General features: G+C 46.2%; 4 protein-coding genes across 7 annotated transcripts in view; all 4 read right to left on the bottom strand.

The window, feature by feature from the left end:
* Nucleotides 1–4,274: 4,274 nt before the first annotated feature.
* Nucleotides 4,275–7,458, bottom strand: gjd2b (gap junction protein delta 2b). The gene is made up of 2 exons (XM_003962518.3): nt 6,982–7,458; nt 4,275–6,336 (listed from the first exon to the last, which is right to left on the bottom strand). The coding sequence occupies exons 1-2, from the start codon at nt 7,050–7,052 to the stop codon at nt 5,493–5,495; spliced, it is 915 nt and encodes a 304-aa protein (XP_003962567.1). The 5' UTR covers nt 7,053–7,458; the 3' UTR covers nt 4,275–5,492.
* Nucleotides 7,459–8,408: 950 nt separating this feature from the next.
* On the bottom strand, nt 8,409–11,038 carry LOC101080182 (actin alpha cardiac muscle 1). The gene is made up of 7 exons (XM_003962516.3): nt 10,888–11,038; nt 10,356–10,494; nt 9,850–10,174; nt 9,619–9,780; nt 9,315–9,506; nt 8,758–8,939; nt 8,409–8,667 (listed from the first exon to the last, which is right to left on the bottom strand). The coding sequence occupies exons 2-7, from the start codon at nt 10,482–10,484 to the stop codon at nt 8,524–8,526; spliced, it is 1,134 nt and encodes a 377-aa protein (XP_003962565.1). The 5' UTR covers nt 10,485–10,494; nt 10,888–11,038; the 3' UTR covers nt 8,409–8,523.
* Nucleotides 11,039–18,025: 6,987 nt separating this feature from the next.
* aqr (aquarius intron-binding spliceosomal factor) lies at nt 18,026–48,817 on the bottom strand. Its single transcript, XM_029827655.1, has 36 exons — nt 48,714–48,817; nt 48,242–48,354; nt 47,989–48,045; nt 47,539–47,579; nt 47,392–47,427; nt 47,041–47,161; nt 46,805–46,945; nt 46,214–46,282; nt 45,970–46,070; nt 45,796–45,872; nt 45,163–45,227; nt 44,284–44,403; nt 44,074–44,187; nt 43,761–43,864; nt 41,589–41,691; nt 40,132–40,252; nt 39,712–39,853; nt 38,929–39,107; nt 38,633–38,800; nt 37,396–37,565; nt 36,260–36,501; nt 36,034–36,183; nt 35,229–35,298; nt 34,443–34,553; nt 34,201–34,310; nt 31,771–31,906; nt 30,888–31,097; nt 28,969–29,106; nt 28,025–28,096; nt 27,428–27,615; nt 27,157–27,328; nt 25,667–25,837; nt 21,969–22,054; nt 19,459–19,633; nt 18,515–18,625; nt 18,026–18,395 (listed from the first exon to the last, which is right to left on the bottom strand). The coding sequence occupies exons 2-36, from the start codon at nt 48,323–48,325 to the stop codon at nt 18,156–18,158; spliced, it is 4,395 nt and encodes a 1,464-aa protein (XP_029683515.1). The 5' UTR covers nt 48,326–48,354; nt 48,714–48,817; the 3' UTR covers nt 18,026–18,155.
* Nucleotides 48,818–51,152: 2,335 nt separating this feature from the next.
* The window catches only part of dph6 (diphthamine biosynthesis 6), a 43,684-nt gene continuing 24,337 nt past the window's right edge, over nt 51,153–70,499 (bottom strand). For all 4 annotated transcript variants that reach the window (XM_029827658.1, XM_011618590.2, XM_029827666.1 and 1 more), the window contains 3 exons: nt 58,564–58,812; nt 54,669–55,053; nt 51,153–51,452 (listed from right to left, as the gene is read on the bottom strand). In XM_029827658.1, coding sequence (XP_029683518.1) covers nt 51,334–51,452; nt 54,669–55,053; nt 58,564–58,812 — 753 coding nt within the window. In that variant the 3' untranslated portion in view covers nt 51,153–51,333. The remainder of the gene's footprint in view (nt 51,453–54,668; nt 55,054–58,563; nt 58,813–70,499) is intronic.

Raw genomic sequence — 70,499 nt, forward strand, 5'->3', positions numbered from 1 at the left:
AATTTTTGGAATTTCAAAGTAATTTGAAAAATTTACAAGACGATTAATAATCCACTGCGCTGCCCGTGCTGGGTGTTAAATGAGTAATACATTCATTTAAAAGGCGGCGCAAAGATCCACACAGACAGATGAGCTGTTCAGAATCAGTCAAAACCTAAAACGAATGTGACCTCCAAAATTGATTTGGCCCATAAATAATTGAAACAAATGGGACAAACTACTGCCATTGATTTTTAGGATGAATGGTTTCTCACGCCCTGTTTTCTGATTCCCACACTGGCACCCCCCAAGGCTCTGTTCTCAGTCCTCTACTGCTTTTTTTTTTTTAACAATTTAACTCCCTCTGAGACATCCTCTGCTGTCTACACCTTCAGGATGATATTTGAGCCTAAATTAGAATATGTGCACCTGTGTCTCACTCATAAACCAATATTGTTCCTTTTATTAATTTATTCATTTCAACATAATTTGATAAATGTATTTCTCTCTCTTTACAGTCCATTATCAATGATCTAAAGGATCGCTAACTTTTTTTTGGTGAAATATGTGATCCAGAGCAAAGTGAAATGAAGGCTTAACAGGCGAGGGGGGTGAAAAAACCACAGAGAGGTAAAGGGAGACAAGAAGTGAAACAGATCAGGTTTAAAAAGAGAGCAAGGTAGAGATAAAGCCTGGCAGGGCAGGGAATTAAGACAGGGGAGCGACGAGGAAGAAAAAACCCATCAGACAGCAGCGGCTGGTTCAGATAGAGTCTAAAGGTAAAGCAGAGGGACACAGAGCTGATAAAAACACCAGCGAGTCCAGCTCCTATTATAATCTTACTCATCCTCTGAGATTAAGAGCAAGAGCGTTGAAATGAAAGACTCTTTTTTTCCACCCCTTTTGGTTTGGATCAAGTCATTATGTTTTCGAGCAGCAACTTCTTTGCTCATCTCAATATGGAGGAGACGACCTGAAAAGGCATCTTTTCTGCTGCAGCCGCATCTGATGCGGCTGATATTATCTCCCATCCTTGTGTGTCAGGCTAAGAGACAGTAATGATTCATATTCTTGTGTGTGAGTGAGTGTGTGTGTGTGTGTGTGTGTGTGTGTGTGTGTGTGTGTGCCTTTCACTGCGGGTTGCTCTAAATTAATATCTGTGCCTGCCTCTGTGCCTCTTCCATCATTCTTAAGGGCTTTGCTCCTTTCTGCCTCTTATATCAGGAGATGTCCAATTGGCCGTGTGTGACCGTGTAAGCCTTGCCAGCTGCTGATTTTTATTGGCTGTTTAATGGTGCAAAACCTAAACATTCATCAGGGTCAATTAAGCGTGTGTAGTACACCGCGCCGGGATGCAGGAGAGGCATTTCGACCGTGCAGAAGGTTGTCAGAATGAACCGAGAGTTGACCCAAACCCACTTTGTTATCTGGCGATAAAGTGGACCGACATATTTTGGTGAGGGGTGCTGAGCAGTTTGTCCTCGTCCAGGTGCTGGCTGTCCCGGTGTGATCCTCTGGTTGACAAATCGGTGTATAATCCCCTAATGTTCTTAATCCTGGGGTCATATTAAAAAACTAGATGAGAAATTAATCTGCTGTCAGGTCCGTCAGGTATTTTTTTTTTGTCGTTGCCAATGCTTATTTTTCAACCCAATCCTTTTGTGCAGACCAGTCGGCTCAACAATCAACCAAACACTTTGACCAAATCCCCACAGACAGACAGACAGGCAGGCAGGCAGGCAGGCAGGCAGGCAGACAGACAGACAGACAGGCAGGCAGACAGACAGACTGACTGTGTCTGCCCTTTTGTCCTTGCACTAGGGAGATTTTATTAAAGTGTGGGAGTTCAAACCCAACTACCTCTATTCTGACCTGTAATGCTTGAAAATCTAGGTGCATGCAGGCAAAGATTATACTTCATACTAATAAACAGTAAATATAAACAGTAAACAAAGACATAATCAAACTTCAGCTGTTCAGTAAGACAGGGAAAGTAACACCGTCGTTAAGAGGGTTACCTGAAAGAAGACCCATCAAAGGCCACACATCTATTATCAGCTGACCCCAGTCCAGGTTCTAGCCACTGGTGTAACTTCATATCCTGTCTCCATGGATACCAAGTGTGTCACTGGTGGACAGAAGTAGATGTTTTAACTTGATGGAGAAACTCGGAGGAAGAGAGTTGTGGCAGGAGAGAAGCTAAAGGATAGTGACGGGAGGCCCTGCTGTCTTTGATTACTCATTGATTCACCTGTTCACCTGGAGTTCACCTGCTCACACTCACTTTCTCTGTGGTTGTGCGTGACGGTGACACAAACAAGCAGAAACTTGCAGAACACATGAAGCATGCATCGTAGGAGAGCCCGCTGGAGTCAACCTTACAAGGAGAGCTAGGAAGATGCCTTTGGTCCTCTGGTGGACAGGAAACTTGGGCACGCTCTGGAAATGTGCTCCTGCTTCCTCCCCCGCACGTGTGAAAACATCAAATGTGTTTTGTTTCAGCGTCTGCCATATCTGCCTGTGCCATGCTATGCCGTGCATGTGTGCCACTGGAACCAGGCTATTTTCATTGCTTCTGGCTGAGTGGATCTTAAAGACCCAGATTCACTGTTTCCCCTCTGTTTGTGCTCCCACTTTCATGTAGTAACAGGCACAAAAGGCAGAATTAAAGCAGCACTGCCCCTAAAACCAGACTCTTTTCTGCTGTCCTCGTCACATTTTCCAAAAGGCTACGCGGAGGAGAATCGGCTGTTTGGTTCCGTGTGTTTTTGATCATTTCCTCTAAACAACAAAGGAACTGCGTTGAGACCAATCAAGAGGAGTCACCATTTTAACCACGGGGCTACGACAGTCTTGCTTCTTCAGCTGTCCCGGTCTAACGCCGTGTGTCTAGACATCTGTCGGCCTGATGGACGGCATATCGCTGCCACGGTTGTTAATAAAGGTGTCAGCGCTCCAATCGCTCACCTCCACCATGCCGACCTTGCCCCGCGCATAAAAACATAATCTGGCGGCTGTATGTTTCAATTCTGGACAGAAAGCAACGGCAAAATAACTCCCCATACCGCCCATGTTACTGCATGTTATATAACATGCAACCGTCACTTTGGTGTGGCCACGGGAGCAAATGTTAAGTTAGCTTGAATCAGTTTTGATTATTGTTCCTCGGGGCTCTCCATTTACATATTCAGTAGTTCCTGTTTGTTTTCTCCAGCATCTGCATTTAATTACATAAATGTCTCACATTTGCATGGAATATGAGTGTAGGTATGATTTTACATGGAACTGAAGGTGTTCCTGCAGCTTTTTGAAGTGTTTCTCCACGTTTTAAAATAACTCCAACGCAGCCTTGACGCGCTGGACTGTAGCCGTCAGACCGAGGAAGGCCGAGGCGATCAATGGTTATAGATGCTTGAAATCATTTTTCTCTCGTCAGGCTCTTGGCTGACATGTTGTCCTGAAGATGCCTGATTAGATCAGCATCCTTTGAACGTGTGTACGTGTGCATGGAGGCACGAGCAAAGCTCTGCAGAAAACTGCAGGTGTAACAGTGTGACATCAAACTGGGGGACATCCTGACTTCCATTTGAAGGATTCACGCGTTTCTTCAGCAGTTTCAGCGAGTAAACGCCGGCGTATTAAGCATTTTGTAGTCAGCCATTTAAGGAGCTGATGTTTAAAAACATGAGCTCAGGGAAGACACAGCACAGTAAAGCTGACAAATGGCCCCTGCTTCTGCGGGTTTTTCTTTGCGCTTTAAATTCCGTGACTCGGGGAGAAACCCGAGTCCCCGCTGAGCTGGAGATGGATGCAATAATGCGGCTGCACGGCCAGACTCATCCAGGCAGGGGACTCGTGAGAAGACAAAGCTCATCCAAGATCACCTCCAAATATCTCATTTGACTGTGTAATTCTCTCTGGTTTTTATTCACTCTTCCCCCTTTTTAGCTTTTAATTCTGACCTCGGGAGAGGCGCCGTTTGTGAGTGTAACAACCCACAGAGGAAAGTTCACAGGGAGAAGGAGCTCGCCATCAGAGCTGAGGACACTGTTGAACCTGATGAATGCCATACAGAATGAAAATTTCCCTCGAGGCCCCTCTCACAAAGAACAAAACCCACCAATCTGCCGCATGGAAGCAGACGCAATGAGCTCCCGCAAAAGGTGTGTCCTGCAGTGTTGGAGGGTGGGTGTGGTTATCTTCCCTGCACCAAGACACTTATATATCTATACGTCTGTGCCAGGGTCAGCTGAGAAGAGCTGGAGCAGAAGCAAGTACTGCACCACACACGTTTCTGGTGTACATGAATCCCACTTTTATTTTCCACAAAAAAAAAAAAAAAGTTATTTTTTCCTCCCCTGGTCCGACTAGGTTACATTTCAGTGAAAGTATAGTATAGACCGTATAGCACCAGAGCAGATTCTGATTTCTTGCCCTTTGACCAAAAAATATATATGTATGTCAATTTGTGCTATTTTCCAGTTGTGATCAGCCTTGATTGAGGGAAATTTCTTATGTCTTGTGTAGATTACAAAAAAGCTAGCATCATGTCATTTCTTTTTGTTCAGTCATTTAGAGAAAAAATATACTTTTGCCATTTAAATCACAAATACAGCAAATTAGCATAAAATAAAATAGGCAGCATTTAGCATAATCCAAGCAGGGAGTCGGCGTTCATGATGATTGTTATATATATATTTTATATTTATATGTATACATATATGTATAGATATATATATATCATGTTTATATACAAGTATGGCACTTGATTACACAAAAGCAAGAGAGCACTACACAAATTAAAGCAGTGGGCGCTTTGGTGTGTCATCATAAATTAAGGAAGTCACAGACGTTAGCGTTTGTAGCAAAGTCACCAGACACTGTTCTGCAGCTATAAAGCAATGGAATGGTTACACATGTTAAGGTCAGTGGTGCAACACAGGCAACGAAAAAAAGACCATAGTAAGGATTTTGATCGATTCATATGTCCCCCTCTCTCTGATTTATATATAAATCTGGGTGTTCTTCCTTTTTTGCCATATGGTGCCATTTATTTAAGATGATGCCTAAAAACAGGTGGAAAGAATGTCCTTAAAATGCCGACAGGCCAGTACATTTCAGATAAGGTTCCGGGCCTCGGGTGTTCACCTCGTAGTGCAATATATATATATTTTTTTTTTTTTTACATTTTTACTCTCTTCAAGTACAGCAGCTCAGCCCACAAAGAGTAAATATGGGAACACGTTGCCATGGTCGTAATTTAGCATCTTATACACAGAGTATAAACGTCGCTCAAACGTTGCATCGTTGCATAATAAATAAGTGTGATCCAGGCTTGCGCGTTAGTCCTTCACAGACAAATAATTTAAAAAAAAATAAATCTGCCCACTTTTTAAAATCATGACACGAATTAGGCGTGCGTAAAAGTCCACCACTCTGGCATCGATGTTCATTTTCTCTCTTTTTTTTTTTTTACATGGTTAAATTCCTCACACGCGTGCGTTTCGTGCGCGCTACACGTACGCAGAGTCACTGGACTGAGTGCGCCCGAAATTGGGCACGCTCATCCTCGGCAAGTCCTTGTTTCTGATCTCATAGATGGACTTCCGCCGAGCCTGCACGCCCCGCACGGCCGTCTTGATTTTCCTCCAGCCCAGGTGATTGAGCTCCGCCAGGTTCAGCACCACGCAAAAGCCGCTGACGGCGAACATGAACACCAGGAACACTGTCTTCTCCGTGGGTCTTGAGACGTAGCACTCGACGTCTTTTATGCAGGGGTAGCGGTCGCACTCGTACACCGACGGGACGTTGAATCCGTACAGAAAGTACTGGCCCACCAAAAAGCCGATTTCCAACGCGTTTCTGAAAACCACCTGGATGATGTAAAACCTGGAGATGCCTTCCTGGCGCCTCATTTTGGACTTTGCAGTTCTCATGGCCGAATTGGGGATCTCTTTCACTTCTAAACAGTCCGGTTCGGCTTCTTTGGTGGAGTTCTCCGTGTTCTGAAGGACTCCGTTGACGATGGTGTTCTTTATCTTTTTGCTCTCATCTCGTTTGAGTGAATCTTGATCCTTATCTAGTGTCAGATAGACTGTGGAGTAGCGCCGCTCCTTCTGCTTGGCCGACTGGTGCACCGAGTACGTGATGAAACAAAGGCTCGGCGTGCACACCATGATAATCTGAAAAACCCAATATCTAATGTGTGAAATGGGGAATGCTTTGTCGTAGCACGCTTGGTTGCAGCCCGGCTGTAAGGTGTTACAAACAAACATGGTCTGCTCATCATCATAGACAGTCTCTCCAACTATCGCCACGATTAGAATCCGGAAGATGACCACCACTGTTAGTAGGATCCTAAAAAGCAAGCAAAGAAAATAAAATGTGATGTGAATGTGTTGGTAATCTGCACAAAGGTGGCGCTGATTGTGCGCTAAAGCGCAGAGTCCAATTGTGGTGATTGGTTAGATATCGGGAGCTGTCCAGTGCTGAAACTGGACGCCGCTGAGGATGATGTCAGGGAGTTTTCTTTCATTTTCTTTCTCTTCTTGTATTGGTTTAATGGCTGAAATGGCATGTTTAAGTTCTGTCAATGGAAATATGAGATGATCCTTTGTTTTGGAGGGGGGGGGGATTTCTGTCTAAGCTGTTAGCGCACACGCCACCGCTCAAAACTCACCCACAGACAAGAAGTGCACAAGAGAATGAATGAAGACATGAAATGAGACGTGGCTTTTTTTTTGGAGTTTACGCTGTTTTCGGAACCATCCTGGGTTGTAATGGAGGCAGCTGTCAGCTCATTTACTGACGCTGTCTCAGTAAAAGGAAAAATCTGTGAAACGACACGGGAAAAAAAATCCACAACACAGACACCAAGGACTAGGCACCATGCTACGGAAGATCCTTGAGGCACAAGACAGAAACGGGGGACTGGGCACCATGCTAAAGACGATCCTGGAGGCTGCTGAGGTTCTCCTGTTGTTCTTTTTTTGGTGATCTTACCTTCCTATCATAGTAGAGTGCTGCTGGACAGCAGCCTCCAGGAGCCTCTCTAGTATAGTCCATTCCCCCATTTCTGAGCATCCGGAGAAGACAAGACCACAATGGCACTCTGTTCAAAATCCCTCCAAAAAGAAAAAGGCGCGTTAGTTCCAGTCCCACTTCTCTCGGACTTTCACCGTTTTTCAGTGTCCAAAACGTCCGGTGTTTGGCAAAAAACGCATCCGCTGCGGGTTGCTGCCGCCGCCTCCTCTTCTCTCCGCCCGTCTACTCGCGGTCTGCTCGGTGTTGTGCTGAGCGCGCAGAGTCAGCGAGAGTCCTGCTGCGTGTGCTGAGCGCTCCCCCGGCGGTGCCACACTTTTCCTTGTCATGGGAGTCTGAAGGGCTGATTACTGTAAGCCCTCCTATTTTCGATCTTCAGATCAGGTTGATGGGTTGCGCAGTGTGCCTGGATGGAGGGAGGTTGGATTTAATGTCTTGCCAGAGTTAATCCGCCTTTAAGTAGTCCCCCCCCCCCCCCCCCCCCCCCCCCCGCGCGCTCCCTCCCTCCCTCCCCTCCCCTGCGTCACGTCCGAGCAGACAGGTCGGTGGAGCGCAGCCAGGACTACCGGGGCTTCTGATTTCTAATAGTTTGGGATCTACTTGACAGTGATGCGGACATCCGCGTCAGATTTTAACGCCCTAGCTCATTTGTTTCCGCGCTAGAAGAAGAGCCCGAACTCCTGAAAATGTCCCAGAGCGCCACAATGTCCACCCTTTTTTTAACTTTTCACCAATGTGCATGATGTGAGAGGCGTGCAGGCAACACACTGAACTGTATGTGAAACGTGTTAATCCCCCCCCCCCCTTCCCGTGAGCGGCGCTCCTCGCCGCAGCTGCCCGCACGGTGAGAGCTGCTGTCTCCACCTCGGGCAAAGATGATGCTCCGGGTGCGGTGGCAGATTTAAGGTAGCATCGAGGTTGCTAATCGCTTTACGAGGCCACCGGCCTGCCTGCCTGTCTGTCTGTTACTGTCTGTGTGGAGGGTTTAAAAATAGAAGCAACATATGTGACCCCGCCCTCTATATGGCTTTGAGATTTGATCAATTTATAACGCGCCATTGTGTGTCCGATAATAGATCACTGCCGCGTGACACTGTTTACGCCACCCAATAAGGTATTGTTATTGTTGTTATTATTATTATGATTTCGATCATGTGTAAAAGGTGGTTTTACTGAAAGTTTGTGCCGCTAATTCCTCCTGGGAGAAATCTTTTTCGAATTGAAATCTTTAATAATATTTATTTAAAGATCACGTGACCAAGATTAATCTGGTGGTTTCGAGACACACATGGGCCGCATTTTGGTGAAATGCTCCCGTCCACACTAAGTGGAGAGGCAGTACATTTTCAATCCATTTGCACTGGAGAAATAAAGCGAAACGATCTTCTGTAAGTTCCGAGTCTCCTTTATTTAAAAACCTATACACATCCACGTATAAATTGCACTTGAGGGTAAACAAAGACAAGAATTCGTGCTTTTGAGCCACCTCTGGGCGGAAGGGGCTTAGAAGCACTTCCTGTGGACGATGGAAGGTCCAGCCTCATCGTACTCTTGCTTGCTGATCCACATCTGTTGGAAGGTGGAGAGAGAGGCGAGGATGGAGCCGCCGATCCACACAGAGTACTTCCTCTCTGGAGGAGCGATGATCTGGGGGGGAGAGGGGAGGGGAGGGGGGGCGGCACTCGTTAACGCTGACAGAAACGTTTCAGATTTACCCGGAAGGTCTCAAACATTTACCTTAATCTTCATGGTGCTGGGGGCCAGTGCGGTGATCTCCTTCTGCATCCGGTCGGCGATACCGGGGTACATGGTGGTGCCGCCCGACAGCACGTTGTTCGCGTACAGGTCTTTGCGGATGTCGATGTCGCACTTCATGATGCTGTTGTACGTGGTTTCGTGGATGCCAGCAGATTCCATGCCTGCGCAAACATGGAGCACAAGTGAGTGACACGGGCGACCCCCACGTGTCGGAACACAAACGCGACGCCGCGGTCAGCTGCTGGAACAGGTGCTGACGCGGACAGTTCCGCCGACAGCTGCGCACTCCGAGGCGCAAATGGGAACACCAAGTCCCAGTAAAGCAGGAGGTGGGAAAAATCTGGCCTCCAGTTAAATACTGGTAAAAAAAAAACCCAAACAAACAAAAAACAACCACCCGTAATTAAGTTACTGGTTTTAAAATTAACACAGTTTAGCGCATACGTGATTAAAAACGTGCTCACATGTGGTATTGGATCCTTAAACAGCATTTTTTTTAACAGTATCATCGGAGCGAAGGTGGGTGTTTTACGCACCGATAAAGGAGGGCTGGAAGAGCGTCTCTGGGCAGCGGAAACGCTCATTGCCGATGGTGATGACCTGGCCGTCAGGCAACTCGTAGCTCTTCTCCAGAGAGGAGGAGGAGGCGGCGGTGGCCATCTCGTTCTCGAAGTCCAGAGCCACGTAGCACAGCTTCTCTTTAATGTCGCGCACGATCTCACGCTCGGCTGGAGGGAGTCACAGTTCGTGCGTTATTACGCGGAACGCGGCGAGATTAAAGATTGGAAAGTATGTTGTGTTTTGTGTGAATGTTATTATGACGGCACCAGCACACCATACCGGTGGTGACGAAAGAGTATCCACGCTCAGTCAGGATCTTCATCAGGTAATCCGTGAGGTCACGACCAGCCAAGTCCAGACGCATGATGGCGTGAGGAAGAGCGTAACCCTCATAGATGGGCACGTTATGGGTCACACCGTCGCCGGAGTCCAACACAATACCTGGTGGAAAATTCACACTTTAATGAACTCATTACTCGCTGTTTATTCTTTATCAGGAGTCCGTCATACCGGTGGTACGGCCGGAAGCGTACAGCGAGAGCACGGCCTGGATGGCCACATACATGGCGGGGACATTGAAGGTCTCAAACATGATCTGGGTCATCTTCTCTCTGTTGGCCTTGGGGTTGAGGGGGGCCTCTGTCAGCAGGGTGGGGTGCTCCTCTGGCGCAACACGCAGCTCGTTGTAAAAGCTGTGGTGCCAGATCTTCTCCATGTCGTCCCAGTTGGTGATGATGCCGTGCTCGATGGGGTATTTCAGGGTCAGGATGCCTCTTTTGCTCTGGGCCTCGTCCCCGACGTAAGAGTCCTTCTGACCCATGCCAACCATGACGCCCTGATGACGGCAGTTCCCGAGGAATTAAGCAAAAGATGAAAAAGAGGGGAGGTTTACCACTAGAAATAGACGCGCTGGTGCGGAGTTACGCGTCAACGGAGTGACTGTTTTCAGTTACTCTCTGATGTGAACAGATATTCTACCTGCCCTCAACTGAATTCAAACTCTAAAAACTGTTTACCTGGTGACGGGGACGACCGACGATAGAGGGGAACACAGCGCGCGGCGCGTCATCGCCGGCGAAGCCAGCCTTCACCAGGCCGGAGCCGTTGTCGCACACCAGGGCGGTAGTCTCGTCGTCGTCGCACATGATGTCAGCTCTGAAAGACGGGGCAGGGGGGGCGCGTAAAGAGGTAAACCAAGTCACTTAGTGTGGATAATTAGATTCCTCCTTTGTTTGGATCGACTGATCGGAGGTATTGATTTCCCATGACGCACAAACACACACGAAGGCGCAAACACGGGAAATTATGGTTAGTGTATTGTGACGGAAGCCTTTGTAATACAGCAGGGTTAGAAGACGGGTCGTCCTTGGACAGAGACAGTGTTAGTAGTTTAAAAAAGTCTATAATCATTAACCTATCAAGACAAAAGTGACGCTCAAGCAGTCAGAAGTTATTTGCTTAGACTAAAGTCACAGTCATTCGGGTTTTATCCATCCTTTGGTGAATAATCCTTTGCTCGACCTCTTTCAGTCATCCCTCGGTACTCACCAGATCGCCACCAGGCTCCGGAACTCGAGTGCGTAAAACCGGGGGGTGCAGAAGCGCGACGCAGGAGCAATTTATAATCCTCGGAGCGTCTGTGAGAAGGGGGCGAGCAGTGCGACCCCTCTCTCCATATTTGGTAGCCCTTTGCCCTATTGACAACAGCCACTCCATGAATGGCGTGACAAGGAACTCCGCACGGGCATTTGTGTGTGCCGCCCTTGTATGGAGGACAGGAGCGACGGACAATGACGGAGGTCCTTTTTAATCTTTACCCAAATTATCAATTAATATTGAAGAACAATGTGAGTTCTCCCCGATCTGCTTGGATTTTACAGAATTCTAAAATACAACTATTTTACTAGGATTTAAATAAGATCAAACACCCCACAGAAGGATAAAATGGAAGGGAAATTAATCTGATGGTTTCAAGACGTATAAACCACTAATCTTTCGAAATCATATAGATGTTGGACTGTTTCCTTCCGGAGGCATGTCCCAGCAGTGGACATGTCCCAGCAGTGGACATGTCCCAGCAGTGGACCACCACACCAAACGGTGACGCCACTTGTGCCACACAGCTGGCGCGGAGCAGCCGCTTTACTCCATCTCAGGTTCCGAAAGCCAAATTTCACAGGGGGGAGGAACCATCGCTGCAGCCCCACCAGCCCCGTTTCCCGGAGTGTAATTCATCAAAATGTTTCTTTCAAAGAAAACCTTCACATATTCCTAAATCAAGATTTAAAAAACAGCAACAACAGCGCTGCTGGATTTTCCACAAAGGCTACATGCTCAGATCCCATCTGCATAAAAGCAATATTTCCATAGCTGCAATGAGCAGCATGAAGTGTCGGAGGAGCTGGATTATAGCTGGATAATATTCTGATAAATATCAGTTGTGTTTACAGAACAACACAAGTTCCCAGCAGTCTCCATATATTAGCCAGGAGTGAGAATCAGACATTTCCCTGGACAGTAATTCACTTTTGATTTCATCTGATGGCATAAAGTGGCTTTCTTAACAGAGCCAATGGTGAAAGGGTTACCCAGGGTTACCCAGGGTTACCCAGGGTTACCCAGGGTTACACAGGGTTACCCTGGGTTACCCAGGGTTACACAGGGTTACCCTGGGTTACCCAGGGTTACCCAGGATTACCCAGGGTTACACAGGGTTACGCTGGAGTTATTCTCCTTGGCATGTTTCTCTTCCTCAGACACCAAACGCTGCTATAATTATAATTTTATGTAACAAAAGTCGGGCCAGCCTATTACTACAAGTATCAGAACCCGTTATAGGGAAGTGTTTCTGCTGTTGGGTGTTCAGTTCAGAAGGACAGGGAGCAGCGGGGACTCTGGTTGTGACACATGCCACATTCTTGCTTTACTCCTGCGTGGAGGAAAGAAAACGACGGAGGGAATGACATTGCCTGTTCACTGGAAGCAGAAAGGCGGCGAGCGAGCTCCGAAGGCTGGGAAATAACATTTGCTGAGAGCGGTGGATGGTCCCACCACGAGGAGGACAAGACAAAAGGGCACAGCGAGCCATGAATCATATGCTGCTGTCACCGGACCCCGAGCCATAACCCTTCACTGGGTGACTCTTTGTTTTGCTCTTATGTAATGGTCGTGGCTGTGGTCTGCTTTAAGCATCCTTCTGCCCCAGTATTCAAATCATGCTAATATTTTGTGCCCCCCCCCCCCCCCCCCCCCCCCCCCCCCCAATCTTGGCCTGATCTGAGACCACTGAGAGGGAAGTGTGGTGGTCAGCCATTGGTGTGAAAGGCTGGAGCGGTGATGCTGGTTTTCATTTCTGCCATCTCTCGCGGGGCTAAATCACAGCAGGCCTGGTGTCCTCCTCCTACCTGCCACCCCTGGGACGTGGTCCTCATTAGGCAACAGCAGAGGTGGGATAATAAGGACAAAAGCACCCAGAACAACACGGACATCGATTTCTGTGGGGATTTCACATCATGAAAGGAGCGCCGCCCTCTCAGTGGACCCCTGGGGGAGTGGGGGGGGGGGGGGGGGGAGTCATTTGCCTGATGCAGGTTTTGCACCTGAATCAATAATGTCGGACATACATAGTGCCCTCATGTTGCACCGCTGCGTTTGAACTGGACAACAGTTACTCAATAAAAATGCTCTAAAAGCACTTTGTTCGACACGTGGCACATGTGTCCGCGCGCAGCTTCAGGGGGCTTTTACAAAGGTCAAAGCAGAAAGAAAACCTGGCTTCCTGAGATTTTTCTGCCCTCTGGTTGGTCAGAGCAACGAAGGCCGTTGGCTCATGTGAAGGTCTTCCTTCAGATGGTTAAAGCTCTGACAGCTGTGAGTGGCTCTGCAGCTCCGCTCATCAGACACTGGGTCTGTAGGTCGAGGTTCAGGGGACGTTGAGGGGTCGTTTCCAGGCTAGTCTGCACACAGAATGATCCTGCAGATGAAAAAGTGCAGTTCAGACAGATTAATTGATGCTGTAATTGCAGATTCTGATTCTTCGTCTGCTCATTAGGCCTTTTCAAATCCCATTAAAGGAATTTTACGGATTTTTAAAAAGATACTGAGAGCTTTCTCTGTGGATGAGGATGAGATATAGCTAAAGTGCTTCATTCCGATGATGGCGTTTCAAATTCTTTTTGTAAAGTCTTAGAAAACACATTGTCCATTTAGGGCTGGGAGCTCAGCAGCACCTGGTCGGATCACCGTGGTTACGGACGAAATGATTTAGTTATTGCAGATGCAAATCTGAAATCTTGATGCTTGCAAACACATGTCCTGTCGGTTCCTGTAATTATTACAGGAACTGTGATTTTTGGAGTCATAATAGGCCAAACCTGTTCTGACCTTTCACCCCCCCCTCTCCCTTCTATCCAGGTCTGATTGCAGCTGGCAGGAAGAGGCCGTTTCCGTCCTCGGCCTCAGATGAAATATTCCCCAGCTCCTGTCCTGCAGCTTCCAGGCCTGTTGTGTACATTCTGCTGAGACTTATGGGAGGAAAAGCGAGATGGCTGAGCTGAAATCCTCTGTCCCCAGGACGTGGGGGGGGGGGGCAGCGTTCTAGTCTCATTCGACGCTCCTGAATATTTCAGTGCGCCGCGCATCACTGTTTGTTTCAGATTAGAATCAGCCCCGTAAAGAGTGAGTAAAGTTCGGGCTGTCGACGGCGAAGGACAGAGGGTTAAAAAGTGCTTCGGATGGGGAAATGAAATATTTATGAAGGTGATTTGAATAATCTCCAAAATATTCGGCTCTCCAGATTTGTTGGCATGCGTGGCTCACCGAGCTTTTTGGAACATCTCCCTAAGTATTGGATCCTGAGCTATTTTGGGATGCTGACGGTGTCAAAACCTGATGGGAAAGGTTTCCCGCAAGCTTCAAAAGAGAAAACTAAAAGGTTCAGCTAAGGCTTTAGAGCCATCGGACAGGTTTGCATATATTCCAACAGTGATTTTTGTAATTACAATGCGAAGCCCCCCCCCGCCCCCACCTGTCTGCTGCAGGGATACCATTTCCAGGCTAAATCTGTTCCTGGCTGAAAGGAAAATCCTCCCTTTGGGATCACGGCGCTGCTGGGAAGCGCTGCACAGTTTGCCCCCCTGTGTAAATAAAGCAAAAGCAGTTCAGTTACAGGCCGGTTCCCCCTCTGCTGCCCGCCTGCGTGACCTTGTCAGTCCTCTGCATCGCACCTTTTTAATGTTCCTCAACCGTGCGATTATCCTGATGTCATCTGAGGATTTAAGAGAGATTAAAATAATAATAATCCAGCAATCGTTCATTCATGTGCACCTCTTTTCTTTCCCGAGCAGAGGTTTGAGTTCCCGTCCCTTCGTTTCATTAGACTTCTTAGCAAATATTTGCAACTTTCCCAACAAAACTTTAAAAGTTTCACTTTAAATCTTTAGGTTCAATGTCTATTTTGATGGGGATTTTGTTTAAACTCAAGTTTCTTGATGAAATCTCCAGTGTTAGTCATTTTAATTGGCCACCGTGTTGAAGAGCAAGAAGCCTTTTGAATCTTTGAGCCACTGGAGTCGCAGCAGCTCTCACATTAAACACGTTTTAATCTTTAGCCGAGTCGCCAGCCTTTAGTCAATAATCTGATTTTAGTTAAATCTGCGGTCGTGACCTGTAATTTCTAATTTTACCATGTTTATCTTTAGCTTGGATCTTTAGCTAAAAATCAAGGAGCCCATAACACATTAGCCAGAAGCTCCAGCAGGGCTCCTTTACATTGTGATGACTGTAGAGGTTTTTTTTTTTATTATTACTTTTCTTTCTTTCTTGAGGGAAGTTTCCAAAGACCTCAGCATCCATTATTCATTCAATCGAGACTCCGAATCTTATTTCTTTGCGCATCGAATTTCAATGACAGACTGAGAGCTGCTGTCTTATTGGTGGAGACGTCTGACTTTGGCTTTGATGCTTTGATGGGTTCTCACCCGTTTCCACCTGTGAATGAGCAGCTGAACAAAATAATGAAAGGGAACCCGGAAAGTTCCCTCCGCCGTCTGCCTGCTCCTCATTACTAAAACATGAATTTTGCCGTCTGACGCGGCGCACAATAAATCAGTCCACAAGCACAGAGGGCGAGTTCAAAGCAGTTTTAATCGCATTAAGTTTCCGCACTGTCATTTACAAGTCTAAGCGTTTCTATTGTTAAATTTGCCGTTTTCACTCTTATCTTGTCTTTGCAGCGTCATCGTGAATTGACAAACAGCCTGAGGAGGAAAGCTCATTTCCTTCCTGGAAAGCACCCCAACACATTTGAATTCCACGTCGACTCAACTAAAGGGATCCGCTTTCCAGCCTTTCCTGACCTTTGGCGTCAGCGGTTGGTCAGACGTTGCTGCTGTTGACAGATCTCAGCACAGAGGTTTGCAGTGTCTCATGTTGTTGGCGCAGGTTCGGCCCACGTTTGCGCCCTCCAGGAGCAGGTCAGAGAGACGGTCCAAGCCCAGGCAGGTGGTGAGGGGGCTGAAGAGGCCGTACAGCCCCCCCAAGGTGATGCTGAGGGGCCAGCCGATGAACAGCAGGACCACCAGCCAGATGATGCACCAGAAACAGGAACCACAACTGGCCATTCTGGACTGGGAGAGAGAGAGAGAGACTTTAGGGATGCGAGCAACAGAGTCCACATGAGAGGTTTCTGAAGTGCCGGTGAGTTCCAGCGAGAGGTCGGGCTTCTTCAGGTGGGGGGGTGGGGGGGTCATGAGGCAGCCCTTGATGGTTTGCGAGCGGCTACCAGGATCAGGAGCTGGCGTTTATGAAGAATGAAAAACTCAAGTAGCCACTTGTGCTCGTCCAGGTCAAGAGTCGGCCTACGTGCACGGCGTTGGAGACGGAAAGTTTATCCTCACCCGCTAACGAGGCACCGTGACCTAGCGGGCAGGAATTTATCTGCCGGGTGAAGGGGAGCGGGAGAAATGATGTGCTGCCATTCTGAGCTATAAAAGAAGCGTTTGAACTATTGTGTAAATCATAAAACTGGATCTGAGAAATGTGGGAGTGTCACCTCCTAGAGATTCCTTTAATTAGCAAAGAGCTTCAGGTTTTCTGAGAATGTGAATAGTAAAGAAAAATATATAGACACAAATAAATGGTTTTCTTTGGGACTTTAGTCTAAGTCATGTGATGTAGCCTTAAAGCTCGGCTCTGTGTGTCTCCACATCTGCCTGACCATATTTCCTGTTGTGACACCACAGTCATGCTGGGTGGGGCAGTAGAATGCACAGTCTGCACGAGCGTGCCCCATGGTGTGTCCCGTGATTGATTAAAGGAGAAATAATACCCGACGCTTTTCCCATCATATCACCAATTCTCAAGAAGCTTAAGCTGCCTCAAACTCATCTAAGACCCTTCCAATACACAATCTGCCCCATTTAACAAGAAGAAAGCTGCTGCAGCAGCTCGACATTAGAGTCACACCCAGGACCACATATGCACGCCGTTAGTCTGACATGATGAGACCGTACTGTGGCAAAAGGTTAGAAGGAAGCGCTCTGCAAAGTAGCTATTAACCTAATGAGTACCTGTCGTGCCACTATAAAAGACATGTTCACCTTCAGCCGAGGAACGTCGTCTAGGAAAGGCGCTCCTGATCTCCTCCTGTGCTGCAGCTACTGCTCCCAGTGCAGCGGATTCCTGCCTGTGTGAGAGCCCGAGCCACTTCCCACCAATTAGCACCAAATTCTCTGCGACTGAATTCTGGTGAAAACTGGAAGTTAACAGGAAAGCGTTGGGGGAGGGAGGACAATTGCACAATGTGGACGTTCATGTGACTCTACTTACTGTCACGGGTTGGGGAGGCCCTCATGTGTGTCACTGCTTGTAGAAGTCTTGTCCTGATTGGAGTACAAATCAGAATTCCCCACATTGTTCCAGGTAATTCTCTTGTCTCTGGAGCTTTTAGCCGCGACCCTGGTAAGTTTAGGAGCAGCTCTCACTTCTCTGACCTCACATTCCGATCCCATCCGCAGCTGGGGCACAGACACCCCTCCAGCCCCCTCAGCTCTGAACTTCACTTTGACCCGTGCTGCCCTCCTCTCAGGGGACAGAAAATGGCTGCACACTTGGCTGAACACAGAAACTGTGTCTCCTAACATCCATCATGGTCCCGGCCCTGGCATGAAGCTGCCCACCCCACCCCACCCCACCCCAACCAGCTTGAGAAGTGATATAACCACCTCCAACCTCTGGTGCACAACGAGTTCCTGGTGATCCCACAGGAGTGTTAAAAGCTTGGAACATTTAAAGTTCTGGTTTAGGGCTCTGGACCTGGCTGGTATTGCTGGTGAAAGAGCAGCGTGAGGCCGGGACGAAGCCATGAATGGTGGAGGATTTCAGCGTTTGCTGGTTGAGCGATTACTGTGTACATCCACAGGGTAAACTGAAATCCCCCAGCATGCACGCCGGCCTCTGGGCGAAGCCACTGACCTACAAATGCAGCTTAGTCCCAGCTCGTCTTGCTGGTATAGGCTGAACCAATCAGATTTCAGCTGTGCTTAAAGCAGTGGAGGGATGCAGATGAATGGACGGGAGCATCGGGACAGGGAGCTAACCAGGCTTAGCGCGTTGAGACTATTTTTATTGTGTCTGGACAGCTGGGGGTCATGCGGCCCTCGCTGGGCGTCGACAGAAGCACAAACGGTTAGAAAAACATTTGTTTATTGAAAACAGGAAAGATCAGTACAAAAAGTGGAAATCTACTTCCAAAATTGAACACATAACATTCCACTCGGTCCCCACGGCACCAGAACGGTGGGTCTCGTGTGTGGACACTACTGCTCCTGCTCGGCGCCGCTCCCCTCGCTGTCGCCGTCTTTGCCCGGGTGCTCTGGCATCTGGGTGCTTTCTGCTGCACCTTCTTCTTTTGTGCTGCCCTCAGACTCTGGCGCTCCTCCTGAAGGTTCCTGCTCCATCGGAGTTCCTTCCCCAGCATCCTCAGAGTGGGCCGGCGTCGTCTCGGCTGAGGCGTTGGGCGTGGACTGGTGCGGCGGTGGAGCCAGGTTCTGCTTTTGCTGGTAAATAAAAAAAAAAAAAGAGTGATTTTTGATTTCATTGTGAGGTTTTTCACTCTGATGACAGCTGAAATGTATCTATTCCTCTTAAACATATGCGGATGATACACCGTCAGTACCTGTCGGTGCTTCTGTGAGGTCTGGATCATGTGCATGTACATGTTGTACACCAGGTTGGCCATCTCAGGCATGGTCTTGATGACGTGGTCGGGCTGCGCTGCAGTGTCTCTCTGAGGAAGAGGGTAAAGTATAGAAAGCAACTTTATTTCACCGGCAGAAATATTGATCTGCTGCAGATAAACAGGATGATTGCAGTTTAGAACGACCGCCTGCTTCCTAAATGAAAGCAAATTTCTCGCTTGCTGCCTCAGTCGGCCCCTCTGAGTCGACAAAAAGGGCTGAGGAAGCGGCTTTTGTAATGCGATGATCTATGTATGCAGACAGTCTAGCGGGGGAAACTGAGAAGAGCCGGAGATTCACTCTGCTGGGCTGCTTCCGTCTAAATAGAGGGGCAGGGATCACACTTTGGCGCCTCATCAAAGTGAACGACTGCATTTATACTCTAAAACTTAACTGCGTGTGGTTTATTGCTTTAAAACACCGACTGTGTGAGACTGGGCGTGAAGCTTTGCGGCGAGCGTTTTCAACCAAATCTCCATTTCAGTTAATCTGCATTTGCGTGGCAGCGGCAGGGCTTTGCTGACTGACTCCTGATAAGCAGGCCCGGTTGAGGCCACATGTGCGTGCCTGAAAGAGCTGTCCCCTGCGGGGCCCTGGGCTCCAGAGTCAGAGGAAGTGTCGGAAGCTCTGGGGTATTTTTGACACCCCTGTTGCCACACACCAGTCAGTGAGACACAATGACCAGACAACTGTCGTCTCATGTTGGCCTGGTGGGATTAGGGAGATTGGCTCTGCCCTTTAACCTTTGGGCGTTAATTATAGTCAGGCCTGCCTACAGACTCCTGATAACTGAACCGAGATGGTGGTCGAAGCTAAAGAAAGATCGGGGACCGTGAAGAAGTGTTTTAATCGGAAGCATTATCGCACGTGTGTGTGCACTTACAGGTTTTTCCTGGCCGAAGTATTCGTGCGGTCTGATGTGCAGCTGCAGCGGTCGGGCGGTGAGCTGGTTGAAGGCGGGAGTGAGCTCGAAGCAGTTCTGAAAGAGCGAGACCCGTGCGAAGATGTACAGGCCCAGTCTTGCTCTTGACATGGCTACCACCAAACGCCTCACATCCCTGGGAAGTGGGGAGGAGACAAAAAAAAAAGATCAGTTGAAAATTGGTTCACACAAAGAAGGGATTAAAAGAGTGTAGGGGAGGAAGTGTAAAATCGCAAGAAAGATGGAATTGTATGGTGGGGGGGAACAAAAAAGTGAAGAGAATGGATCAAAGAGTCAAGATTTTAAAGGAAGAAAGGCAGCGCGGTGTAGGAGGAGAGGGCTTTAGTCAAGGATTTGGTGGGGAAGCAAAAGGTGAGACACACAAATGTGGAGAAATGAAAGAAAAATGAAACTGATAATCAAGGGAGAGGTGGGCGGTGGGAGACAAGTTCATTCCGCGTGAAATTCTGTGGATTTGAGGGACTGGAGGCAGAAGCAGTTATTCCAGAGAGAATGGATGAGGGCTGCTGGGCTCGTTTACCTGGCGTGAACGCCAGCCGACACTCGCGCACAGGCTCAACGACGAGTGTGATCACAGCCGGTGACCCTGAGCTCAGGACACCATCACCTATTCGTATCCACATTTACCCTCATCCAGCTGCTCAAAGCTGCCAAAAACACTAATTTGCAAAGTGGATACGAAGTGAGGTGGCAAAATCAAAGCGTTACAAGCTCTGTTTTCATCAGAGTGGAGCCACGCAGTCCCGCTTAAAGGGAGCAAAAAAAGGGGGGGAATAAGTCCACCTCCCCTCGTGAGCTGTTCGTGAGTATAAGAGGATTAGCCGTTGCAATATGCATGATGAGTTTCATGAATATGTAGAAGGGAGCAAAAAAAAGTGGGCTTATGGAAACTATTATGCAAGGCTATGGTAGATTTGTGCAAAATTAAGGCAAATTTAAAGCGTGATGCAAAACTCGAACCCACATTTCCACAGAGACAAACTACATGAGCTTCCACCCAATGAGCGCGGAGTCAGAGAAGAGACCGACCAATGGTGAGGCGCGCTGGCCTGAGGACATGGCACTACTGAGAGATGCCCACCTGCGCTATTCTGTGACATGGCAGGGCAACGTGGATGAGTAGCACGCGCGCGTGTGTGTGTGTGTCTACATGTCAGAGTGTGTCTGGATCTGCGCTCCTGCATGTGACTGTCTGTGCGAATCAGCAGGGGAGCTCTCACTCGTCAGAGTGAGGGTCAACTCGTCATATGGTCAGATGCCTCCCCCGTTGTTGTCACGGCAGCGGGCTGCCTCAAAATGAGACGGGAACCGAGACAGGACGCCGCATCCCGGGTTAAGCAAAAATAGCAACTGTGTGCCCCTCCTGATGAAAAAAAATGCAGCGCAATATGTGCAGCTTCAGAATCAAGGCCTTCAGGGGTTGTTTTTTCAGACTGCCAGAGGATGGTTGAACAAAGTTTTAAATAAATTAACAAGGCCTTATTGATCAAATAACCTCTTAGTATGGACTAGAATGATAATAAGTGCTTAAATGTGTGGAGCATATGTCAGCGCCTCAAGATGGCACAACAGGCGTCACCACATGCACACTTCAGAAACCGCTCAGGTCAAAAGGGGAGAACAACAGCACATGTGCCTGTTTTCCCTCTCTGATCCTGGAGTTGATCTTTTTAACCAGTGGAAATCTGTGTCTACTCGGTTTGAGAGGACCGTTTCTGAGATGGAATGATAAAAATATCCATTGTGCACTTCTACTGCATGATGTAAAAAAAATAAATAAACAAGAAAACCAAGCAAAACATGCTATTCCAGAAGGAATTCCCACATCAATAATAGTGGACACGGTCCTCAGCACCATGTGTCAGTGAACCACAGGTAACTTTGGGGTAAAAGTGTTCTGTTTGGCTGTGGGAGTTTGCCGGGAGTCACAACACACAAAGAAGTGAAAGAAACTTCATTACAAATCAATTCGGCCAAATGAGGATGTAAAGGAGGCAAAGAGGGAGCGGAAAGATAAGGAAAGGGATGGGAGGAGGACGTACAGTGAGTGAGCAGATAGTAATAGGACAGAGAGTGAAGAGACACTGAATGTATCATTACAATTTGGTTAAATGGCCTCTTAATGACTGTTGTAAGGCTTTTGATCAGCATGGAGCTCTATATAAGCCAGAGACACAATATCCTCTCTAAAACTAGAGACAGCTCTTTAAACTCTTCTTCAAATGCTCTTTATGCTCGCAGCGTCTTCAACTTCATTACAGGGACATGTGACAGATAGAAAGCGCGCCTCAAGAGAGTCCGGCGCCCACGTTTGTTGCGTTTGCTCACTGGAGGAAGAAAAGCTAAAGTATCTGTTGTAGAAGTATTGTTTGTATGGAAAGAAGACCTGCGGCAGGCATGTTGTGGTGGAAGAGACAAGCTGTCCCGTTGTCTTTCATTCAAGTCATTACCTCAGGTGTCCCACGGCTTTGGTGCGGACCAGTGAGAGGATGATGTAATCGTTCTGTTGACCCTGGAACCTGTCGACTGTTGTCACCTGCAAAGAAGCACAAATAGGCGCGGAAACATGAAAGACATGCTGGCTAAGCTTTGGCAGGCTGGATCGCTCTCAAAGTAAACAGGCTCGTGCATTTTATACAAGTGGAGGATTTGGCTGAAATATATTTCTGCGTCTCACATGTCCCTTCTTTCTTTCTCCTAAAATGTGCTTTGAGGATGATGAATGATGGGGCCAGTGTTGTCTTGTTGTTGCCGTTATCTCTGCGGGCCACATGAGCAGCAGGGCTAATAAGGCTTAGAGGGCATTTACCGTCAGTAGCCTCTCCAGACTTACAGCAAAGGTACCGCGGAGGGGGCACCCGGCTGGAATGCTTCAGAGATTACAGTCTTTTGGGGGAGAGGGAACGTTTTCCACCAGCAGAAGGATACTCATGTATCATTTATTTTAATACCCTGCTAATCCCGTCTTGCCTAAAAGCGCTCTCGCCACCAAAGAACAGTCGTGTTCAGACAATATTGGTGCATCCCAAAGTCAGGAACATTGCGCAGTTTTAACCGAAACCTACCTGAAGGTGAAGAAATGATGACGAGACAGAAAAGGTCAACCGCCACGTGCAAATCAAGTGCTAAAATCGCCAGATTTTGCACCGTTATGGAGGCCAACAATCATTAATGGGGCTAGAATTTTGAAAGGTCTGTTCTTGACGCGCGTTACCAACATGCCACGACCCTTCAGGATTCCCCATAAACCAGCTCAACACACCGTTCTGGATCTGTCCAGCGCTCGCGTCTCCCTGTTGCTGAGCAGAACAGGTGCAGCACCAGAGGCAACAACATGGCAGTGCAGCAGCGGCACGAGCTGAAAGGAGGTTCACTTCAATGTTGGATGCACAAGTCAGATGACGGTGGTTCACACGCGTGCACAAATGTGATGAGGACATGTGATGCATAGCTCAGGGTGATCTAGTGGGCTGACTGCAGTCAAAGGGCTGATTGGACTAAGTAGAATCGATGGAACCGAGGCTCTGAAGACAGAATCCTTTTTGAAAACGGGGACTGAGACAGTGTAGGACAGGAGTGTTAAACAGGATTAAAAAAAATTAACTCAATCTAGATCAATCAGGGTTTTATTAATGTTAAGTCAACCAAGAATCTGTCAGATTACTGCAAATAGCTGCCAATTTTGCCATCAAATTGCAAGTTTTGCTCTCTTTAAACAAGTGCTAGGAGCCCTGGGAGAGGACAACAGTCGGGACTCCTCTGGGACTCTTCTCAGGCCTGGATACACAACAATCATTTACCTGCGAATGTTGTTGCACCCAGCTTACTGGAGACTGACCACTACTGAAGATATGTAGCTAATGAGCAACACTCCCACTTCCAATTAAAACACCTATGAAAATATCAACATTTTAATATGACCACAGCAGGTCCCCATTTAATGTGCAAATAGCTTTCTCTGATTTTCCTCAATAGTTGATGCAAATTACTTTAATTTCAATTCATCAAGCCTTAAGTACCATTTGAACATTTGTGAACAAACCTCCCGATGATATCAGGATTCTTTTTGAAATACAAAACCTTAAAGTGGGCAGTGTCCAAACATTTAATAGGTTGTAAAGAACTGGAAAAGGTCAACTGACAGCACGAGGTCATATCTACTGAAATCAAAAGCTCTTTCAATCATCTTCTCATCGGAGTCCTTATTCAACAGCAGCTCCACTCCTTCATCCATGAACTTGGGAGTGTTCGAGTTTCTGCTCGAGTTTCTTTGTGGGATGTCAGAAGCCTCCCAGAACTGCTGCTTGGATGTGAACTTCCCCCGCCCTCCGAGATCTTTTGCCCTCAGATGCACCAATGGTTCTCAGTAGGACGGAGGGCAGGGGAGGATGGGGACCACACCATAAGTTCTCTCCTTTTATGCCCACAGCAGCCAATGAGGCAGAGGAGTTCCTCGCAGCACGAGACGTTGCTTTGTCATGCATGAAGATGGTTTTGTTATGGGAAGCAAGACTCTTTTCTCTACTGCGGACAAAAAAAATCAGAAACTCCTCACACCTGCAGGGACCCTAAATGGGCTGACCAGCTCCCTCCCCATGAATTCAACCCAAAACGTGACTGCCACCTTCTTGCCGACGCCTCTGTCTTGTTGGGACATCCATCCACAACCCCCCCAAACCGGCAGCTTCAAATACCCGTTTGCTGCTTTGCATTAGCATGTTAGCAGCTGCTCTCTTGAAGCGATGTTTGTCCGGTAGAAACCTTCCTCACTGTGTCTTTATCTGCGCTGAATCAGCCACAACGACCACACTTTGGTTGGAAATCCCTTTGTGATGCAAAGAGCCAGAGACACAATACCATTCATGGGTTTCATTGAAAACTAAAAAAAAGTAGCCTTAATGGCAGTTAAATACAATTTGCATAATAATTTGGAACGCGGCGCATGGTGTAATTGTCCCGACCATTAAAAGCCGCATATCTTTAGCTGGTGTCGTGTTTATTCCTGAATGCGCTGCTTGCAGTCTCATTACTCAGGAAAGCTCTTGACATCTCTGCAGTTTGAGCAGCCGTGTCATGTTGTCACACACAACGCTCTCGGCTGTGGACTCGGGGCCGAGCGCCACGACCTTTCAGCTGCTCAGCATTTACCCCACAACTACCCTCTTTCTTTTTCACCCTCGTCCCTCTGCGAGGAGACTTCCTCCTCAGCACATTTGAGCAGGCCGTCACTGCACCCACGCTGGCTGAGAAGGATGTTCCGCGTCTTCACACGGCCGGACAGTTAACATGACCAAGCACATTTTTGGCAAGCTGTCGGAACATATCGGACACTTGACAAAAAAGATACGAATAGCAAAAATGCAAACTGCAGACTGCCAGTGGTGACAGCACACAGCATTGTCCATGTACACATGAGACAAACTGTGAATTATGCTGAGGCCGGTGGCTACAAACATTTAGTGGTGCACACAGAAAACAAGTTGGAAATCTGTGCCGACTTTACAGCGTAGAAGAGACAGAGAAAAGATGAGCTAGATGGGGAAAAGCCATAGAATGAAACAGAATCCCCAAGAGATCAACTCAGGACAGAGTTCCCACCCTGTTCTGCACATTCTCCCACTAAAAACCACGAGGACTCTCATTTACGGAGGCACGCAGGGAGGAATGAGGAGACAGAGCCTGACATCCTCTCTGGGTCTCATGATCCCCTCGTAATACGATGGAGCAAAAACCCACCGTGAAGAGGAAGGAGGAAAACATGTGAAAAGATCAGCATCATGACTTTTAGTGGATGTTTCACGCTGCCAATCTGTTGTCAAGGGGAGATTTTAGAATTCCTGGGCTAAAACATGCAGGTCCTGGTTTCAATGCCTGAGCGAATTATTCCCTTAACACAACCGACGTGTTATGACTAAACAACAGGAATAAAACACATATATGATATTTCTGTGGATATCTTAGGTTGGTAGTGTGTTTAAATCCATTATGTGTGCTGTCAGAGGTGAAAACATTTTTAAGTCTTCACAAACACACTGGAGACGAGCTTTGGGAAAAGGAAAAACTGTGTCCTAATAAGTGTCAAAATCTAGATTTTATGCCTGCCATGGGACAAGATGATGCATTTTTGCACACTGCTGAGTGTACTGACCTTGTTGGGCATGTCGAACACAGGGTTGCCAGCGCAACGCTGGTTGAGGACGTCTCTGATCAGATGTTTCTGTCCGTTGTAGGTGGTGAGGATGCTGATGCGCTCCGCAGGGTAGCCCAACAGACGCATGTACATGAACAAGGCTACAGCGTACTCTGCTTCTCCCAGGTTCTTTACAGGAATGAGAAGAAAAGAGGGTCCGATGTTATTATTCTACCCCGATATGGACAATAAAAACACGAGAGAATGGAAATCAAAAGGCTGAGTTACACTCATTCACACAGTCCTGCCTCATCTGTCTGACACCTCTGGGTCTCGCTCAATTGAATGACTAGCCAGACAAAAGGCCACTCATTAACGCACGAGTAGCGATATGATTTGGGTTGGAATAATTACTTTGGATGGAGCTCAACACCACCACCACATAGCAAGCCAGTAAAAGAACAGTCCCAATCCAGCATCTGACAATTTAAATGTGTTACAAATGCTGCATAACAAAAGAGTTCTTCTTCTGACTAAGTGTTAAAATACAGCAGAATAATTAATGTTATCCTTCTCCATTTTCTACAGTTACTGAGTCAAATCATATGAGAACAGAAATGCCTGCACTGTTTTACACCACTGTGATCAAGGCAGTCTTCAGCATGTCGGTCGTGGCAAAGACGCCGTCAAAACATATGACAAAAAAGAGCAGGGTTATGCATTATTCATGCAGGCTCAATTAGGCCTGGGTGGAGGCTTCACATCTTTGATAATCATATGGATGTGCAGCTTCATCGACCTGATCCAGGCTGCACTGTAGTCAACACATCAAAAACAGGACAGCCTTTGTTCCTTTTCCCTTGTAACCTGCCTACAAATTGCATAAATTCATATTTTAACCAGAGAATCTTGGTTGGAACAAGTGTGGCCTACGCTACGCTTCTCTCTTATGCACATATTTAAAAGTATTTTTTTATTTAAGCTGTTGTTATTATTATTATTATTACTACATGAAGTAACATTGGAAATGGACAAAATACAAACAGCTTTAGTATAGGTATGAGATAAATCATGATGTTTTAGCTTTTACATCATTTAAAATGTAGCCCGTGGAGCAAAAAGCCTTACACTAGTTGCTGTGCTGCTTGGAGTGTTTACTCTGACACACTTCCCTGTTGCCCCCCACACACACAGTCTCGTCTCAGACATGATGAAAGGCAATCTGCCTCCTGGTGTGAAGGACAAACTCAGTGGTCTGTGCTGGGCAGCCACTGCTAGCTACTGAGCAAGCGGGGTTATGAATATATCATATGGACTAGTAGCTAAATCATTAAAATGTAATACAATTTAAAAATGTATGAAGTAGTACACAACAGTGAGTTTGATGGGAGTGGAGACTAGAAAGGGATACTGTTTTCTGCTCTGGTGGAACTAAAGCACGCCCGTGTAAACTAGTGTATAACTGTCACCGTGCACGCTTGTGTCCTGTAGTGGACGCGACGACTCACCTGGTAGAAGTAAGGGTTGGGCTCGGATTCACCCACCCCGTTAAAGTCCTCCACATTAATTAGTTGGTAGTCAAATGTCAGACCAGGATTGGGCACCTGGAACTCGGGCAGTTCCTGCACGTGAGGCAGGTTCCCCAGCTGTTTGTAGCGCCAGTTATACAGGTTACACAAGCTGAGAGAGAGAATGGTGGGAGAACAAACGGTCATTTCAGTTCATAGACAGACCATTTACAGCCTGAGTGTGGTGCTACTTCCTGCTGGGCTGACTAACCTTGCACGTGCACGGCCCTGTGCATCAAGGTCAACGGTGGGTACTCCCAGCCGAACAAACCGAGTGAACAGGGACTGCTCCATGTTGGAGTACTTCTGGAAGGCCATGTTTTTGATAACGGGCGGCAACTGGTGATGGTCGCCGATCATGATCCAACGTTTCAGCCTGCTGTAACCGTCCTGTGGATTCTGAAAAAAAAAGTTTCCCAGTAAATCCAAGTGTTGAATGCTATAAATGTGATAAACAACCTTTGCTAGGCTCATCAGCTTTGACAGTCTATTGGTCGTAATGAAGGACAGGGGATGTGGAAAAATAAACAGTCCTCCATGACGTACACCTGCTGGAACACTCTGTTTTACGCCACTAGAGATGGAGGAAAAGCTCTGGCAGGGCTTGTAGATGGCACTTAATGTCCTCATTAGCACTATCACGGACAATTAGGCACAACTACCAATGACAGGCCCCATTAATATTAGTGAAGTGAGACCCATCGGTCAGCTCAACCGAGGGTCAGTTGACCCATGAGAAGGCTGACGTCAATAACTGACGCAACATTTTCCGGGTTATTCATAAAGAGGACACATCATACATGTTTACCTGGAGCAGCAGAGGAATGAACGTCTCGATCTCAAGAATCTGGGCGGCCTCTTCCATCAGGATGTTGTCGTACTAATAAAATAATAAACAAGTTCAATTCAGTTTATCTTTATTTAAACAGAATCTGATATCATCTAAATTGTCTCTAGGGTTTTTACAGAAACCTAAAGCTTGACTCCCAACAAGCAATAAGGAAAAGCTCCCTTTTAACAGGAAGAACCCTTGAGCAGGACCACAATCATATGTGGGGGACCCTCCTTCTGATGACCAGCTCGGTAAAGAGGGAGGAAAATGGTGGGAAGAATAGATAGAGGAGAGAATAGACATACAATATCCAAATATACTAATTACACAGAGGAATCAAAGCTAGAGCCGAGTGGATCAGTGGGGTCAGAGGTCAATGGACAGCTATGGGGTCAGAGATAGCTGTAGATGGATACAGAAAGAAGCAAAGTGGGAAAGAGAGAACTATACAAGAAAATGTGTTAAAGACACCATGACCGACCTACAAAATATGGGAGGGAAGTACAAAGACTTGACTGAAAGGTATATATACACCGTATTTTCGCGACTATAAGGTGCAGCGTATTAAAGGGCGCAGTCTCAGTTCAGGGTGCTGTTTCTGTATTGAACACATACATGAGATGTACTGGATTATAGGGCGCTGGCAAGGTAAAACATACCGCTACGCTAGCTTAAAACATGCATGCTAGCGTGTATTTAGTAACATACTCAAGTACATCATGTTCTGTATCCAAAATGAACGAAATGGTTTTTGCAAAAGCCGAAAACATTTGCAGATTTTGGAACTCGGTGCACACATAAGGTGCACCGCATTATAAGGCGCCCCGTCCATTTTGGAGAAAATTTAAGACTTTAAAATGCGCCTTATGGTCGCGAAAATACGGTAACTAGTATCTTTCCTCCAACCGCGGTCATTTCACCTTAAATGCCAGCTCCACCAGGTCGTGACGTTTAAGTGCAGCGTGTGTGCACGTCATAGCGATGATTTTGGCTTCCTTCACCAGGAGATACTTGGAACGGTCAAGGCCGCTCCTCAGCAGCTCAAAGGCCCTGAACTCCTTTTAACACAAGAGATAGGGTAAAGGTCAGGAAACAGAACATGGACCACTTATTTAGTGCAATTCTGCCTTCATGCTTGACACAGTGGCTGTTAGAAAACAACGTAAATAACAAATGTACAAGATGAAATAACTGTGACGGAGGGTAGAGTCTGATCAAGAGATAAACAACTGATACATCCATGCATGCACCCGCAGTTCAAAATGCAATTTGGTTTTCAAACTCTGTGTTGTGAAGACTTTTAATAGCTTCAAACGCCTCTTCTGTCAAATCCCCTGACAGGCATCATAACTTCAAACTACAAGACAGACATAAAAAGAGTGATTGGGACCGTACCTCCCTTTTTAATTAAATTTAATATAATAACATAATCCCTCTGCTTTTTATTCCTAACATGAAAAGCTGTCTGCTATTTCTTTAATGATATGGAGATACCGTTTGTTGTTCAAAAACTGTAGGTTGACTTGTTTAGTTTCAACTAGAAAAGAAACTTTAAAGGCCACTTTTCCCAAATTTAATCAGTCCACTTGAGAGCACTGATATCCTGGCATGGAGTGAAGTGTGTGTGTGTGTGTGTGTGTGTTATGGGTAAACAGGCGTTCTATTTTTAAGGTTACACAAGCTGTGTAGGGGTTAGTGAACGGAGGGGGGGGTGGGAGGACAGAGAGGCAGACTTGGACAGCACTGGGGTTTAAATATTTGATGTGTTACTATTTCAGCATTAATATTAACCTGATCGGGACATGCAGTATTGATGAGCTCTATTTTTAACCCCATGGCTCCAGTGGTTAAAGGGCCAAATTAAAATGGTAAGACTCGCAGACAGAAAGAAGAGAAGGAAGCCGGGTAAAGGAGGAGTAATGAGTGGCACTGCGGAGGAGCAGAGATGAGCCATTTATTATTTACTAGAATATTAATATGACAGGTCAATCCCAACTTATTTTGCATTCGAAAATGCACCCGTATGAGCAAGTTCAGCAGAGCGCTGCTGTCTGGCCTGTGCCGCAGACGGCCGTCCTTAATGGGTGTGCAGGTTTTACTGCAGCATGGGTGAGGCCGAGGGAGGAGGGAGAGGTGCTGGTGATGCAGAGATACAGAGGCCAGAGAGATAAATCAAGGTCACCGCATGTGTTGCGATATTACCTCCAGCCAATAACTACTATATTGCTTTTTCCAAGATGTTCTTGGTGTTCCCATAAATCTGGAACGTTATTACTATTCTGACAGAAGATAAAGTCGATCTGTTTGAGGGAAGACCATGCATTTAGGGGTGTTATATCACTAGAGGAGCATTAAAAGAGTAATCTATACGGCATAAAAGGTGCAATTAAAATATATGTAGGACCAAACATCACGAAGAATTATTGACGCAATGTAAACAATGTTTACAGCATATCAAATGCATGTGACAGAGAAATGAGCACTAACTATAGTGGTGATGGGAGTCTGATAGCCAGCTGTAATTAAATCCAAAAGATTTAACACGTGCAACACTGGCAAAATCTGAGAAAACAAAAGACTGTGAAAAAAAAAAAGATTCTTGCCCTCGTGGGGCTTATATTATTGAAGAGGACGTGGTTTCTGTGAGCTGCTGCATGTGCCATGTGCTGCTATGTAAACACTGATGTAAACCCCTTGAATCCAACTGTAGTGACATGAGGGCTATAAATAAAAATGCCTCGCCTTCCTCACTGGAGTAACCTCGTTACGTCTGCCGAGTGTTGCCTGGCCAGCGAGGGATCTACTGCAATGTGTGTGTGTGTGTGTCGAACATTCTCACCTCTAGCTGGGTGAATATTTTCTTAATGTGGCGGTAACAGCCCTCTGCTATGTCTATGTCCTCTTCATATGATCGGCCCTTGAAGACAGGCTGAGGGGCGTTGGAGAAGTACTTGTGGAAGGGAAAGTGCTCAGCCACAGCTTGGACCTCCACCTTCTTGCCTTGTTTAGGCCGGACTTTGCTCATATACTCTTCCCATCGAGATATGACCTGTTGAAAGAGGGTGAGAGCACAGAAAGTCAAATCTGTTTCTATGGGAGACCAATAATAATTAAATCTGCTTCCTACACAAATTACTTGTTGAGTATCTGTCTATTTGATTATTAAGACTCCCCCAGTGCAACCTTAAATACTTCACGTCTGTGTGTTGATCAGTAAGCTCACACTGTCATCACCATGGCAACAACTTCTTGGAATTTACATTTTCAAATGTCACACGACCATCACAAAACGGGCCTGGGAACATTATGACCCCCAAGTGACACAACGAGGCCTGGGTACTCTAAAATGGGGCTGAGCATGTATCTCCACATCAAATCAAGTTAACAAGATACAAAAGGTGGTGTGTGGGTGCGAGAGGGAGGAGGAGAGATAAATAAAGAAAGTAAGTAAGGCAAAGGTACAAAAACAGCCACATGAGCATCTCTGGATATGAATGCAGATTCTACAGATCAGGTAACAAACAAGTGGCGCTCAGGGGTGTTCTCTGAGTTTGACTCAGCAGTCAAGTATCTGCAACAGGATACAATACCGCCTGATGACTCCTATTATAAACTATCAGCACTTTACAACATCTCTAATTATTGAGGCATCATAGATCACTGACAGAAGAGGAAATTACCTACAGAAGCACACATGTGCAGCTGCAAAAATATGTTCTTACTTGGTAGAGGTAGAAGTGTCCAGCAGTCTCACAGGTGTAGGAAACATCTCCTGGCACATCCAAGCTCTCCTGTAATCTCCCAACCTCTTTGAGCAGCTCAAGTCTTCTGGCCAGGACGTAGTTCACCCTTCCATATCTGGAAAGACACGACACAAGATGTAGAATATCACAGAATATAGTACCGGTACGTACTACGCAAAATCCGACAAAAGAATGGGGAAAAATGAATTATTGCTCTAAATAACAGAATAGAGAAGATTTAACAGATATAATGTTATTATTTTTAGGATTGCTGACTTAATTCTGTGGAAACTGCTGTTTTATTTAGTCCCCTGGCAGAGGAACAATAACTGTCCTTGACTGGACTGTATTTAAGTTCCAGCATGCATCCTGTTGTGCACTGAACAATACTGCTTAAAAGTAATTATCAAGCAGAAAAGAGGAGGATGGGAAATATGTGCGTGGGTGTGTCGAGGGGGGGTCCTGGGGTTACAGCAGAGGGGAGCACTATTTTTAGAGCCTTCACAAAAGAGCCCCAGTCGGCAGACGGCTTAAGGTAATCACAGTTCATGCTGAATAGAAGCATTTATCAAGAGGACACCGACAAGACCCCTATTTGTGGGGGTAAAATGCACTAGAATAAATTTAAAAAAAATCCTTAGACCTGCTGCACCTGAAGGTATAGGAGGATAGCAAACTTATTCTTCCACATGAACAAAAGCTCCTTCTTTATTATATCCCAGACAATACTGAATCGCAACAGAAAGCATATTGTGAAATGCAGATACGTGTTGTTAATTGATGACGCTGTAGTGTTCCGGCAGAACAGCCACCTTCCACTTTGCCATCTCCTATATGGTGTTAATTAAAATTCTCTGGCTGGTGTCAGCAGGGTGGAGGTAGTGTGGAGTCTGCATGTTGTTAAGAGGCAGGCGGGTACATATTAAATGCTGCTAGCTGGAGCACTTTTTATACCCAACTTGCTTCATAATTCAGAGCGGCCCCAAATTCGACACGCAGACCCCCCATTCGTACTGGAGTCATTCATTAAACTACCCAGCAGAGTCCTAATCAGGTCCAGTTTTAGACACACCGATACTCATTAATATTAAAGCCTTGACCCGACCCATGAAACGCCATTACGTCAAAGTCAAACCTGCGTCTGCCCGTACACATGAATATTAGAGATGCGACCCCATCTGTGAAGAGTCACACACACAAACACGCAAATCCACACATGAACAGTCAGTCAATTGAGCTGGGATACTGTTCGAGACCTCACAGGTTCCCAGGAATACCCAGCCTGCTGCATGACTGCAATACATTTCCTATAGCAGGAAGAAGGCGCTCTGTCAACAATCGGAGCCATAGAGGAATAATAATCAAAGCAGATTATAAAAATGGTTCAAACACAACAGGAAAAAACTAATATTCAAAAATACTACTCCATCAAAGGCTAAAATAAGAAGTGTCTGGTTATTTTTCACAGCAACAGTGGTGTATCTGTATCTGTGAATGTCTTGGGTGAGATAATCTCTCTTTTAGCCTCTCATGGGTGCTGTGAGTTTGCTCTTATCTTTTCCCATTTCACTATGTCTCAGTAGTAAGGACTGAGTCACTGCCTTCAGGGCATCTCACACGCACACACAATGTGGGAATGGGAATTACTCAAGCTTCCTTAACTGAATTCTGCTAGTTCCTGTCTCACTGAATTCATTTTGTGACTCGCCACCAGTGAAAAAATGGCAGCACGGTGATTTTCTCTAGCTATAATCCATTACTCTCAGGTTTGATAGATGTTACTTAATCATTTTAAAATACATCATACGACACCACAAATAAACCTAAACAGTAGTTTGGAAAAATGATAAGATCAATATTTCACTTACTGTAAATACAAGTGTTTATGGTCAAATTATAACAGAGGTAAAGGGTTTTTGAACTGAAGATGCTTCTTTATAAAAGCCTCCTGCTCCACTGCTTTTGGGAATTATTCCTAAAGTTATTCCTGTGAATAGGTATGATGTCAGCTTCTATGGTGCACAGAGCTGGTGAGAGGGTTAATGAGACAGGAACTGCTTGAGAGTGCACAGGGCTGCAGGGAGGGATCCCTTTCACTGGTGCAAAGGCCAGAGAGGCCAACGATGCCGAGCTAAGATAAACTAGGTCCATGACTTGTCATGTGGAAATATCAAGTGGCCCCGTCACTGTGTTGGCTCATACCAACTATGCATGTGGGCAGCTTCGTGTGTCTGCGTGTGTGTTTCCTGCTTTGATCAGATTTCAGCTTCAGAGAGGTCTTCACCCATTTGTTGAGTGCTCGTCCACTCTCGCATGTGTGAATCTCAGTTTACACAGCTCGCTGCTGTTTGTTTGGATTAATCCCATGGTGCATCTGTTCCCTCTCCACCTGTCCCCGGCTGTCCTCACCTGCTGAAGTCCTTCTCCGTCTCCAGCTCCTCTTCACCGTGGCCCAGACGCAGGAGGTGACGCTCATCTATGTCAAGAGCCATGATCTTCTCAAACAGCTGGTTGAGAGCCTGGTACAAACAGAAAGTGGAGTGATTAGACAGGGAAGGGCCTGGAACAAATCTGTCGGTTTTTGTCATATTTTATCTAACATTTTCTCTGTCTTTCATTTTCGTAACAGCATTTCTGTGTGTTGGATTCACCTGATTGGAGTGTGTGACTATGAGCGTCCTTTGCTCGGGAAAATTGTGATAGACGTTCGAGATGATCTGAACTGCGACGTCTGTCTTTCCTGTCCCTGGTGGTCCAACAACCTTTAGAGAGAGAACACAATGGGTCACAATCACACCCGTTACTATATAGATAGATATACAGTATATACTCATCACCACGCGTGTCGAGTTGCCTGACAAATAGCAGCCTTCTGATAGGATATCAAAAGGCATATACATCACTCAAAGGTCTCATTTGCAGCTGCCAACTAAATACCAGTATTATTTCCACTTTGTGAACAAGTTAGGATACTAACAAGCTTTATATTTATGGAAGAGAATATTTATTACTAGATAAATATTCATGAAACAAGTTAGTGTATCTCAGGTGAGTGCTTGCAGATAAAACTGTAAACACAACAATTATTCTTGCATAAATTAGTTCATAATCTCCTTAGTTGCCTACATGAAAGCTGAGCAGTGGAGGAGGAGGCAGTGTGTGTTTGGTATGCCTGCTAATGACTGTGACCCCCCCACCCCTAAAAGAAAAGTTAGCTGGTGTGAAGAGAGGAACATAGAAAGACATGTATGCAGGGATGTTTTATCATGCTGCTGCGGCTCACTGGCTATATTTACCTCTGCTGGCTGCATAATGAATAACGCAGAGCCTGCTGGCAGCCGACGCGCCGCAACAACATGGTCTTATCGTAGTTTGAGAATGTACTTTCGCTTCTCACATCTTCAATGTTACATAAGAAACATTAAACAAGTTCTTACCATGGTCAGTCCTGGCTGCATCCCGGCTCGGATGGCTTCAATCTGAGTCGGGGTAAACTGAATTGTGTTCCTGTAAAAAAGAATGAAAATCAAGAAATCTGCTTAACTTGGCTGCAACAACTTGACATGTGTGTAAATGTTTGTCGTCATCTTAGTTTTTAAAAGGTTCATTATAGCGTGCACTGTAGTTGCACGGATGCGGCACAAGTTTTTCGACCTTTTCTTAAAGGGCAATAATTCTGATGAAGTTCTTTTTGGTTTAATAAAAATCAAAGTGTAGACATAACGGCAGCGCAACCCTCCATGAAACTTAAATCAGACCATGGCGACACAAACAAACATATCAAAATAACGAGTCAGGTATCTATAATAAGCATTTGACTGGGGTCTTCGAGTCATTTCTAGAACGGTGTTATATCATTTGGAAACTTTGGAAACACTCTGGACGTAAAACACTTGCAACATAAATTCAATGTTGCTTTTCAGCTCCAAATACTGTTTGTATTAGTCATTTTATGCTGAACACTTCTAAGGTTCACTGAGGTCAATAGTTATAATCGTAATTTTAGCACTAGCGGGTTGAAATTCTGCTGCACATGCACATCACCTGACACTTTAATCCCAGGATATTTGCCATCATGCCTTTGCTTCAACCAGTGCTGCTTGTTTATGGGTTCTGCTCCCTCAAAATTTGCCTACGGTAACAAGAATCCTGCTCTATTGGCTGATTAGAGTCTCTATTCTAACTACACACTCAACCGGGTTTTGGACTCTGTAATCTTGTTCAGTTCTACATATTACCCACCGTTTGGGCTGGTTGTAGGGATAAGGCCCACGGTTGGGGGTGACATAAGGCTCAACAATCAAAGTCTTCTCTTCGTCTTTGGCTGAATCTCCATCATCAGCCTTTCTCTTCTTTCCTTTGTCCGTTTTGTTTGAGATTGGAAAAGTGATCCTGGTAAAAAATAGTAAATGAGGTATAAATAATGCATGTGTAATGACATAATGACACAACATGTTTTGAGTCTCACCTGAAAGGGGACACCTGCAGTTCAGGGTTTTCTTCTGTGACTTTAATGGTGTGATCTGGGAAACATAAACGCAGGTGGTCCAGTGACAGGAAGGTGTCGTTGAAGTCCAAAGTCGAGATCTGGTTGGGCATTTTGGAGTAGTGGGCACTACCCGGGTCACCGTAGCCGAGGATAATGTCATGCAGCCAGTCAGGGACAACACACTCGGTGTTCATCAGATTTCTGATAGTCTCTAACACAGCCTGAAACACACAGACATGTGTGGGGATTTATATAAATGGAAGCCCTAAAAAACTGACTGAATGGGGCCTGTCAGGCAACAATCCCAAAAGACGAGATTCAGACGGATGAGAATAGCTTTGTGGTGGGCTGATGGGACAGCAGGTAATTTGTATATCTGTCAATTACATTTTAATGAGCTGCAACCTGTCTAATACCCGGAGAACCAAACACAGAGGAGGCAAACTTGTTAGTTTCATTTGTGTCAGATATCAAAGACGGAGAAGGATGTTTCTGAAATACCCATTAGTTCCTGCTCTTCCAAAATCCATGCAAAAAACACTACGGATCATTTGTTCTGGCAGTGAAAGACATAAATGGGTGGGCAGACTTTGAAACACAAGAACTTCAAAACTATAATACTCTCCAAACAGCAAAATAGTTGGTAGATGGTAAAATAAAGGAGGACAGACCAAATTTACTGCAGAAAACAAGTAATAAAGATCTGTTTTAAGCCAGTTACAGCAGCAGAAATCACCGATTAATGGGTTCACATTAGTGGATCTGGTCAGGACACTGGCAAAATAGGGTAATTGTCTCAGAAAACACAGCAAAAGTGCAATACTGCCATGCTGCCACTAGGACATTGTTAAAGGTGAAAGGTGGAGGAGCCATATCACATGAATATCTAGTGAGAAGAGACTCTCATTGGGATGATTTGAAAGGCCTTGTGTGGGTGGTAATTTCAGAGCTGCCCTGGCCCCAACCTTCCAGCTTCAATACCCAAGAGAGTGTAATATGTGCAATACATCAGGCTGGGGTTGTGTTGGGAACACCTGAGCTCAAGGTCTGAAGATAAAACACTCAGATACAATGTACAGGGAGAGCTGGTCTGATGTTCTGCGAGGACTGCAAACCTTGAAATTGTTCTCCTTGGGTTTACGTCTCATGATGATGTTGAACGTCTCGTACGGGTCTTCGGTGCCACTCTGAATACTGCTGGTCATGTCCTGCTGATACTGATTGGGGTCCAGCCACACACGGAATGTTCTGTTATCTCCTTTCAGCTTGGGCTTCGGTTCAGGACCTATATCAGGAGGACAAAAAAGGCCGTTGTTTCTTTAACTGATAAATACAGAAGAAGCAGGTGTAATCACCTTTGAAATAAAGTCTGACACGAGGAAGGCTTGAGTATAGCTCCCATAGGATTCACGAGGAGAGCAGCGTGTGCAGTTTTCAGATACCTTGACAGATTTTTTTTAAGCAGGGCACAGAGCGCGAGGTGAAAGTCAATCCCATTGGCCTCTGCCGAGAGCGTTTATCCGATGGCTGCGTGGGCGTCTGCCATTGTGCACGTGTGTATGTGGGGACTCTCAAATCCCCTTACTAAAATGAGTGTGGCGGTAAAGATACACTCCCAATACCACAGGGGCAACAATGTGAACGACTGGGCCAAGGATTTTGGAGCGCAAGCCTTTGTAGAAAAGTCAGTCAAAGGTGAAAACACGCATTTCAAATGTAAGCGGCTTCTGACAGGACATGCTCCATAGCAGCATGTTGAGTTAGAAACCGCTGTCCTCTGCATATTTAATCTAAAGCGATGAGGAAGGATATGGAAAGGGTCAGGTGAGTACATGGAAAGATGTTTTAAAAGGGAAATGTGTCTTAGATGGGAAGGGTTGCTTTGGATGGCGGCTGAGAATGACAGTAAACAGAGGAGGCTGCGCTGCTAAATAATAATTTGTTACTTTCAAGGAAAAGGCCAGAAATCTGACTTTGGTTTGAGAGCATTTCTTTTTTGGAACTAAACTGCAAGAATTTTACAGATTGAATTTTCATATTCTGCTCACATTTTTAAAAATTCTTATCAAAGTCCAAAGACATATTTGACATCCTCCTCTGTATCACTTTTACCCACACACAGCTGATACGGCTCCTTAAGAAGGTAAGGGAAGAATAGCCAAGCCTGCTGCTGTGAAGGTCTAAGACATTGTTGATGACCTCAGGTTAATGGAATGTTTCATGAGCAGATCAGGTCTCTCCTGATCCCCTCGTGACAATACCAGTCTGACCCACTCCTGAGAATCTAATAGAAGAAAGGATGCCCCGCATGTGTGTATGTGTGTGTGTTTGCAGGGGTTGACGTGAGCGCACCTTCTTCAATGACGCGTCCTTTTTCATCTAGCATACCCTGCACCTCGCAGCCTCTCACGTACGCCACACCTGTCTGCTCTAAGAAGGGCTGGCGGCGGTCAAAGCGCGTGCCGTAGACCAGGTTGGGCCTCACCGTGATCAGAAAGCAAACATCGTGCTTTCGCAGCCCTGCAGGCAAAAAAGGACAAGTTAGAAAGACATCTAGACACACAACACAACATGTTTTATTCTCAGAATCTCTGATAACAGGAAAATCAAGAGTCAACAGCCTCAGTGCTGGGATGTAAAGTGTTTACCTTCCCACTCATGCTTGATGTGATCTTTGACATTGAGGTTAACAGTGACATCAGCTCGTACGCGGGCAGGCCAGCTCTCTCCGATGTTAGGCTTGGCGACCTCCACGATGGAAAAAGAGCTAATGTGCTGAGCCATCCTGGCCCACCCCCCAAACACGACACCACCATACTCTGACTGCCTGCGCGTGGGGACGGACAGGAGTTAGACAAGCGCTGTGGGCTGTTGTCAAGCCTGAAATCAGCTGGATTTAGGGCAGCACGCAGCATCACGGCTTACTTATTTACTTTGGCTGGAACAACAAACAAGTTTCAACGCCAGTTGACATAATGGGAACACTTATTGTTTCCGAATGTGGTGTACCAAATGTCACAAACTTGAATAAAATATTGTTGTGTCATACCACCAAGAGAGTAACAGATGGGGACAAGGAACTTTATTCACTGAGTTGAAGGGACAGTTAATGCTACCAGAGAAGCTTGAGAGCATGTTAGAATCCCATTTAAAGTCAAAATTTGCAGATATCACGTACTGCGGTATTTAAACTTATATCTGAGTTTACCGGTCCCTTTCAAATGTAAACAAATTTTTGGCGCATATTTAGAATATGCATGAACAGATTGAGTTTTAATGCCTCTAGCTTATAAGTGGCTTTTAATTCCAGTTTTTAAAGACTTCAAGGGCAACAACAGACAGTAACACACAAGCATTTAAACTACCGTACAACTAAATAAATAAAAAATAAAAGACAGGATTTCGAGTGGAGGGGTGGGGTCATATCTCACCATGGTTTCATGCGGAACACAACGTCTTCGATGTCCTGTCTGATCTCGTAGGTGGACTCCAGTCGGAACAGGTTGAAGTTCCTCAGCAGGTAATCGTGGAGGGTCAGAAACTGGAGGTTCAGCTTTGCCAGTGCGAGACAGCCTGAGGAGACAGAGAAAAAGGTGGAGAAATGAATAACTGAGGATGAGGTTTTGCACTGTAGCTTCTCCAAGAATGGGAGTTTGAGAAAGGATGTGCCAACTGCCAGTAATCCGAGCGTTGCTGAGGGCGCCCTTTCACACATAAGAGGACTGTCTAAGACAGTCGCTTCAGTTCCGGACGAGTGTGAGCATGACAAGGGATAACACTGAAACCGTCTTAAATGCTCTAGTGCACATTAAGTCCCGCAGACATGGTGAGGAGTCAACATTCACACCCACCTTCGCCTGAGTAGTATTCTGTTGGGACGATGTTCTCATCCCAGATGATCTTCTCTGTTGGATAAAGAGGCATCTGATTAAGCTGTTCAATCTGTGAAATTCGGCGCTCGTGGTGGGTCACCTGTGAGTTTGGGCGAGACAGAAACAAAGAGGAGCAAGTGAGTTAATGACCGTTCTCATTACTAATGAATCAGACTATTACTGACACCGGAAATGTTGTGAGAATTGAGTTCTAATATGTCAGATCCTACTACTCTGCTGTCAGCTGCCTGATATTTTACGTAACTGTAGTAAACCTACGGCCTTTGCAGTTAGGTTGCAGACATAAATACTGAATTTGCTACAGCCCTTCTGTAATAAAGAAACTATAATTAAAATTCACAGTGTGGTCAGGCCGAGGGAATGAGAGCGGCTTCAGAATACAAATGAGCTCATGAGTTCCACCAGAGGGAGCAAAGAGTCTGAACTAGCCCAACATTAGCACGGGTGGAACAGCAGCGCTTCCCTTATGAAGAAAAATGCTTCCCCCTCACTCAGAATGTTAATGAGTGTGTTCTCAGCGGCTAGCCCAACTGTTTTGCTTCTCTGTGGAGTTCTAGTCCTGTGGCCCCATCCCATTAAACCCACACTGTCAGAGATGTTGGTTGTTGGGGGCAACCTCGGGCGCTCACAAATGAGTCTCCTGACATTGTCTCCTACAACAAACTAATCAGATAATTATGTAGCGGCTCTTCTCTACCCCTTCTCAGAGAGGAATTGGGAGGGTCGTAGTGGTTAATTATGAATAACCGCTGGGCAGCCTTGGAACCACCCACTTTGATGAAAGGGTCTGAAGCGCATGTGTGAGTGTGTATTGGGGAAACTAGTAGGACCAGGGTCCTCTAATATCCTGGAGGGCTTTTAAAATCAAAATTAGGAGGGTGAAGGAAAAGGAGCAGAGTTCACAATCAAAGTCACTTTAAGAGGTGTATTTAAAAAAAGAATGTCACTCTCTTACATGAACACATCATGCTGGTAATTGGATTAAGAGGGAAAATCAAGAGGGATGGACAGTGAAGAGGGAATACAATACGTATTCCAAGGTCAAGAGCCTCAGTTAATGAGAAACAAAACCTATTGAATGTATTACTTTTCTATAGAATTACCAGTAACCGTTTAGGAATAATCTTCCAAGTGACAATGGACTCAATTAAAAAGTCTAATGTGAGTTAATACTGTCAAGACATCTAAAAAATTGGATGAACAAAAAAACAGGAGGTGTATAGCCACAAAAAATAATCAAAATATAATTTCTAAAAGAAGCTGTGGTTGTGGAAGCTATTAAATGACAAGAGAGCATCAATTGTTTGATATTAATAATTAATGATGCAGCCTTCCACATCAATTATTAAATCACTGGAAACAAGTGAGCGCAAATCCCCACATGGCAAATTCATAAAAACCAAGATGGAACTTACCAGCAGCTCAAGGAGAAACTCATTCTCATAGGTAGTGTCCTGCCCTTCAGGCAGATCTGGCAGCAGACACAGGTAGGATGCCACCTTGTGGAGAGAATTGGGACTGCAGAGGAAGACGACAAAAGGTTAATCAAGGGGAATCTGCATGGGCAAACAATAATTTGGCCATAACTGTTATCCAGATCAAGGAAGGATGGATGACTTTCAGACCGACAAAGAGTCTTTTATGGTTTTATTTGGCAATCAAGGTTTAAAAATATCCTTTGGGGATTTTATGATATCAAATATAACATGTTTACATTCAGTCTTCTCTTTTAAATAGCAACTGCATGTGTGAAAATCTGAGAATCCTTTCACCTCATTATTGCAGCGGCACAAGGCAGTACGTCGGGGCACTCCTGCCCAGTCAGCGCTTGTGTTAATGGGCTGTGACGCACTGATGCGACAGGGTTACGAAAATCAAAGTCCATCTCTGTCTCGGAAAGCTGAGGCATACAGGCCCGTTTTAATCAGGCTGACACAATGTGGCAATAGCAGGGGTCTGGTACATGCAGAAGGGCAGAACCTGGACACATTGTGACAATTCTTGACGGCAACATGTGGCACCGACTGACTGGGAGCGTGCACACACACACACACACACACACACACACACACACACACACACACACACACACAGATGCTTGGGCAGCGGGGGGTGGTGTTTCTGCCAAGGAGACAGTCTTTGAGGTCAGGGGATGACCTGGCATAGGTCATGTGGACATTCCTTCCTTCAGCAATAAGAGCAGAGCAACGCTCACTCTGAGTGATGGGGAGGACTGGGGCAGCTCATGACTGACAGGATTGGGTCGTACATGTACCTGGTCCACACTCGGCTCAGACTTTATGACCCTTGTTCGGCTTATGAGTAATATCAGCATTTCCGCCCACCCGAACATAACAACAAACCTCTTTAGGTCATCATATTAACAAATTAATGAAGCTGATGAACCTGTGAAACATGCATCCTTTCTAATGTCCGGCCCTAGCGCACGACCCCACCCTACTAATGACAGCAAATGTGACATTTGCAGAAGTGCATATTTGAACTGAGAGTGGGCTTAATTCTTGGCCTGAAATGACACCTAACATATTTTACGTAACTGAAGCGTGTGGGTGTGTTTGCATATACGTGGCGGGCTATGCAATAATGCTGTGCTTGTGTATTCGGGGGACTTAGCGGATAAATTCAGAGTGGCGGGTGACTGGGAGCTTAGCCTGTGGGTAGGGGAGCTGGAATAAACTGGCATTACCAAGACTTCTTTGGATGAAAAGTGCCTCGTTAAATCTGATCGGCATATTTGGGAGTTACCCAGGAGCTGCTATGGCGACAGCTCTGGAGCGGCGAACAATGCTGCTCCTGCTCTACTCAAAACCCTAATATTGGGAGAAAGAGCAGAGCTTCCAGAAATACACGGAGCAGTTCAGCTAAGTCGTTACCTGATTCAGCTCAGCTCGGCTCAAAAAGCGTCTGGCTGACTTAAAGAGTTTGGCAATGTGGGATTTAAGCATTTCTAATCCAGTGCAGAAGTGACGGGCATACAAACACTGATGAATGAAGAGCATTTCTGTTGCTTCAACGTAGCACCAGTGTGTTTCACTGCTCTGGTGCTGTGTTGCAACAGGAACTATTTAAAGCTGGAACATTTAAAGCTGAAAAAAGTGATAAATGACCAGTGAAACGATGTTTTTGGATTTGTCTTCACATATACCCAAATTTTAAACACATGTGCATGCACACTTGCACACAGGCCCGCACGAACTGAGGATGCTTTATTTGGCTCTTTGGCCAGCTAATAGGATCTGACAAACACAGCTGTTCAAAGAGTTTATTCTCAAGCCAGTGCAAATCGATTAAATTAATGAGCCGTGCTGTACTCTCTGGCTGGTAACAGCTGCCTGTTCGAGGGCTCACTAGCTGCCATTTAGCGGGGAAGTCAGGCATTAACAGCCGTGCTGATGCCGTGCTAAAACATGAACTCCAGTTAAAGTACAGACACGCACCCTGCACCAATTCTGCAAGTTCTGATGGTCGGAAAAAACTGAACATGAACAAGTTGTGAATGTTCGACCGTTGACGTCCTGTTTGTGCGCCTCAGAATTTCGTGATTGATTCTAAACGCTTTGAATTACCTGAGATTGCCGAAGATTTTGTTCAAGGATTCTCTGGTGTCGACGGCTGCGACATTAGAGAGGGCAAAGTCTTGCAGGTCTGGGAAATGAACAAAAGCAGCTCTCTGCAAAACAGTGAGGGCAGCAATCAGTGATGGCTGTTGTGAAGAGAGGTGCAGTGACATATACGCCATATTGAGTGCTGTGGTCCTATAATATGATTATAAATGACACTGGGATGAGGGCTGCACTGCAACCAATCCATACATATTAAGAGGCTCACTTCCACCACAGCAGAGATGTGCTAGTCTGATTCTTCGTGCACAGTGCATACCTGCAGCGAGGTGATCTTCTCATAGTGTATGGTGGTCATCTCTTTCTGTGTCAGGGCATTTCCTGTCTGGTCATTGATTTCAAATCCTGTGTAGAACTTCAGCATATCCAGCAACTACAAACGAGGAGTTTTAGATCTCATAAATGACCTTCTAGTATCCGCAGAGTGCAGGCTTCCAGCCCTTATAAATCAACATTTTCTGGACCGTACCTGGCAGAAGAGATGCCCCTCCTCCTCCTCTCTGTGGACCAGGCCGGAGAGATGGCATCTGACCACCATGTGAGAGTCATCCAACATGGTATTGAACCAGCGCCTGGTGGGCAACAGAGCCTGGAAACCAATAAGACAGCAAAGGGTTCAACAGCCAGCTTACAAATGTGTTCAGTGAAGAATGAGGTGGGAAAATGACAAATTCTGAAGCTGAAGCCTTTAATGTCGTGTTATCTCACAAACAGGAAACCAAACAAAGACCTATTACGCCATTCAGCAAAAACTCTTCAGTGCTACGGGAGATACCATGACAGTGGGAGAGCAGGTATCTCTCCAGCATCTGCCATCTTTGGTCCAAATACAACCCTGACAGTCGGTGCAGAGTAGGCATGAACACAGGGGATCTGTTTTCTCTGCATTCATTTTCAGCCTGTCATTAGAAGGAGGAAGTATGGATTTCAAGCAACTGAGGTTTTGTAAAAGGATAGTGCTGGAGGACAAAAGATGTCTCTGGAGACTCTCAGCTGGCCGGCGAGAAGCCGCTGCCAGGAACTGCAAGGCCGGCCTGTCAGCAAACAGCCAGACGAAATCTATTGAGTTCAGCTGCTCGTAACAGGAGATGTGCACAGGCAGCAGGAGCAGCAACCTAATGTGGAACAGTGTCTTTGCAGTCGAATGTTACATCCCTAAAGCACGCAATTTCTATATTCAGTAATGAAATATTTTAACTAAGATAAATGTTCATAAAAACCTTGTGTTGCACTAAAAAGGAGAAACTGAAAGGACTCATCCAGTTCAGAGTAATACAGCTCAATCTTATGCTACATTTCAAAGAAAGGACTATAATGTCGATAGAAAATCCCAGTTCACGTGGCTTACCTCCAGATCGATCACAAGTTCAACGAATCTCTCACAATAATGCACTTGCTCCATGTTTACGGGCCCTGTGCAAATAAAAGGAGATCATTGGAGTTCAAACATCACTTCCTGGCCCACAAATACCCATTGGTGGTTCACTGAGAAGGTGGTTATGAAGTCATCAACCAGCTCCTGAGGACAGCAAACGCTAGTGGACAACTCTGAGGTGGCACACTGAGCGGCACGACCAGATGCTGCGCTGCCACAGAAGCATGCTGGGATGCGTCCATGTGCTCGTGTGCGGCCTACTTAAAGCCGAGGCATGCAGCAGGCCATAAGAGTGATGTGGATCCTGCTGTGGTTCAGGCTGTAATCTACTCTGTCAGGTTTGAATCCCACCTTAGCACAAATACACATGTTCTGTTTTTAGCATTCAGGTGGGGGGCTCCATGTCAGCCTGCATTACAGCACAGCCGGTGCCTGTGGCTGTATGGCAGCTGGAGTGCACGCTCCTTTGGCTACTGCACCACTTACAAAGAAAGGGGGGGAACCATCACTATAGTGTGTGTATAAAAGACCGAAGTCTAACGGACGTTTCTGCTCAAAGATCTCCTTGTTGAGGGTTACACAAAAATGTGTGGTTTTCTTATTTACCTGATGGAGGAATGGACACGAGAACCCCGAAAAACTTTTTAATGAGAGATGACAGGAAGGTTCTTTCTTTTCTTGCCCTGCAAGAGACGTAAAGGTAAAACATAGGATACAATAGTTTAGAGATGAGCTCAGGTTTGGGCAAGCAAGCAAAGGTTGGGAAGAAAAAAGAATTACGTCTCAGCTATTTCAGCATCCATTTTATCATATTTCTTCTTGATTAGATTCCAAAACTTCTGCAGCTTTGGAACCTTTTTCAGCTCTTGTTGAAGTCTTGACTGCAAATAACACAGAAACAGATAAGTAAGTGACAGATTTCACAGCAGATTTTCCATCATAGAGACAAAGACTGGCTCTCCTCTGACACTAAACCCCATCCCTCATTATGCACCAATCTAAAAGCAATGAATTGATATCTTACTGGTAGAAGGCACATCCACATAGGCAGAGAGATGAGCTGCTGCACCTGCTCTCTTATTAGATCTACCTCCTGGGAGGACAAAGAGTGAGACAAAGACAGCAGTTTAAAAATGTACTGTAGATGACAGGTTTTGATTAAATATCAGATCAAATTAAAGTTATGAAACGTCAAAGTTCGGAGATTATTAGACAATGCAGTGGGCTATCACAGCAGATTTTAAAAGGGACAGCTGCTGTGATCCCCTGTGGGTTTATGCAGCAGTAAAGGATCTCAAGTTTATGGGAGGTAACGCAGGCTCCAGTTGAAAGCCTAACACTGACATCTAGTGGACATTACTGGTATTGTAAACATTTTGGTTTATTACAGTTTTGTAGTTTTGACTTGTCTTTAGACATACGTCAGAATTCGTTAGTTTAACTGATTGCATAAAATCATTTTTCTTTTCCCAAGCTACATTTGATCTGAACACAATAACGCTTACATTTGTAATGTAAAAGAAATGTTAAGTTTACATTAGACTTCATAGTTTTTATTTATCAATATACACAGATTCCTAGATTTCTAGAGTGACATCTTTACAATGGAACATACCAAACTGTTGAAGCAATGATCCAGGAAAACCAGCAGGACAGTTTGCTCTTTTAAGGAGAAGCCAGCTTCACTGTCTGCTAATACAGCTTCCCTCACACATTTGAAGAAGAACGGGAAATGGTCAGGCTCTTTCTTGAACACCTGAATCCCATCAAAGAAACAAAACAAGGATGATGGTGGTGGTGATGACAGCATGGCCGCAAAAAAAGCACTTGATCTAAAGTTAAGAGCTTTACCTCCCAAGCTGGGACATTCTCTCTGAACTTTTCATTGACGATGCAACAAATGGACATTAAGAAGGCGTGACTGGACACTTCAGGAGTATAGTTCACCCACAGGTAGTTCTCAAGGTACTGGCTAAAAGATGAAAAGAAAAAGACAGATTACAGCTATGAAAAAGCTCTACGTCAGTTCACTTCCATCTACCTTTGATATTGTATAGTTTTTAAAGCATAACAGCCGGTGGGTGAAACTGCGTGGTCAATGTTCAAATTCTATTCTTGTACAAAAACACACATTTCCTCATTACATTAAAACCATGCTTAATGTAGAAGTAAGAAGATGAAAAATACTGTTAAACAACCCACCTGAATTCAAGCAGCATAATTTTTCTGATGGAAAATCTGAAAAAATACAGATAAAATAGATAATAGATTGAAATAAACTAAATAAACTTTAAATGAAAGTGAAATTGCTACTTTAACTCTAAAATTGTTCGGACACAAATGTCTTACTTGGACTGCACAATCTCTGTTTCGTAAATATCTCCCATCACCTAAAAGACCAAGGAAGGAAAAATAAAAAACAAAACAAACCAGCAAATGGTGTTAAAATATTTTAAGATTCACGCAAATGCGGTTTAATACTCTCAACAGCTAATTTTGCACTTTATAGCATCCCATATCTCATATGAGGTTGGGATTGAACGTTATCCTTATAACGTTCTAATCGTATTTGTATTTATTTATTCTGTTTCTATACTTTGTAAATACAAAACCTTGTCTACAGTTATATTAAACTACGTTAGGCTGCTACTACAATTCAATTTCCCTACGGGGATGAATAAAGTACATCTTGAATCTTGATTGACTCCGGCACCTTCCCTGTGTGAAGGGCTAAGGAGGTAAAAAAAACAAACCAACAAATATTTGAGCCACTACTTACATGTAAAACATTGAACTCACCTTAAGATCGAATGGTAGCTTATTTGTTGCATGAGGAGCCCAGTATTTATTAGCCAACTACAAGATGAACAAAAATACATTAGTTGTGTATATATTACAGATAATCTTTCAATCTATCTAAATACAAATGGCCATTAAATATATGGCACAGCTGGTCATAACAGGGTGATTAACACAAGATGCAAGGATCACACTGTTTTGAAAGGTAATAAAGACAAACATAAATAATATAAGTAATGTGGTAGTGGATTACCTGTGTGACATATTCTGCATTAATCTGCGCCACAGATGGAGCCGCAACCTTTTTAGTGGGGGTTTCTTTCTCCGTGTTCATCATCTTTCACCTTCAGTCAATACACCGGAGGCCTTGAAAATAACGATATCATTTATTGTAGGAAAGCAAATATTGAGTAGGTCAAGTTAGCTAGTTCCGAGTTGTTGGCCCAAAGTAACGGAAAGAAAAGACAGCTGAATTTGAAAGATCAAAAGGTTGGGTGGCAAAAAGTAAAATATATACGACCACAATGTACATAAATACAAATATAAAAGTGTATTAGCTGTAAAATATAACATTACTCCAAGCCTCATGGACGCTACGCCAACAGCAGCAGCAGTGTTAGCTTTGCGGCTAAGATACTTCGTAGCCGCCAACATAGAACTATATTGTTATCAATACATTATAACAACGTTCTCATATTATATGTAAGTAAAAATAAGGAAAAAACCTTTTAAAAAGTATTTCAGCTTGTTTGAAGAATAGATCATCCATACACACGAACAAACGCGCTGTTTTCGAGCAACTTCCTGAGTGGGTCCGTCCTCTATATCGTTCCCAAGCCGAAAAAGCAGACTTTTTAGTTCCTACCAGGAACATTACGAAGAAAGTGGAAATAATTGTAAATAATTTATAATGGTATTACTGTTACATGTGATTAAAATGCATCATTGACATGTTTTTAACATGTGATACAAAATTACCGTTTTTTCCCGAAACATTTAAAACATGCGCCTTTATCACAGGCATTGTTGATATGTCAAGAGTTTTTGTTCTATTCTAATAACTATCATGAAAAAGGGCTGTCACAAAATCTAAAAAGGTAAATTAATTTCTTTGACAAAATGCAATAATCAATAAAAACACAAGCCATTTTAGTCAATGAAGTGATTTTATTAATTGTGATGGCATTTTTTGTAAAAAAAAATAAATTCCTGAAGAACAGGCGCCATATATTTATGACGACAGTTTCCATATAGTTGCTTTGGAAAAAAAACAAGATTACAGCAAAAGCGGTTGAAGCATTCTCAGGTTTTAAATTAACCCCTATTTCTAAGATTGTTAAAAAAAAAAAAACATGATAATGATGTGACCGCAATATTTTATTGGATTGCTCCCAAATTGCGCTGATTGAAACGATATTTCCCAACCACAAGAGGGCAGCAAACACCGTTACATAAACCTCATGGAGGCTGGTGAAGAATAAACACCAAGTTTCCATAAACCAGTGATATGATCACAAAGACGCGCTTCCACAATACATGAAAGGAAATAGGAAATAGAATAGTAGATATCCAAAAAATATTCAATACAAATATATTCAAATATAAAATCAAAAGATATTCAAAAAAAGAAGCAATATAGAGAACACAAAACAACGCTGAGTCAACTCTCTTGTAGCTGGAATGGGTTGAAACTCACTCACTCACTCACACACTCACACTCTCTCTCTCTCTCTCTCTCTCTCACACACACACACACACACACACACACTCAGTCTGTTTAGCCTGAAGGAAGAAACTCGCAGTAAAAGTCCACGTGCAAGGCCACAATGACAAGGGCCGCAGGCTGGTACACTGTGCACAAAGGACAATGTTAGCCACAACAGACAGTTAGTTTGCAATGTGGTCACAAGTCAGCTTTGTAAAATAAAAAAAATGTACATTTGACAAAACACATGAGAACTAAATGTCACCCTGTCCGGACTCATTTTGTGAGGAAGTGCAGGGAAGACGGGAGGAAAGTTCTCCGCCACAGGCCACCACTTTGACAATGTTGAGGGTGCAGTCATATCCTTACATCTCCGTCAGTGGCTGCATGAACAGGCCCGGCTCAGACAGTTTGTTATGATTACAGTGAAGAGCTACAAGTCTATAATGTAAAATGAAATTTGGGGACACAAGTGCCTGTTTTTATTAAACATGACTCCCTGTCAAGAGAGGAAAAACACACGTGTGGATTGAATTTAAGATTTAAGTTTAATACATTTCATTCTTTCATGATCCGTTGATACTGCCGTTGATCATACTGATTTTTTATTTTGTTTTAAATGGAAATTTACTATTGCTTTCTTAATCAAGTCAAAGACACACTGCTTTGCCCTTTAGAACACCCAATGCGGTAAATTCAGGTAACTTTGCTATTCAGACGTTCATAAATAATTTCTTGTTTGTGTTCTTGAACCCCCCCCCCCACCTACCCACTAAAAATCCTCAGGCTCCATTGTCTGTGCTGTTTTTGATAGCAACTATCTAAACAATGCTGGCACGGGTGCAGATCAATAGCCCCTCAGCTCCTCCCTCCATAGAAACTACCATGAGGAGCTCGTTCCAGCCCCCATCAGCAGTATGGTTCATAATCTTTGAGAAGAGGAATGTTCCAGGAGTAGTGGTTAATAGTGTTATTATCTTCACCACATCATCCCAGTGTGTCTGCTCACACACACACACACACACACACACACACACGCTTGCCCTGCAGCTGTGTGTTGTAGCGTCCCTCTCCTATTAACCAGACTGCCTTCCAATCAATAGAAAACATAAAAAGGCTTAATCTTTTCAGGTGCTCTGTGCTGATTGCCTATTACACAATAATAACATGCGCAGCGTGCGTCCCGCGGAGTGTGAGGTGCTGAGACATCCAGAGGATGGTAAATCTACGGTTTTACAGCTGAGCAGATGGTCTCAGTGGTGGCAGCGGGGGCCTTTGTGAGGGGTCTTATCTGGGGGGCTAAGAGAAATTCCATCAGAAGTAGTGGGGCATCAGGGGATACCACATGGCACGAGATGCTCTGCTGGGGGGGCCGCGGTCACCCGTCTTCTGGTATGTGGCCTTGGTTCCATGAGAAAAACCAGCAACTGCTGAAGTAACAAGAGCGCGAGTGAGTCATCGCCTCGACGTCCAAGATAGGACATGAAAACTGTTTATTGGTTTAAAACAATAATGAGCACTTTTACAGTTTTCTTTAATTTAAACCATTGATACGTCTTTGCAAATGGGGGCTGTGACGAGTGCGTTCCTGAAAATTCCAGAGAAGATGTCCTGATGTCCTGTTGTCCACGCTGGCTGTCCTACAAACTGAGCCAGCAGGACAGGTGGAGGATCTGAGAGTCCGGCAAATCCAGGACTGGGACCAGGGCCACGGCAGGACAGGACTCTCCCAAAATGCTTTTTAAACTGGCTTCAAGTCCTGGAAAGAGGAGATAGGGGAGGGAGAGGGGAGGGAGATTGTACAAATGATTGGAATTCTCAAAATCTTGGCAGATTGAGACTGCAGTCCTTCCCCGTGGTGCAGACAATATGGTGATCAGGACTGAATCCAGATCTCTTCCAAACAGACAGATTCAGACTGGATCCACAGTTTAGATTTGAAAAACAACCAAGGTGTGATATTGTGTGAGTGTGTGGTCAAAGACAGCCGCGGGGCGGCCGACACGTGAGAGCCGGCCGAGCATCTCAGCCCAGTCCTGATGACAGCCTGTCTGCTGAGCAGCGGCCCTCTGGGATGCTGCCCCTTCCCTTCCCAGCTCTGGGCACTAATTGGTCACAAGTGTTCCTGCCTCATGTTGCTGTCTTGCCTCGTTTCTCTGATGCTGAATGTGACGTGGGCGTGGTCACTGGGATCTGGAAGGGTTGTAATGAAATCATACATCTGGGGAGGTGCATTGTTTCCTGTCTGGAATATCATGTCAGGGTCAGGTATATTTGCTGCAAATCCCCATTTCTGCTCTCCTGGGAGGAACCGAGGCTGGCCTGACAAAAATGAAGAAGAAGAGCTCTACAAGAGACAGACTACAATAGGATGTTGAATTAGAGGTGGCGCCCTCTGGTGGAAGACGTGCGTAACTTCCATGCTATTAGCAGTAGATAAAAGCCACAAATTCATTTTCATACATAAAATGAGCCTAAATTAATCTAATACTTTATGTCCTTTAAATAACATCTACTAGTTGCAAACCATCATTATTAGTTATGTGAACTTCTAAAAGAAAAATAGGGACAAGGTTAGACAATCGGCTCTATTTAATCAGTCGCTTTCCCTTACAGTGCACCCAGCATGCTAAAAAGTCTTAAAAAGAACTCAAACCCTTTAATTAGCAATATGCACTAGGGCTTAAAATGCCCCCACTGGCTTTTTGGAGACCATTAAAAGACTAAATATGTGCTGTCAGAGCACATGGGGCACCTTGGGATGCAGAATCCTCTAGAGATGGTTAGCTGACAACCGAACAAGCTAAAGAGATCACAGATAAGGGAGGCTTTCATTTAAAGGAGAAATATAGCCTTCATCCTGCCTTACACACTGGTCGGCTCCATGTCGATACGTTTTAATCTTTTTTCTAATACGAACCACAGGCGCAATGTGTCTTTGAGAAAGTCAGTGTGTGTTTCAGCGCTCAGAAACATAAACGATAGATGTGAGGTGGTGGAAGTCACATCATCAAGTTCCAACCATGGTTTTTGCCATTTACACATCCATGGGCCGATGCAAACGGCCGTCACGTTATCAATGGAGTGGAAGTAAACCACATACCCAGGAGGAACAGCCGCTCCTACAATTCACAGAGGAGAAGCAGCTGGGCTGCTGTCGAAGGACAACCGAAGCACGCTAACGTGCTAAACACCATTTTTATTTACAACTGGCACGTAGACATAAGTGAGTCTGTGAAAGATGGTGAGGAGGAGTCTCAGAGCTGTTACTCGTGCGTGTTTGTTTGCTGCACTGTCAAAATGGTCATATTATACAGTAAATGAGATGCTAATTAGCAAATGTTGTCTCGAGAAAATTGTTCACTTAGTCCAAGGAGACCAAACAAAGCTGCTGCAGGAAAAAACAACAGAGCTTAAAGGAGAGCGAGACAACTTTCATTAGACTCATCTTCATCCTCCTCATCATCACCACCATAAAGACACCTTAAAGCTAATGCTAATAATTCCTCAAATCTGCCTCTAAACTGGGGATAATTTTCTAATGCAAAGCATATTTATTGGCCCAGAGACAAACGTTCATGCAGTTCAAAAGGCTCTCTCAATTGATTTGGTTTTTAAAAAATTCCAAAACAACCTTACTTTGTTTCTACCTGTGTTTGTCTCTGTTGCCCCCCCAGTTAGCGGCGCAGGAGCCCGGCCTTGTGGGGATCTCTCGATCGTAACTAACAAGTTTAGACAAGATGTTTAAAGGTTTCATTTGGAGCATATGTCCCGTCTATCAGCTGTGAATCCTAATGCGAGTAACCGAAGGGAAGGGGAAGGGCGGCGGGTGTGGGGGGGGTCGAGGAGTCCCATTATTCTCCAGTGTTGTCTGTCTGCTCACTGACAGCAGCGGTTGCGAGGCTGCGACTGCTAGCGCCAGAGGTGTTACTTTTCCTCCTTTGACTTTTTGGATTCATCATCCAATGAGCGCAGGATGTGACCCATAAAAACGCCGGCGGGCGAGCCTGCAGCGGCGCGCTCCGCGTGGGGAGGGAGGCAAGGAATCTCAGCCCAGCGATGAGTCAGTAAATGGTTTAAGGGGACCAGTCGGCAGCCTGTAATCAAAGAAACAGGCTGTGGAGTTTTAAGGGTGAAGCAGCCGACCGTGCTGCAGCAGCTTCGCAATGAGATCTTTCCAGGCATTCGTTTTTTTAATCAAGTTTTCATCGCTTCGCTTTTCCGCTGCGGATGACGACAGAAGGAATAAATGACACGCATCATATATCAGGGGGGATTGTTGAATACCAATTATATAAACAAACAGCGCCGGTCGGGCTCGCGTGTATCCGAAACAGATCGACTTATTTCCCATCCATCACTGGTACCAGTCATCTCAAACCCTCAGAAAAGGATGATTTATGTCAGAGCTAAAAATGACAGGAAGATGGCCGCTTTGGCGCCCGTTCAAAAATGTTAATTGACTGCTTCGGCGATGAGTTGACAAGTGAGCCGGCGTGATCGATGTGCTCGTCGCCCTTTTCCCTCGGAGGGAACGTCTCCCAGGATAAAACAAATCCCGCTCTGCGTTTGCCTTGGCGAGGGCCCCGGAATCCCGGGAGCGGCAGACGGTGTCGTATGAAAGTGTAATGATGACAAAAGAGGCAGCGGCAGCCCGAGTTACTGTACACACTGCAGACACAACAAATGACTTCCAATAATTAAACACAGGAAGGAGGCGCGCGGCTCCGGAGAGGCTGCTTCCTCCAGAAGACCGTACGCCGTTTACTTAACGTCAGCTCAAACTTCGAGAAGAGCGCGCGAGAGAGATGAGCTGTCACTTTGTTTCCATTAGGACGGCGATGGAGAGCTGAGCCTGTGAGCGTGCTGAATCTCCCAACAGCTTATTTGGGATAAATCCCCATTAATGACTGGGAAATGTAATCAATAAAGGCCCATATCTGCTGTGTTAAGTGGCATTCTGCCCCTGACGTACCTGCAACGACCAGCCGGGCCGCTGCGTGGGTGCACTTATAGAACGCCCTGGCGCACAGCGGCACCAGCGCGCCCTTCATCGTCCCCGTGGCTTTCTTGAATGTGGCGCCGATGGCCTCGGTCGCATCCCTCGCGGCGGCGAGCTCCAGGCCGTCGACAGGCCGAGCCAGGGAGAGCGAGAGCGAGGCGCCGCAAGCGCCGGCGGACGTCACGCTGTGCCAGTCTATAGATCCGCACGGCACCTCCGTGGTCAGGTGACAGGAAGTGCTTCTGGAGTCGTCCTGAACAGCAGTCACGTGAAACTCCACAGCAGCACCTTTGGGTAACGCGGGTACCACAACCACCAGTAGGGGCGCCGGTCCGCTCCGGGGCTCCCATGACGGCCCCTGGAACGCAGACAAAGGGCACTGGTCAACAAATAATACACAATTAAAGGAACCCCTCCCCCCCGCCCTGTTGAGAGACGCGCCGCGCTGTGCTTATTGCGACGCACGTCGCAACGTTCTGCAAAATAGCACCAAGACGAGCTTTTTGAGGCCCGACAGGGCGTCAAATGGGAGGACGTTGGGAGTAATGATAGTTTACACGCTACCCAGAAGAGGGAAAAAAATCCATACTGCTTTAAGTCTCCATAACGTGCAAATGCGTCTGCTAACATGACGGCTCCCGCTGATGACTCCTCACCTCTCCGGGAAGATCGCTCCTGACCCGTAATGGTGGCGGCGCCGCCGCCGCGCGCGCATTTTGGTGGAATAAAGCGGCCTCAATTGTAGAAAGAGACGCGGGAGCCTCTGTGTTTTTATTCTCCTCTGGTCCAAAGGCCATTAGCACTAGCAAAATGTCTTTGGGCAGTGCTACAACGTGGCCCTCTAATCATACTTGGCTGTGGCTTCATCTGCTAATGGGGGAGAAATGAGTGTTTTATACAACCGCCATTTCAGCCGGAGTCGATAGGGCAAAAACACTTAACCCCCTTTTCAATTTGCTGGATCAATTTTCATCCACTTACACCCCACTCCGTAAGTGCAGAATAATAACGGGTTACTCACATTTTATTTTGATATTCCCTCACAAAAAAGAGAGAAATCATCGACGAGGGCCGACTATGGCCTCTTTGTCCCTTCAACAGATGAGCTGTCATGACCCAATCAGCCAGATTCACTGAAGCGGCACTTACCTCCAGATTAAACTTCAGCAAACACTTAATTGTACATCAACAGCTAGCCTCACGCTGCGGTGAGTGTCCTGAATGGGCAGATGTGCACTAAAAAGGGGGGGGGGGGGGTCAGCTTAAGATCTCTCCACTCGGTAAATTCTGAAGCGAGCCGCGCCTGCGGTGGTCGACAATAAGAATCAGAAGAGCGGAGAACAACAGCCGCGTCAGCACGCGAGCTGTTAGCGTGTCAGACAAAGTGACAACACACATACGTGTCCCGCGCTTTGATAAATGTTATATTAGCACTTCTGGCGCTGGGATAGGTATTCTCGGGGGGGGGGGGGGGCTTCTGCATGTGTCAATAGTGATTGAACGTGGGAGGGAAAGCAGGGGGCGAGCAGAGAAGTGACAGGAGGAGGGAGGCCTGCTCAGCCAGGCTTAAAGGCCACCCTGAAGGCCCTGGGTGCTGGGGGGTGCTGCACCCTACTGGCTGTCTGCGAGGACATGAGGGGGTCTTCGGCGCCGCTGCTCCAGCCTCTGGCAGGACTTTCAAGTCGCGGTGCAGTGGCTGACTTTTTGTCAGAGCTGTCGGAGTGGGTTACATCAAGGCCCGATTCGTTCTCTATCACCAGAATCTGCACCGGGCGGAGAGCTAACGCAGGGGTTGTGTGTGTGTGTGTGCACGCCGCCGGAGCCTCAGCGCCTCCGCTCGCTGGGTAGGTCGTAGTTAAACACATCCAGAAGTCTGGATCTGCCTTGCCCGGCTCTCTAGACTGTGTGTGTGTGTGTGTGTGTGTGTGGGGGAGACCTGCTTCTTCATGTGTTTGTTTTCCTTCCACTCCCTAGCCCCCATCCCTGTGCCTGGAGCGTGCGCCAGGGGTCGGAGGGCCGAGAGGCGTGAAAGTTGAACAGTAAACACGGTAATAAGGAAGTGGTGTAAAGGCGGCGAGCAGCGGGGAGCTGATGGGACTGCGCCGCTTAGCCAGTTCCCCTACATTTCCTGCCCAGCGGGTCGCCTTCAGCATGTGGCTCCGTGTTTCAGCACTCGCTGTCAGCTCGCCGCGGTATCGCCTCCCTCGCGCCGCTTTTCCGATGCATTCACCCCCAGAAGGCATCGGACTGCTGTGCTAATGAATCGCAGCCTGTAGTTTGAAGGTTTGTGCCTCTTAAGTTGATACAAATGGACAATTCTTGACTTGAATATCTCCCTCAAAGCCTTCCCGCTCGCACAGCCCCCCTCACCTGCTGCGCTCTGATGTGCGGGAGAACCGTTTCACACTGGCGGCGACTCGAGCCTGCTTCCAATTAACCCTCGGAGCTCCTCCACACGCCCAATTAGATAAATTACCAATAAGGAAAACACAGCAATGCAGCCTGGTGGCTAACAGGCACACAGGTGTCCTCAGGCCTGCCGGTCGGAAATAAGCTCCAAAACTCCAGATTAAGAACAGCATGCAAACTAATTGGGATGCGATGCAATAGGAATGAAATATTGAGGTTTTCCCAAATTGATTTATCACCTTTTTTAATGCTGTTTAGCATCAAGCACTTTATTAATCCGTTTTTATGAAACAAGACCTTTCTGCAGGGTTAAATTAGGACCTCTCCGAGGCATTTTCTCCTCCACCGGAGGTCTCGCTGGCTCCCGGATCTGCACTCTGATTCAAATTTTTTAATCATGTGACGATTAAGACAGATGGGATGTGTCAAAGGAAGAGCCAGGGGATCTCCCAGCAGAGTTTCCCATCGCTGTGATTCCCCCCACTCGCCTCGTTGTGGCTGCTTGCCGTATAAATACATTTGACGTGAACTGGAGGGGAAAGACTGACCAGGCGGCGGAGGTCGCGGCGATAAGAACGCCCTCGCAGGAAATGAGGGAGCACGGGGTCAGGCCAGTGACCCAGAGCTCTGTCTGGGGGGGATCATTTATTCACAGACTTAACCTGGGCGTCGTTAGAAATTAACATAAAACACAGCCTTGATATCAGAAAAGACCTAAAACACTCCTCAAAGATTCCTGGACAGATTGTGTTTACCGCTTTTAAGCTGACGTCTCCGTCAGAGTCAAGCCACATGTTGGAGGTGGGCCGCCTGACGCTCTCCCCCAGGCCCAATTCCCAGGGTCCCGCAGATTACTGTGGGAGGAGAGGGGCTGCCAGGGGAGCCCGCTGCCCCTCTTTAGCAGCGTGGAGCGAGAGGTTGTAAGCCGCAAGTGCTGGAATGGCAGGAGGGATGGAGGGAGCTGGCAGAGAGGTGGTGGTGACGGGGGGGGGGATAAGCTGCTCTGAGAGTTGAACCGAGCTCCAAAATGGTGCGTGGGGGCAAAGGATTAGGGAAGCTCTGAGGAAGACATCTGCTTCTGTGCCAGGCTCCGTGTTATCAAAGGCGCCGGCGTTTCCCACATCATCAACATTTCATGAGCGCGCACGCTGGTAAATATCAGTCGCAGCGGCTTGGGTCTCGGGGGGGCAGGGCAGGGAGGGGCAAGGAACTTTCCCTTATTTCACGACTGTAGAACTAAATTCTGAAAGGCCTCTCTGCAAAAGTTAAAGGCTCCCGTTTCCTTTTTTCACTTATTAATCAGCCGCTGGTTCTGGCTGTCTTCTGATCCATTAATGATGCGTTCACTCTATGTAGGACTAGGCACGAACGATCAATATTTCCCCTGCATCTATAATAAAACAAGCAGCCACCACAGCCAGCGTATATCTTGTACTTTTAGAAACACAAAGAGGCTGACCTTCTCCTCTTCCTCGGCCCTCAGCGCGCTCTCCCAGGCCTCCCTGATGACGCCGATGTCCCGCTTCCTGGTGGCGTAGCAGTGGGCCTGGACAACGTTCGCTAGGGTGGAGCTAGCGATCACGGCCTGCAGGACCTTCCTCACATGGCTGAGGGTCAAAAGAGTCTGGGCCCTGGCGCCGGCCTCCACCAGCTGCATGGTGCAGGGAACCAGGCCGATCTGGCCCGAGCAGAAAACAGACTGATCCACCTGGAGAAAAGGACGGGGAGAAACAAGCGGACGTCAGCGATGCTGCGGGGATGTGTGTATTCCACCATCCTCTATCGTTAGCATGTCAAGATTAGCTTGTTTAAAATAAACCAAAACAGCTGCCCCACAATCAGCTGAATAAGAAGGTTTCATTAGAAGATCCTTGACCTGAAGGCGTCTCTATTCAGCGTCTCTATTCGTGCTATCAGACATTAGGTCGGTTTCATAAACAAGGCACGAGTTCAAAACCCACCTACGATGTTCAGAAATCAAATTAACGTTCATTCTAAACGTGTGCTGCATTAATTAACACGGCACAACATCCCCCCCCCCCCCAGCATCTTATCGCCAAAATTCACTTCACAAGCAGATATTATGTGAAAATACTGTGACAGCAGCTTTATTTATAAGCACGTTTAACCATGTGATAATAAGCTCAATTCTCCGTTAAACACCCAAGATGGAGTTAAGCTTCATGTATAATGAAACAGAGGGAAAAATCTATCCTTTTAATGCAGAGAGATGAGTGCAGATGAGAGGCGGCATTAAAGGGGTCGTGTCTTCGGAGACCTTCCCCGGTTAGTTCACCGGTGTTTGGGCTTTAATGTCATTACTGCGGGATATTAGCTGCTGGTCAATGCAAATAGCCGCGGATGTCTTGTTGATAATTGCTGGTCTTTGCAGGGACTTTGGGGCGCGTGCAGCTCTCCAGGGAGGATCAACAAAACCTCAATCAATAGATACACGCTCTGAAACTAAAGGCCCAGTCCCATTTCTCTTTTTTCAGTCCTGCCCACTCACCTACTCCTTGGCCTTGCAACACGGGGTAGAGGTTTGAAATCTACCCCTACGTAACGGGACACCCTATTGCAGCGCCCCCAGGGCTCGACGTAAACAGGAACCACATGCTTTTGCTAAAGAATCAGATTTGCAAAATTAACTGCTACAATAACAGGCAAGAGCCTCTTACATTGCTGTTATTTTTAAGAAAACCTACCAGGGTGGGAAAAGGTATTAGTTTCTCAATCTAAACCAGCTGAACTGAGCTCCTTCTTCCGTCCGTTGGCTCGGATTGATGGCGGTGACACAAATTCTCCAAAGGATGAAAACCGAGAGCGAAATATTTCAGCCCCGCAGAAAGATGCGTGTCTTTCTTGCCGCACAATGAGATGCTAGCTGCGGCGCTGTTTAGCTAGAGGGCAAACATGGCCACGGTTATTTCCATAATCAGATGGGTCTGCCATGATCTCCTGCTTCTAGGTTCACTTGTCAGCTGTGATGAATCTTCGGCCTCCCTCTCCGTGGCTCCAAATTACTGGGATGGTCCCGGAGACAGGAGACGGGCGGAGGACTGGGAGAAGTGGGGTGCATGCAAGTGAGAAGGAAGGAAAAGGAGGAGGAGACGAGGCCCTCCGCGCTGGATTGAGAAGCCGGGATTCCCGCATATGAACAACAAATTTCCACTGGCATTCCATTTATCATCCATCACACCCAGGCCGACAGTGAAGGGCTGCATCAGGTTGGATGTGCGGCCAGTGCTTCCTGACAGGCCCGTCTCACCGAAAGAGCACGTTCCATTTTAAATTCATAAAGGCCGCTTCCCATTTGTCTATTTGAATATCAAAAGGAGCCGGCATGGGACCCCTAGTCTGTTAAATCGCCTCCACCAGGCAGGTGTGTGGTGATCAATTATTAAGCAGCTCGCGCTGGTTATTCTTGGTGGGAGGTGAAATTGGGGAATTTGGGGGTTTTGCGATGTGGCTGGGGGGGGGGGGCAGATTTTTTTCCTGTGACGAACCTGGTTGGGGTGGTGGTGGTGTGTGTGTGGGGTGGGGGGCTAGACAGAGAGAGGGAATACGATTTACATAAAATTAACAGTTCAAAAGAGTGAGTTCACACACCAATCAAACTTGTTAATTGACTGTCAATGGCGTGTCCCTGAATATACAACACAGCTACATAATTCATCTTAGGCCTTGACAGCAAAGACAGTCCAATTTGCATGGGCGTTCTAAACGTGATCAACAACCACAATGCCGCATGCATTTTTAATAGACCGGAGATGGGAAGCTTTAATATTTATGAGGGTCAAACAATTGCGTACGACATTAAACTTTCTATAACAAGCTAGGTATTTTTCTAATGCTCACCTCTTGCTCTGCCAACGGGAGGAAAAGCTGCAAACGAACACTTCTTGATCAGGTTTTCCTGTTAAATACGCATCTCATCCGTTCACACGACCTGTGGGAAACACCCAGGTCCGGGCCGATGATCCCGCGTGAACGTTCGCTGTGGCCCAATCGATGGCCCCGACGAGTTCAGCGCCACATGAAAAAGGTCAGCATCCCCGGAGAAACGCGGTGTTGTATCATATATGTAAATGCTGCCTTCGATTTGATCCCTCAAGGTGTCTCCTTTCCAGTTAGAGTGTCTGAGGTGTTTCTGCAGAGGTCTGGCAGGGATGACCAGACAGCGCCGCTCTGTAAGCACATGTGCTGGAGCCCTCTGGGCCCCCGTCGTGTAAAAAAAAAAGCACGCTTGTGTGTTATTAGCAGGGCGCATGGACGGTATAGATGAACTGGGCTGGTGTGGATAAAATGACCCGGTATTGACGAACAGTCAGGTTTCCCCCTCCTGGTTCCAAGGACGGAGAGGAGGAAAAGCGCTCTAGCGCTCCTATCAGATATGCTAATGGTCACATTTCCCCCCATTGAGACCTCATGCATAATTTAAGAAGGAAAATGATAATACAAAATGTGTAAAATAGGCCAGATTAGTATGGTGTAACTTTTCCATTGTGCGAGGACACGTGTAACCAAAATAAAAGGGTAATGGCGGCGCCGTAGGAGCTACAGGGCGGATAATTAGATACACACTCTATTATTAGCGATATGTTGTTAATTGTCTTCATCGTGCCGCCTGAACACGGTATAACGGAGCCACTGTGCAAACTTAGTGTGAAACTCTGTCAAGAGTAGTTTTTTTAAAGTTTTCGCATGCGTTTACAGCAGATTTCAGCGGATGCGCTTGCAAAAATAATTCCAATTTATAGTGCAGCTGCTCCACATTTAAAACTTCAGGGAACCTTTTCAATATATGTGACAAATTCCTAAAATTCCGTCCCTCGCTCCTCTTTGCTAACGCTCTCCCTTTCGTGAATATTTGAAGGGCGGAAAATAGCTCAAAACATGAGGATCAAGACGCCGAGGTTGAAGTTATGTTGGATGTATTTAAGTGCATACATTATGTCTGCTTTTTTTGGGAGGGGGGGGGGGGGTTGATATGCAGCGACTGTTTAATCCTTGCGTGGTGGATGGCAGTTTGTCAGGGATGTGTGCCGTGATTTCATCTCCGACTGGCTTCAAGTCTGTGGGGCTCTTTCAGCATTAGCGCATTCAAAGCGAATCACGTCTGGGAGTGGGAAATGATAAGAGATGGGCTCATGTTGTGCTGCGCCCCGAGGAAATCCTGCCTCTTCTGACACCTCATTTCTACAAATACGAACCTTTCAGGAGAACCGCAGCCGGCCTGCCCTCCGCTGAATCTTTTCCTCGCGTTAGGATTCTCATTTAAGGCTACACGGGGAGGGAGGGGGGGAGGGAGGGAGATATTTGCCTTCTCTCTCTCCCCCCATCCCACCATTTCTTTTTTGTGCTTCCTGTTTGTGCTCCAGTTTGAGTCTAACCCCTGTACGCTCAACTGTCACACAACATCAGTGTTACTTACACGGCGACATAAATAGCGGGATGAAAAGCACAAAGAGAGGAAAGTGGACGGAATTTCTGAATATAAGGCGTTTATTTTCAACGTAAAAAAAAGGGAAAGTGTGTGTAAATGGCAGAGTTGGGTAAAAAACGCACGGCTGTAATTAGCCGTTGTTGTGGCCGTGTGTTGGTCCAGTCTGAACTGGGGACTCTGGCCTCCCCCCTCCCCCCACCTTCTGCGTATTTTTTCTCTCCCCCTGTTGTTTCTCCACGTCAGCCCTCGACATGCCCACGCCGCAGACACTGAACCGTGTGGAAGTGTAACACTGTCACGTCAGCTCCGGTCAGCTTTATTGTGGTCAGGAGCCGCGGCGCGCTACTATAACCAAGGTCAGGGGGGGCCTGACTGCTGGATGCTGAGGGAGACACATCTGAATGCCAACGTGCATGAGCGTCCAAACAAATGAATAAATAAATAAGCACTTCCTTTCCGGACGACGAATGTCTGAAGCATTTTTCCAGCAGAAGCCTCCTCAGCTCTTGGGTGACGCGACGGTCCCAGTAATGGTGTTAAAACAATGGAAACGGATCCCAGCAAATAAAACCCCACTCAGAGCTGATGTGAATCAAAGTGTCTGCTGCTGGAGAGCCCTCTGCCACACCAGAGCTCGCCCGTGGATGGAGAGTGACGGAAGGGCACGCGTTTTCACCGCGTTAGGCAAAATGCCCCGCTGCCTTCAACTGTCCCGACCTCGCGGTTTTTGACAAATTGGTTGTGAGGCTTTTACGACTGATGCACATATCGCAAAAATCATTTCTGCCAAGCTTCCTCTGTGACCTGCCCGTGGGACATGACAAGCCCCCTTCCACGCATCGCTCTATCAAACCAAATATTTCCAGGACAATGCAAATTATGACAAATTCCATCATCCTGCATTATGCGCTTTCCTGCTAATCTCCCTAATTCGAGGGAATCGGGGAGGGTCTCATGGTTTCAGCTGAGGGGCATGTTGTCTGATTGAATGATGCTGAAACCGCAACCCTCAACCTCCCTCATTTCTCCCTTCCCAGCTGCGACCACCTCGTCTCTTCTGTCTTTTCATATTTTGACTAAGTCTCTTGGTCTGGTGAGTACAGGAGCACTAACAACCTGGACCACAAAACAAGTATGTCAGAGCAGAATGCTGCAGAGAAATCCTCCTGTAACTGTCAAAAATGAAGAAGATCTATGTGTGGACGACAGCGTGCCATTGCAATATGCAGGAAAATGTAAAATGTCTCCACTACACGAGGGGAAGCAACTCTAACAGTGACCCAGAGACGAGACGCTGCAGGTTCACGGAGAGGAAAAAAGAAGAAAAAAAAAAATCTTCCTGCATCTGCAAACTGTCTGCACGATCTTGCTGCTTATCTGTTGCTTGTGGCTCAGCATTCACAACAAGAAGCTGAAAGAGAGACCCGAGAGAGAGAGAAAAATGTGATTTAAGGATGAGATCGAACACGTGCAGTTCCTCCTCCCGTCAACAGATGGCAGTATGGCTGCATTAAAAGGAAAGCGCGCATCAACGCAGCCATTCACGCAAACTCCAGTCAGTCCGGGGCCAGAGCAGCTTAAGAGCATCCGAGGCTCCTTAGAATCACCGATTTTACTTTTTCTTGGCCAAATATCTGCATGAACCTAAATTGGTTCTCCCAGTGGACAGACCACTGGAAAAATGCGGAAATATGGAAGCTAGAAAACAAAATTCTTTAAATTACAATATATGCCGTGAGTAAATAAATTGGAATTAGTATCAGTGAATGCAGAATATGTTGTTGTAATATGTGTATTATGTGTCAAAAATCTCTAGTGAATACATAAACTTCATGCTTTTTTTTGGCTACTGTAAATGGTTCCACAATAATAAAATGAAATAAATTGCTAAGAAATTGCACCAAAAATTGAGCTCCGTAATTTGGAAGTGTATGTAGTCTGTTTAATAGTGAATGCAGTTTTATCCTGAGCATCTGGGCTATAACACACTGGCTACACCTGTGGGGCTCCATCTCTACTTACCTAATAAATCTATAATATTAATATAATAAATGTGTTGTACAAGTGCTGATATGTCCTGGGGGGGGGGAGTGTTATTCCCACGCGGCCAGTTTTACCTTAGCGAATCTCGCATTGACGGTGATGCCGTTTGAAAATGAACGACGGGTCCAGAGTTACCACTTGCAAGAATTGCACCATATGTAATTAATGTCAAAAGCAGCAGCCCGAAAGGAGACTGGAACCCTAACGGGCCCTTTCAGACATGTTTGAGGAGTGATCGCTTCATAAATAGCTGTCAATTGAGAGGGGATAGAATGACACAGAATAATATATACACATAGAAACAAATGTTAGGTATAAATAAGCCAATAAAAGACCAAAAGGCTAAATCTAGGTTAGCTTTTTAAAGCTGTATCAAACAGATTTATTGCTGCTTAGGATGATTTTTAAGTTGGGGGGTCAACGTTTGTTGTCATTTACATCCGCGGGAACCTGCAATGTTCTGTCCGCTTCCGCCACGTGTGAATCTTCCACAGCCTGCGTCTTCCAAACCCTCCTTATCTTATTGTGTCTGCACGCGCGCGTGTGTGCGGGTGTGTGCACGTGGGCCCTGTCAGCTATGCCTCCTCGTCACTGCGGGGGGAAGAAACACACCCGGGCAGGTCTGAATATAGTGGCTAGTTACCATAGTAATGGAATGGTCATACGTCTCTCCTCCGTCAGACAGTGATGAGAGCGGACAGGACATGCCGCTATGCTTTTTATCTGTGCGTTCCCTATTCACTTATTTCATCCTGCAAATAAAGCGCCACGCCGCGCCGACCCCTCCTATTCCCCAATTCAAATGAACGGGTTCACTGGGAAGTAAATAGTTAGAGATGAGGTCGTTCGTGAGCGCAGGACAACAAATAACGCCGTATTTTGACTGAGGGCTGGTGATTGGGATTGTTCGGAAGTGGAGGGATCTGTGGGTGACATTTTTCAGATGCCTTCTTGATGTCTGCGAACAAATCATTCCTCGGTTGCTCATCAGCAGTGACAAAGTGAGACGCAAACAAGCCCACACACACACACACACACACACACACACACACACACACACACACACACACACACACACACACACACACACACACACACACACACACACACACACACACACACACACACACACCAGCAAGGGAATCTCAAATTTGAAGAATCGAAAATTAATAAAAAAAAGTATTTCTGTTCCTGGGTCTCACACACACATGCACACACACACACACACAGAAAACATCATCTGTGCTAGTGTGAATGGAGCCATTTGCAAATGACCAAGTCTGTGCGGTATCGAACACACAATATGTCTCCATGTTTGCCATGTTTACACCTATAGTATCTGGATAAAGTGTTTGTGTATCTTAAGGTTGTGGCAATGGTCCCCGTCATCCCATGGCTGCCCGGGAGCAGCCAGGCACCAATAATACATGAAGAGCGGCTCAAAGGCAATTAGGATCAGTTGTCAAGGCCGGTCCCATTAATGAGAGCGCGCGTGTGGCACAGGCCGGGTCAGGGGCACAGCGGCGAACGTGGACACCCGTGGAGTGGATGCGCCCTGACAGATCCGGTCCTTCCCCTGTCCTCGCCTGGTACAGGCCGACACCAGCCCGTTCCCAGCCAGTGTGGCGACGGCAATGCCGAGCCACAGACTCCTGAAAATGACCGGCGCCATGGCGGGTCTGGAAAATAAAGAAATCTGAACGCCAAAAACCTGCCCCCGCTTCAGAGAGGAGCCTGATTTGACACATGTGTACGTGCAGCGGCGAGGCCAGCTGAGATCATCAGTGCTCACCATTCTGCATCGGAGACAGCCTGGACAAATAGTCAAACATGTTGTGAGTACACAAAGCTGCATGTTAGCCATCATGTGTCAACATGTTTATTTGCAGGTGGTTCGAGTTAGAGGTGTGTGTGCCCGCTTGCTAATTTTGTTTGCCTTTGCGTCTTTATCTGTTTGCGCATCGCTGGCTGCAGTTGGATCCTCCACATCGGCGCTGTCAGTCACCGCGGTGTCACCTATGGCGCCTTTTCATGGCGGAACCAGTTTGTCTTGTCACAGAGCCAGGGCCAATTACAACAGGCAGTCAGGTGCACGCGCATCGCGGGAAGCGGCGGCGCCCGCTTACAGGGTTTGATCAGCATGTTTCCTGAGAGTCCGGTTCAAACGGAGGGGCTTGACCCAAGCGTCTGTGTGGGGTGGGCAAACCCCGGCGACGTTCGGAGACGGGAGCCGGATCGATCCCTGGCCGTCAGTCAAATCCTTCCTGACCGAAGGCGTGAACCCGCGTGTGCCATCCGGGAACCGAGGGGAAGGAAACAATCGGGGCTGTTCCGTGTGTGTGCATGTGTGTGTGTGTCGTCACGCAAAAACCACAAATCCAGGTGAAGATCCTGCGAGCTAGGAGCAAGTCTCTACGTGCACCGATGTCGTAGCCCGCGATTTCGCGGCTGCACAAACCGCTGAGCCTTCAAGTCCCCGCTTTCATCAACTCCATTACTCCCCAACTGGCCTCACCCCTTCCCTCCCTGCCTCATCTCCCCTCCTCCTTGGGCAAAAGTGATCATTTGTTCTTTTATTAAACTTGATAACATCCCTTGCGTTGTCGGGGCGCGCACGCAAGGGGGCCGCCCCTACTGTTCTAGCCCGCAGCATTTTGTATTATTGGCGCATTATTTCACGCATGCCCTCCTCTTTTATCAAGCACTTCTGAAGTAATGTTAATAGACTAGAAAATTGAGACATTTATGAAGTATGGGCCGTGTTTATGAAAAAATCCATAAAGTATGACAGGGGAGAGGTGAGATAAAAGCAAGATTTTAATAGATTATGGCAAACAGGGGAGAGGCGTCAGATGCTGACAGCGCCTCCTTTGAGATGCCTCTCATTTTATGGGATTCATTTTGTTATATTAGAAATGAAGTTAAATGTCCTAATTAATCTGTTCACGCTGCATGAATGCCTCCCTGAACTAATTAGCTTTTTGGCTAATTACTCTTCCTCGGTAATTGAGGTGGATGCATCCTCTAGATGGAGGTGAGGGAAGTTCTTGGGAAAAAGATGCAGCGTTTGTGTGAGGTCGGCTGAACTGCGGATGTCGGCTCTTCTGCAGGAGAGACGTTTTGCGAGGGACAGAAATAAACTATCCAACTAGGGCGCTGACCCTCACTTCAGTGTCATTTTTTGGTTCCTCGTTCAGCTGTCACCCTCTTGATTATCCCCAATGAACCTGGACTCCTACCAATGATCAATGCATTGCCTAGTATTTGGAAACTTCATGTGCAGTTAAGATTCCTAATATATGTGTATTTTATGATGTGATAACCTCGGCCCAGAAGCTCCCCACAGTCCTTTAACTACCATTCATAAATATAATCCAGTGATATATAGGAGAGAGGCACTCTCTTCTGCACCCTTTTCGTGGGTGGCCAAACCTCACTATGACTTCGAGTGACCTCTGAACCTTTCATCAAGTAGGTTAGACAAAATTCATCTAATTGTTTTGAGACATTAAGTTGCCCATAAGTAGATTATACACATCCTACCACTCTCCGTAGTGCGCTCTTCCTTTTTGATGCTAATCGGCACAGTCAGCTCCCTCCTGACGCCTCGCAGTCCACTTTGACAATTTCCAAAATCCAATGCAAATCCTGTCGTGGGCCTGCGCAAGAAGGCCTCCTACAATATTGACTGTCACTCACAATTAGGGGAATGAGGGAAGGGGTTAGTGATCACTAGCAACCTGAGGCTAGCGCAGCCAGCTCCCAAAACACAGCTTGGACAATCTGATCAGTGAGTATAATTTCCTGGCAAATATCCCAGGGGTGCGCCACTTACCCTAACAGGAGAGAGATGATGTTTAACAGCCATTCAAGTGATAGTCCTTCTATTCAGACCTGTTCGGGCTATTGTGGCTGACGGCGTAAATGCTTCTGAATGTGATTGAAAAGGCAGAATTGATCTACTCTAAACAATAGTGGGGGGGAATCACATGATGTGATTCTGGTAAATAAGTACTCACTTTTTTTTTTTCATCACACTGTTTAAAAAAAACAGCTTGTTTTTTTTCTTGGTGTTATGTTAATGACTCATAAGAGTTTAAAAGCTCCATCTAAAAAACAAGCACATGCAGCCATAACTAATTTTTATCTAAAAGCTTGCTATTAGTCCTGTCTTTGTTTAGCATGAAAATGCTACAAATGGATGTCTGAGAGCAGCATTTGTTTTTAATGAATTGGCTGAGGTAAAATGTGCCAGATCTTTATTTGATTATGCAAATTTTGTCTAAAACAAAGCAACATTTGAATTAGACCAGATAAAGACATTTGTGACCGTGCTAAATAAATTACCCCAGAAGTAACATATACGGTATTATAATAAGTGCAACCTTTGAAAATATGTACAATAGGTGCACAGAATATTTCTGAATTACATCACTGCCTTTGTACCTGGAGGCTTTTACCTAATATTCCAGCACATCATGCATTTGCAAATGATCCACCATCGGGACCCCTGTGTCGACATCATAAAGGTTAACTAATTCTTTAAATCAAGTCGGATCTGAATCTGACAGCTTGCCAGCCCGACTCGACATGCAGACAGCTTGTTGCTTCTCAGAGCTGAAGACGTGACGAGCCAGGCAGATAGCCGAAGAGACGGATGGAATTTCAAAGTCCAGCGTCCGTCAAATGCCAGTCTCTAATGCCGTTTCCCTCCACTGTTACCAGCAGCGCCCATAACAGCGACTGTGGTCCCGTCCTGAAAGAGCCATGTGGACGTCACATCCTGTCAGTAGCCATGTGCTATTTCTCAAACCGCTGGACACTTGTCAAAAGAGGATGTGGGTCCCCACAGATCCGGTTTAAAGCCATAGATGAGCATGTAGAGCACATTAAAAAAAATAAATAAATAAATATCAAGCTATGCAGAATAATGGATTGTCATTTTTCATCCATTTGCTTAATGAAATCATCCCTGAGAAAATCATCTCTGCTGCTCAGAAGTGCTGACAGTCTCCTCTAATTAAAATCACTGCGTCATCCTTTCATCGTTTCAGGCCACCCAAGAACCTTTGTTGTAATCGCTAATTCTGCTCAGCACTGAAAGTGGGAAGCTTCGTGTTGCGCGCAGAAAGCAAGTCACAGTTGTGTAGACACATCCTCGCCGCATGGCAAGAGTTGCCCGAAGAGAGCCGTCATTAAAAAAGAGCCGCCGCCGCCAGCGCAGGCGGGGGCGACGCGGTACGCTCGTCACAGCGGGGCAGTAATTGTACCAATATGTAAAAAGATTTAGTTGTTCTGAAGAGTTGTTAATACATTTTTGATCAAATGAAATCAGTGTAGCGTGGAGGAAGAGCAGCCGCGCGCGTGCGCATGGGGTGGTGGTGCTGGGGGGGGGGATGGCGCCGAGGCTGTACGAACTGTCTCAGCGCCGCTCTAAGACAGCAAACGCCTCTCGTTGTTTGCCTCAAATTGCTTCGGATATGAGCGATCATTAGAGGGATGAGAGACGAGTAGGGGGCAGCGGCGTGTGCTCGCAGCTGACTTCAATTTCATGTCTCAATGAGACTCCATTGAGGAAATCAAACACTGCTGGCATGTCAAAAGCAAACCTGACTCTGTAGGTTGCATCTCAGGAATCCAGACGGCGCAAGTCTCCCTGAGCTTTTGGTGACACACTGGTGAGATATGCCGTCGAGCTCGCAACGGACGGCTAATCCACACATGTTCTCACTCATAGCTGGATTTGGCTGCAGGATCAAGGACAGTGTGGAGGAGATGGACGCTATCCTTGTTGACAGTACCTTGACAAGTGTAATCCCATATAATACACAATGGTTAAACAAAACACCAAGCCAGCCGTGCAACCGCAGCCCACACTTCCTCCGCTCTGCCTTTGAATCCGACAT

The sequence above is a fragment of the Takifugu rubripes genome, chromosome 2, assembly GCF_901000725.2.
Source record: "Takifugu rubripes chromosome 2, fTakRub1.2, whole genome shotgun sequence".
NCBI classification, from domain to species: Eukaryota; Metazoa; Chordata; class Actinopteri; order Tetraodontiformes; family Tetraodontidae; genus Takifugu; species Takifugu rubripes.

Excerpts from the sequence above, each read along its gene's own strand:
- aqr (XM_029827655.1), bottom strand. The coding sequence starts at position 48,325 with ATGATGAACACGGAGAAAGAAACCCCCACTAAAAAGGTTGCGGCTCCA. Across the intron at positions 45,873-45,969 it reads GATGCTGAAATAGCTGAGAC|GGCAAGAAAAGAAAGAACCT; the intron begins GTAATTCTTTTT and ends CGTCTCTTGCAG. Across the intron at positions 27,329-27,427 it reads CAGGGCCGTGCACGTGCAAG|CTTGTGTAACCTGTATAACT; the intron begins GTTAGTCAGCCC and ends TCTCTCTCTCAG.
- gjd2b (XM_003962518.3), bottom strand. The coding sequence starts at position 7,052 with ATGGGGGAATGGACTATACTAGAGAGGCTCCTGGAGGCTGCTGTCCAG. Across the intron at positions 6,337-6,981 it reads CACTCTACTATGATAGGAAG|GATCCTACTAACAGTGGTGG; the intron begins GTAAGATCACCA and ends CTTGCTTTTTAG.
- LOC101080182 (XM_003962516.3), bottom strand. The coding sequence starts at position 10,484 with ATGTGCGACGACGACGAGACTACCGCCCTGGTGTGCGACAACGGCTCC. Across the intron at positions 9,507-9,618 it reads ATACTCTTTCGTCACCACCG|CCGAGCGTGAGATCGTGCGC; the intron begins GTATGGTGTGCT and ends GACTCCCTCCAG. Across the intron at positions 8,668-8,757 it reads CCAGCACCATGAAGATTAAG|ATCATCGCTCCTCCAGAGAG; the intron begins GTAAATGTTTGA and ends TCTCCCCCCCAG.